At 31.9% G+C, this 65584-nt stretch overlaps 9 protein-coding genes and 1 non-coding gene across 21 annotated transcripts; 4 read left to right on the top strand and 6 right to left on the bottom strand.

Moving 5' to 3' along the window:
- The first annotated feature begins 4464 nt into the window (after window positions 1-4464).
- On the top strand, window positions 4465-5714 carry LOC101203663 (ethylene-responsive transcription factor 2). The gene has a single exon (XM_004147178.3). The coding sequence runs from the start codon at window positions 4565-4567 to the stop codon at window positions 5402-5404; it is 840 nt and encodes a 279-aa protein (XP_004147226.1). The 5' UTR covers window positions 4465-4564; the 3' UTR covers window positions 5405-5714.
- Window positions 5715-11117: 5403 nt separating this feature from the next.
- LOC101203414 (ubiquitin carboxyl-terminal hydrolase 3) lies at window positions 11118-15189 on the bottom strand. 2 transcript variants are annotated; one of them, XM_011652081.2, is made up of 9 exons: window positions 14948-15189; window positions 13804-13935; window positions 13666-13707; window positions 13195-13300; window positions 12697-12755; window positions 12434-12508; window positions 11828-11876; window positions 11621-11697; window positions 11118-11488 (listed from the first exon to the last, which is right to left on the bottom strand). In XM_011652081.2, exons 1-9 carry the CDS (start codon window positions 15182-15184, stop codon window positions 11384-11386), a joined length of 882 nt encoding a protein of 293 aa, XP_011650383.2. In that variant the 5' UTR covers window positions 15185-15189; the 3' UTR covers window positions 11118-11383. The 2 variants fall into 2 exon arrangements, with proteins under 2 accessions (XP_011650383.2, XP_031737555.1); XM_031881695.1 differs by lacking the exon at window positions 14948-15189 and adding an exon at window positions 14517-14728.
- Window positions 15190-16432: 1243 nt separating this feature from the next.
- Window positions 16433-20752, bottom strand: LOC101203900 (probable enoyl-CoA hydratase 2, mitochondrial). Its single transcript, XM_031883626.1, has 8 exons — window positions 20443-20752; window positions 19394-19563; window positions 19203-19277; window positions 18478-18568; window positions 18321-18372; window positions 17967-18070; window positions 17807-17883; window positions 16433-16997 (listed from the first exon to the last, which is right to left on the bottom strand). The coding sequence occupies exons 1-8, from the start codon at window positions 20681-20683 to the stop codon at window positions 16821-16823; spliced, it is 987 nt and encodes a 328-aa protein (XP_031739486.1). The 5' UTR covers window positions 20684-20752; the 3' UTR covers window positions 16433-16820.
- Window positions 20753-22086: 1334 nt separating this feature from the next.
- LOC101212491 lies at window positions 22087-26141 on the bottom strand. 2 transcript variants are annotated; one of them, XM_004147212.3, is made up of 6 exons: window positions 25961-26141; window positions 25666-25702; window positions 25246-25502; window positions 24460-24496; window positions 24091-24311; window positions 22087-22951 (listed from the first exon to the last, which is right to left on the bottom strand). In XM_004147212.3, exons 1-6 carry the CDS (start codon window positions 25988-25990, stop codon window positions 22304-22306), a joined length of 1230 nt encoding a protein of 409 aa, XP_004147260.1. In that variant the 5' UTR covers window positions 25991-26141; the 3' UTR covers window positions 22087-22303. The 2 variants fall into 2 exon arrangements, with proteins under 2 accessions (XP_004147260.1, XP_011650381.1); XM_011652079.2 differs by having other exon boundaries at window positions 22087-22948; window positions 25961-26139.
- A 919-nt stretch (window positions 26142-27060) lies between these two features.
- On the bottom strand, window positions 27061-39159 carry LOC101204149 (polycomb group protein EMBRYONIC FLOWER 2). 6 transcript variants are annotated; one of them, XR_004215199.1, is made up of 16 exons: window positions 38996-39159; window positions 37274-37448; window positions 36961-37016; window positions 36088-36152; window positions 34904-34956; window positions 33833-33886; window positions 33695-33754; window positions 33018-33064; window positions 32806-32933; window positions 31950-32220; window positions 29898-29946; window positions 29360-29443; window positions 29050-29129; window positions 28800-28889; window positions 28480-28675; window positions 27261-27396 (listed from the first exon to the last, which is right to left on the bottom strand). XR_004215199.1 is itself a non-coding variant. In XM_004147180.3 (15 exons), exons 2-15 carry the CDS (start codon window positions 37394-37396, stop codon window positions 27255-27257), a joined length of 1302 nt encoding a protein of 433 aa, XP_004147228.1. In that variant the 5' UTR covers window positions 37397-37448; window positions 38996-39159; the 3' UTR covers window positions 27061-27254. The 6 variants fall into 6 exon arrangements, 5 of the variants coding, with proteins under 5 accessions (XP_004147228.1, XP_011650379.1, XP_031738332.1 ...); XM_004147180.3 differs by lacking the exon at window positions 28480-28675 and having other exon boundaries at window positions 27061-27396; XM_011652077.2 differs by lacking the exon at window positions 28480-28675 and having other exon boundaries at window positions 27061-27396; window positions 38991-39146.
- Window positions 39160-40588: 1429 nt separating this feature from the next.
- TRNAE-CUC lies at window positions 40589-40661 on the top strand. The gene has a single exon. It is a non-coding gene; the product is annotated as a tRNA-Glu (tRNA).
- A 56-nt stretch (window positions 40662-40717) lies between these two features.
- Window positions 40718-43777, top strand: LOC101204388 (pentatricopeptide repeat-containing protein At4g16835, mitochondrial). 3 transcript variants are annotated; one of them, XM_031881609.1, is made up of 2 exons: window positions 40718-42839; window positions 43450-43777. In XM_031881609.1, exons 1-2 carry the CDS (start codon window positions 40840-40842, stop codon window positions 43490-43492), a joined length of 2043 nt encoding a protein of 680 aa, XP_031737469.1. In that variant the 5' UTR covers window positions 40718-40839; the 3' UTR covers window positions 43493-43777. The 3 variants fall into 3 exon arrangements, with proteins under 3 accessions (XP_031737469.1, XP_031737468.1, XP_004147229.1); XM_031881608.1 differs by having other exon boundaries at window positions 43441-43777; XM_004147181.3 differs by lacking the exon at window positions 43450-43777 and having other exon boundaries at window positions 40719-43119.
- A 610-nt stretch (window positions 43778-44387) lies between these two features.
- Window positions 44388-48622, bottom strand: LOC101204635 (GTP-binding protein YPTM2). The gene is made up of 8 exons (XM_004147182.3): window positions 48391-48622; window positions 47428-47500; window positions 47006-47053; window positions 46866-46913; window positions 46127-46198; window positions 45891-46046; window positions 45693-45796; window positions 44388-44880 (listed from the first exon to the last, which is right to left on the bottom strand). The coding sequence occupies exons 1-8, from the start codon at window positions 48402-48404 to the stop codon at window positions 44787-44789; spliced, it is 609 nt and encodes a 202-aa protein (XP_004147230.1). The 5' UTR covers window positions 48405-48622; the 3' UTR covers window positions 44388-44786.
- Window positions 48623-55867: 7245 nt separating this feature from the next.
- LOC101205121 (F-box protein At5g39250) lies at window positions 55868-58593 on the bottom strand. The gene is made up of 2 exons (XM_004147184.3): window positions 58337-58593; window positions 55868-56902 (listed from the first exon to the last, which is right to left on the bottom strand). The coding sequence occupies exon 2, from the start codon at window positions 56860-56862 to the stop codon at window positions 56113-56115; it is 750 nt and encodes a 249-aa protein (XP_004147232.1). The 5' UTR covers window positions 56863-56902; window positions 58337-58593; the 3' UTR covers window positions 55868-56112.
- An 874-nt stretch (window positions 58594-59467) lies between these two features.
- Window positions 59468-65383, top strand: LOC101212731. 3 transcript variants are annotated; one of them, XM_031881761.1, is made up of 2 exons: window positions 59468-59984; window positions 62296-62545. In XM_031881761.1, exons 1-2 carry the CDS (start codon window positions 59723-59725, stop codon window positions 62412-62414), a joined length of 381 nt encoding a protein of 126 aa, XP_031737621.1. In that variant the 5' UTR covers window positions 59468-59722; the 3' UTR covers window positions 62415-62545. The 3 variants fall into 3 exon arrangements, with proteins under 3 accessions (XP_031737621.1, XP_031737622.1, XP_011650378.1); XM_031881762.1 differs by lacking the exon at window positions 62296-62545 and adding an exon at window positions 60790-62250 and having other exon boundaries at window positions 59501-59984; XM_011652076.2 differs by lacking the exon at window positions 62296-62545 and adding an exon at window positions 64990-65383 and having other exon boundaries at window positions 59517-59984.
- The last annotated feature ends 201 nt before the right edge of the window (window positions 65384-65584 follow it).

Below are 65584 nucleotides of genomic sequence, written 5' to 3'. Positions count from 1 at the left end.
CCTACAAAAAAAGGAAAAAAACAATAATGAAAATGATTGCTCATAGGGGACTTTTCTTTTGGAAAAACTGTGTAATCTGTTTACTATAAACAGTCTCAACAAACTTGTAACATTTAGAGTTAATTATCAACTCAAATAATCTAATGATTTTGTTATAATTATATTCAAAATGTGTCTAAAATATCTTCCATTTAATTAAATCATACCATATTGATTATTTCAAAGAAAATTAAATTTATTTTTCATAATATTCAACCATTAATCTACCACAATTTTTAATACTTTCATATAATTTATCAAAAACTAATTTGCTTTCTATTATAGGTTATTTTTCTAATTTAGTCGTCTATAAATATTTTGGTTAATTTTGGAAGAGCTAGACTCATGTTGTAAATTAAATCATTTTTCATTGTTTTAATGCTTTACAATCTCATTTCAAAATCGACTTTAATATTACTTCTTGACAAACACTTAAAGCTTCTAACTTTCATATATAAACGAACATTGTAGATGAAAAGCATACTCTAAAGTTGGTAAACCTTTACTTTAACTAAAAGGCCATTTGTGATTTAATGATTTAACTTTTTTCGTTTTGTTTTTATGAAATAATAGCGTGCCTACTATTTTTGCTTCATATTTTTATTTAGTACAATGAAAGATAAGAAAATTTTGAATGATAAACTTGTCCATCGGTAACGCAATTAAAAGCTAATTAAAATAAGAAATGCAAAATGCACTTTTGATCTTTAAAGTTTCAAAAGAAACACTTTAGTTCGTAATGTTTGAAAAATAATTATATGGTCCCTAAAGTCACACATTGATATTTAGTAATTGACTGACAACAAAATGATGTGGCAGTTAAATATAATTAATTGACAAAAATGATTATAATATTAATTTTTGATGATCATATACACAACATTTCCTTTTTCATTTCTTACCTTCATTGCCCCCCTAAAATTCCTGTTTTGTTTTCCAATCAATACCATCACTTACATATGTTCGTGAAAATAAATCCTCCCAACAAAATATATATCATGGGGCTGACAAGAATAATAACAAATTATGACTTTTACTTTTAAAAAAAATAGAAATTTTATTTTTAAATTGTTAGAATAGCAAAATTGAAAAATAAATAAATGAAACAATGTCTTAAATGCCCCTAGTCAATTCAAAAACAGTCCTAAATACTATTGTTCACCTAAAACTCAAATACCATCTACTTAAATAACAAATTCTTGTTGAAATTGTGCACGTTTAGGTATTTAAAGTTGAAAAGAATCCACCTTCACTATCTTCCACTTTTACTATATTCCACCAAATCTTCAAAGTATTCGATCAGTTGCAGAAAAGTTTGGAGCTTCAAACTTTGTCCTCCTAAAAACCTTCAAAGTCTTCATACATCCACCGCAAATCAAATGATTTTTTCCTCAAAACCTTCAAAGTCAAAAAGAAAAAAAATGTAAAGAGTAATATCTTTTTAGTTTTAAATTATAATTTATATATAGATACAGTTGTGAATATCAAACATCAACCACATACCCGTGAAATGAATGTTGATGAAGGAGACTGACGCAACTGGGATTGCGTTATATGAAGGAACAAGCGGCGCAAAGGCGCTAGGCTTCAGATGAAGTAAAAATACGACTAACGGCGTGCAGCGGATGAAACTTTTCCTTACAGCTTAGTTCTTAGTCAACAAAATGGAGGAGATGGCTATAATGGTGGTGATCTCGACTTGACGGAGAACACTCGAACGAAGATGGAGGTGTCGTCAGCGGCTAGAGTTTGGTGAAAGTGGAGAAGATGATGAATAGTAATAATAATAAATATTATTATATTATTCTTTTTCCTTAAATATCTTCTTTTTCCTTTTTCTTTTTCAATTTAAATAAAACAAATATTTTCTTCTTATCTTAATTAATTCCTCCCAAAAATAAAATATTCATTTTTTTCATATAAATTTTGAAATATAACACATTCGAAAATGTTAAATTTATGTTTGTCATTATTTTGGAGATAAAGAAGCAAATAACACGATTTTAGGAGATGGTAAAATTTTTAATAACATAAGTCTATAATCTTAGTACGAATTTAGGATGATAAAATTTTAAATTCAAATTATTATTAACGATATCTATTTTTATAAATTTTTAAAGCAATTTTAATATTGTGAAGATTTCAAATCAAAATTTAAAATCTGTTTAAAACAGTTATGGAAAAGGTATATTAACCTGACAATCCTAAAATTTTGAAATTATGTTTGACATCGTTTTAAGGAAATCAATTAAGTAGCACGATTATAGTGGAGATGAAAATTTTCTTAGAATAGTCCTATTAAATGCATCATAATTATAGGGTAAGATACCATTTTAATTTTAATTTATTATTATGTTAAATAAATTATAATTTTATATTGTCCGAAAATAAAAAATTATTTAATATTTTCCAAAATGGATGATATTTGCCACTGTAATTTATATATATATATATATATAGTTATGTCAGGCCAACTAAAAAGCATTTTTTGTTTATCATTTAACTTTTACAAATCTTTTAATATGTTAGTGAAGTATTACTATATGATTTTATTAATATAAATATGTTTACAATTTATACCCTTTTCATTTGAATCCAAACTTTATCATATGTTTCAATCAATTAACACCATACAGTCATACACCAACCCTTCTTCTTCTCATGATTGATACTATATTTCTTGTTTAATCTTTAAATCATATTTATGAATGTAGCCAATTTTAATCATAACAATATGTTTTCATTTTTTTTTCCCTTTTTTATCAACAACTTTAATAATGAAATGATGAAATAGCTACAAAACAAATGCATCCAAAACATGTTGTGATAAATATTTTGGACTTTCAATCAAATTATTTTTATGTTTTTTTTGTCTCCATACTTTTATTATTTAAACTATGGAACAATTATTTAGAAAACAAAAACTTTTAGATTTTTTTTTTTAGATTTTAGAAAGGGACATTTTTCAAAATAATAAAATAAATTAAAATATTTACAAGTTAATAGTAAAATTTTGGATTCTATTATTTATAGAAATTGATAGACTTCTATCGTTGTCTATCAATGTGACATTGATATAAATATACCGGTATCTATCAATGTCTATTATTAATAATCTGAATATTTTGATATATGTTCTAAATATTTTGTCAAATTTACTATTTTTGACTATTTTTGACAATTTTCTTTTTAAAAATTATATCTAACTTTTTTCATTTCTTATAAGGATTTGTTTTTTTTTTTTTTAATTATCAGAATTGAATTCTCCATCAAATTAGCCAAATTAAAAAATAAAAACAAGTTTAAACTATTTTTTATAAATAGTTTTATTTTTTTTTCATTTATAACCATTTTTCTTTTTTTAAATTATTTGGTTAGTTTTCAAATTTTGGCATATTTTTTTTTTTAAAGTATTAGTAAAATGCCGACAATAAAGCATACAAATAAATTATCAGAATTAAACTTATTGGAGGTGAAATGAATTGTTAATAAACTTATTTTTTGTTTACATGTTCCCATCTAAATTTGATTAGAAAAAAATCGAAAACAATCTAAAACATAGAATTTCACTTATAGTTATTTTGAGGTAATATTAGAGGTAAAAAAAATGTCAAAAAGCAAAAAAAAAACTATAATGGAAAATAATTAGTGAAAGAAAAAGAAAGAATATGCGACTTTAATTCCGTAGATGAAGACATATGAAAAAAGAATTTTATTTAGTAATATATATATAATATGTGGGCCAAATTTGCCACCAAATTTAGTTGATGACTTATCGAAACAAGACAAATGAATTTTAGATAGAGAGGAGGCAAATTGACAAGTTGTCTTAGATCAAATGTATCTGTAATTTTTTGTCATTTAAGTCCTTTTCTATCTTTTTATTTTTTATTTTTTAAACTTTATTATTCTTATTAATAAAACTCAATCTTAATTTACCTTGGCCCCTCCATTCTAAAATGAATTATTCATCTTTGCAGGTAATAATGACTGTAAAAATGAATGAATTTGATTAAGTATATAAAAAAGAAGATTAGAATAGTTATGTTATAAAAATGGGTTAAAATAGAATTTTGATTAGAGGAAGAGGATGAAGAGTAGTGTTTGTGGAAAAGAGAAGAGAAGTGAGGGTGCGGGTGACGCACATAGCGACAAAGAAGAAATGGAATTGAGGATGGGGGTATGACGCCATCATCTCCTAATCCAATATCCTAATTTAAACACGTGACTAAATTCCCCACATACGCAAGTTGCACATTTATTTGTGAACTTTCTTAGAACAAACCCATTCTTATCATTTTCTTTTTATTGTCCTTCATTTATTCATTTAATATTTTCACTTCTTTTTATTTTTTAAAAACAAAAGCTCCACATATAGTCCAAGTACATGAATCTCATTCAACTATTTATACCTTCAATATCCTCAATTCTAAAATTTCATTCACATTCTAATTTCTCTATCTCTTCTTCTTCTTCTTCTTCTTCTTCATTTTTCTTTTTCTTTTTTTTCTTTATTGAATTTACAATGATGTACGGACAAATTAACGGTTGTGAATCCGATTTTGTTCATCTTGAAACCATTCGTCGTCATTTATTGGGAGATTCAGAGGCTTTCCGATGTGGGAATTTCTCCCTTGCTGGAACTACCTCCCCTGTTTTCTGTCGGAGCTCAAGTTTTGGCAGCTTGTACCCTTGTTTAACTGAAAATTGGGGCGATTTGCCTCTCAAAGAGGATGATTCCGAAGACATGGTCCTCGCCGGCGTCCTCCGCGATGCCGTCAACGTCGGTTGGGTACCATCGCTTGAAACTTTCAATTTTGGGTTCTCTGATGTCAAGCCCGAGCCCGAGATTCTCTCTCCGGTGAACGTCTTGCCGGAAGTTAAGGTTCCGTCCACGGAGGTGGCTGCGGCCTTGCCGGCGGTCGTTCCCGCGAAGGGGAAGCATTACCGGGGTGTACGGCAGCGACCGTGGGGTAAGTTTGCGGCGGAGATTCGAGACCCGGCGAAGAACGGAGCTCGGGTTTGGCTTGGGACGTTTGAAACCGCGGAGGATGCGGCGCTTGCTTATGACCGGGCTGCTTATCGGATGCGTGGCTCCAAAGCTCTTCTTAATTTTCCACTTCGAGTTAATTCGGGTGAACCTGATCCGGTTAGAGTGACGTCGAAGCGGTCGTCACCTCGATCGTCCCCGGAACCTACTTCGTCGTCGTCGTCGGTAGAGAGTGGGTCTCCTAAGCGACGAAAGAAGGCGGAAGGTACCGCGGTGTCACCCGCCTTAGCTTCGCCGGAGTTGAATCAATTAGTGGTGGGGACGATTGGATTGCAAGTGGAAGCTGATGTGGCAAAATGTACAAGTGGCGAGTAATGATTGGGTGACTAGTGGAGATAGTGAAAATTAAGAAAAAGGCAAGGAGCACTTGAGATTAAATAAACCAAAACTTTAAAAGAAATTTGTAATTATTTTTTGAGGACATATTCTAGGAATAGGATTGGTAGAATTTTCTTTGGAGTTTCAAATTTTTGGGGATTTTATTTTAGAAATTATAAAATTTCCCAAAAAGAAAAAAGAAAAAAAAAATTGGTACATAATGGGGTGGTTGGATTTTGCTAAAGCAAATTTGTTTATTGTTTAGAAAAGTATATCTTTTGAATGGAATTTTTATATTCTTTTCACATTTTGCATTTTCTTCTTTAATTTAATAATCTATCATAAAGTAGTAAATGTATTTTTTAAATAAGAATGTAAATAATGGTACGGTCTAATTGAACCAAATTAAAAATTTAGATGAAGCATAAAAAAATCAAATCAAATCAACTATCTTTTTAGTTGAGTTCAATGTACTAAAGTATACAATTAAAAGTAGATTTCTTTTATTATAATTAAGATAAGATTGGTTGAATTTGTTTCTAAAATGGATTAGTAATTTTCACTTTGTTTAAACTTATTTCAACTTATACCTATGTTTGCTTTGACATTAGTTTTTTTTAATTTTAATTTATTTGATTTGACTACCCATATCCAAATATTCTCTATGGAACCTTTTTTTTTTTTTACCACGTTTTTATCTAATGAAATATGTCACGCTAGCATTTAGTCAAATGATTTAAAATATAGAAATTTTATGGTGGACAAAATATAACATTTTAAAGTATATAATTAAAAATTTGTAATCCTAATTTTTTGTATTTATTTATTAGTTCTACTTTGAGATTAAAAGTGTAAACTTGACTTTTAATACTGTTGTTTACTTACATATTTGACAAATAATTTGGTTGTTGAATTATTTCAAAGTTGATAATGTCTAAATTCAACCTTAAACTATAAAAAAAACACATTTTTGCTAAATATATGTATTTTTATATGGTATTTTCATATCAATAATATTTCAATATATGAGAGTTCATCAAACCATAATGGAATAAATTATAATTTTCTTTAAACTATATAGATTGAATTTTTCATGTAATTAGGAATCTAGAATCAAGGATAAAATGGTCAAAAGAGAGCAAAAGAAGATTGAAGCGTAATAGACTCAAAAACAAATTAAACATGATTGACCTTAATTTGTTGAGGTCGAGCCTCTCACGTTAGCCTAAGGGTCAAAGGCCTAGTAGAACCTTAAGTCTTAAGGGACGACACCTTAGTGCACTTAGGAAGGATGTTGAGTCGATCGGTTGGGACCCAAAGAATAACATATGTAATTTGTCCAATATAGAACGAGGAATGTAAAAAAGTGGATAAGATAGGCTAAAGAAAAAGGGCTAATGAAACTTTGAGCCAAAATAGCCTAATTAGCCTTGGTCTCAACCAAGGATGAGGTCGAGGTCGACCTTCTCTATTTAACAGTTGAATCGTACTATGACCTATTTCGACCTTGAAAAGATGATAGTGCATGTGGGTCAAAAGCCCAAACCAACTTCCTCGGTCGAGGAGGAGCCAAGATGAGGTCAAGAAAGACTTTCTCCCTTTAGCATGCCTTAACCCATTCAACTTTTAAAATAACCTACCTTATCTAGGATAAAAAACTCGAATCCTAACCCTAGTTGAACAAAGATCATAAACCTTATACCAAATCCTGTAAAAGACTCACGGATATGAGATAACTTAAACTTCAAACTCTGTCCTAAAATTTTCTTATCAATTTAGGCATCATAACCATTTTTCTTTGGTTTGCTCGCTCTCTCTTTTTCAAATTACAAATACAATTGTTAATTTTACGTGAGGGTTACATACGTTTTTCCTCGAATTGATTGATGTAATTAACAGAAAATACAAAATACAAGAGTAGAAAGTTTGTAATTAAACTAAAAATGAATAAAGCAAAGCAAATGTGAAAACATAATATAAAGGAAACGTGTCAACTAAAAAGACTTAAACAATATAGCATCGGACAGATGTGGTTGTTAATCCCATCATTTCTTGACTTTCAAACCTTCACCCCTCTACTTTTCTTCAATCTAATTTTGAAAAACAAGAAGAAGAAAAAATTCATTTTTAACTTCAAATCCAATCTTCATACTTAATTAATTTAGCATTTTTAGGTCTTACTATTATTAAATATTCTATTTTAATCTCTCAAACTCAAAACAAAAATATCTTATTATTATTATTATCTTTTTTAAAAGTACTATTTTAGTTTTAATCATACATACTCTTTCAATCATTTAAAAAGAACAAGAAGTCAAATTTAATTCGATGTCTATTATTTTAATGTAACTGTTTCTATCATAACACTTCCATTTTTTTTTAATGATTTGCCTTATATGTTTTTTATGTTTTTTTGGAGTATTGTGAATTCTTAGTCAAATTTTATATATAAAACGAAAAATTTCAAAGTTTTTTTTTTTTTTTTTTTTAAATTTCAAAGGTTAGCTTAATTTTTAAATCATCTAGTGAAAATAGATAATATATAAAAAAATTTTGAAGGTGAAAATAGCGTTTATAGACTTAATTTTAAAATACAAATAAACAAACACTTATGAAACAATACCTTGGCAACTTTTATGAAATTGTGTTAATTTTACTTATAACGTGTTACTATAGTTTTTACATTTTCGTAAGATAATATTTAAAATTTTAGTATTTTTTTTTGTTTTTTTATTCAAAGATTTGGCTTGAATTTTAAACAAAATTGACGTTGGAAAGTAATATTAAGCTTTACACATTCTAATACAATTACCAACTATAACTATTTTATTGGAAATCTTCCATATAGTTTTTACTATTTTCAAACTAAACCTCTTTATTATTTCCCTAGTTACTATATTTATTATTCATACTATAGAGTTATACTATAATATTCATTCTATAGAGTATAAGGCTACGTTCCAACCATAGATTATTACAACTTAATAACTATAGTAACTGACTAACGAAACAAAATATCCCTTTAACTTCTTTGTATCAAGTTTCTTTTATAAAAAAAAGTTTTCTTAAAGATTATACAGATGAATAAATTAAAAGCTACAATTAATAATTATTACTCTCTTTAATAATACAATTTATTCATAAAAAATGAAATAAAATAAAATTTAAAATTGGAGATTTGTTTACTAAAATAATTGAATATTTATTCTTTCTTGAAAACAAAAACTAAATTAAAAAAAAACAACAATAATTAATTGAAGTTAGGGTTAGGGGCATCTTTGACAAACAGACCATATGTTCCTACTTATAATCCAAGTTTGGCCAATTATACATTTATTTTCTTTATCATTTCTATTCATTTATTGACTAATTTGTCTGTGAATTATATATACAATTTTGTTTTCAAAATTCTCCTTTGAATCTTTCATCACTCTAAATGATGATTGTGTTAAACTATTGTATTTGTGAAGCCCTCAAAATATCACTAACCATCCTTAAGAAATACTAGAACGTTATGAAATTTTATGAATAAATTTTATTTCAATATTTTAGCTCATAATTTTAAGTAAAGTTAAATTTAGTTTAACTTAGTGTAATTGATACGACCTACTATCTAACAATTGAAAGATTCATCTAAACAGTATTAAAATGAGGTAAGTAAACATTCATCACGACCATCATGTATGGTCTCACTAAATAATAATTAACAATAATGATATTTTATTATACATATTTTGAAATAATGGTTTATAATGGATTTATTTGGAATTATATTGTTATAGTTTAATAATTATAATTCTTTCGCTACCATATTGAAATAAAGGAATATTATAAAAAATGATAAAATTAATAAAGTATTTACACTTTTATAGGAAATTTGTGGGTAGCAAATTTTTATAACTTAGTAGGTTTTTGCCATGAATGTAAATATTTAGTTATTTTAGTTATTCTTTGAAAAATCCTAAAATAAATCACCTAACAAAATATTAATAAAAAATCTAATATCATATATATATACATACCAGAGAGAAATCAAAATTATTTACAAAATAAAAAAAATTATGAAAGCAAAAATATCGTTAAAGTATAAATTTTTAAAGATTTAAAATAAAAAATTGAATGTAAAATAATATTATGGCTATCTATATCGTTAGCATTCAATCGTTTCAAGACTCAAATTTGGTTAATACAAAAATTTAAGAATTTATATACTTCAATTATAAAAATTAAATCTAACATATTTGAAACTTTTTAAAAATATAAAAAGAGAATTAAATAGGTAAAAATAAATCAAGATATTATGTTTAAATACTATTTTATTAAATATGATTTCTTATTAATTTTAGTTGGAAATGTAATATACTCAAGTAGTACACAAAAAATCTATCAAATAAAAACAATTATTTTTCCAATAAAAAGTGCATAGAAAAATCTAGTAGAAGAAAAAAGATATATAGAAGTGGAAACCGTGAATCCAATAAGTCAAAGTAATGATGTGTATATTATAAAGTTTGGTCATTCTAAAACAAGACTTTATGTTATAATCCTAAGTTAGAATTTTCTGTTTTAACTCATGTTTAATTAAAAATAAATATATTTCATTTTTTGCACGTGAAACTTCTTTGTCTAAAATAAAATTAATATTGAAACTTTTGCAAATTTTGGCATATTTTTTAATATATATATTTCAAGTCAAAGTGTCAATTTGAGTAAAAATTGTTCACACGAGATTTCTATAGAAATGTAATTTATGGAATTAAACTTTATATATTAATTTATATGGTGTTGTGGATACAATCTCTAATATTTACTCATTTATGCATTTTCTCAAATATAAATTAAGACATAGAACTTTTTTATCTTCGGTTTTCAGGAAGTTATAGTTGTAAATCTATTTTAGACTCAATCTTTTGGAATTCAAGGAAAGTTTGATACTCTAAGTTTTCGATTTTTCAGAAGATAATGATCTCGAAGTTGATAAAAACTTGCACATTTGAAAAACTTTTAAAAGTTTAAAACTTCAATTCTTTGAGTTTTAATTCTTCTTTCAACTAAAGATCTCCTAAATGAATGAAGTCTCTATTTATAGATATTTTTTCATGGATTTTAAGTGGGCTAGGGCCCATTGCCTCGACGGGCTTGGACCTAGCCCATTGCCTCGACGGGCTTGGACCTATTAGCTCTTAAGCTGACAAGAATAATGGCAAAATACAAGGTCCTCTTTGGATAAATGACTAAAATATTTTTAAATTGACAAAATTCCAAAACGGAAGATTTTGAACAAAGAAATAGTCATATCATTGTCTTAAATGCCCCTACATAACTAAAAAAAATGTGAATTGTAATGAAACATGAGTGTAATTGAAAAAACTCCCACAGCCAATTAAACCCTCCATCCAAAAGCATTGAAAACTTTTATGGCATAAAATAATTAAAATGAAAGTAAATTATTAGATAAAGATAAATGCTTCTAGAAGGGTTTAATATTCCATTTTGTAGGTAAATTCCTTCCAAGATTTGGATTCAAAAGGGAAAAGCATTCCTTGAGACCCCACATGCTTCGACTTCTCAACTTCCACTTTCACACTTTTTTTAAAAAAAAAACTATGTTTAGGGAATTTGAGTCTTTATTTATTTTCATCAATTTTTATAACATTTTTTTAAAAGTGGTTTTTTATTCGATTATGATTATAATTTAATCAATCAAATATCACCTTGAACGATTGTCAACTTTCCATCCTGAACAACAAAAGCAATGAACAACTTTTTCTATTGTATCATCAGAGCAAATTTTTAAACCACAAAAGAAAGTCTGATCTAAGGTACTACTAAACACTTTGTTCAACTACAACAAAAACAGATTTGTGTCGTAACAAGCTAACGGATTCCTCATACATGCATCTACACATGCCGAAAACTAGGTAATAGGACTAGGTCATTGATGTAAAACTAAATCAGATTGAACCTTGGTCGCCTTCAGATGCTTCCTTCCGGCCCAGTCCTCTTTGAGATGGCAATGACATTGAAGTTCAGCGACTCGGGGTTATCCGAGATCATGTCTTTTATGACTCGAGCTGCATCCTGTGGGTTTCATCAAGTATTTCATTAAATGGAAGAGAAGTGGGGTAATATGTTGATCTGTAGATTCATTTATGAAGTAGTTTTGGACTAATGGCTAAAACAGACACGGATGATCTTTCAGAGCAATCATACCTGTAATAAACTGTTGGGTGATGATGGACCATGTGATATAGGTTCCGTCTTTCTCCCGTCGAGCTCATAAAGTTTCCCTATTTAAACCATCAATTAGGATATTGTAAAGATTAGATGACCTCTGAGGAAATCTGATCACTGAATTCAAAGTAAACATGATAAAGAAGCAATTTGTTTCCCTATAAGAGAAGTTCAACAAGTGTGTACCATCCACACATGAGAAGCAGATAAAGTGAGTATCGACTTTCTCCGGAGCCTGCCAATAACAAGTGCAAGGAAAGATGAGCCAGAAATGGAAATTGCATTAACACACTTGAAAATATGGGGAAAATAAAGAGCATTCGCTCCAGTGAATTAATTTAAAGTTCATGGGATCACTTATTATCAGATAGATATCTGCCAGACGAGACATCATTCACCTTAACCAATAAGGAGTCTAAATATGCTGTATTTTTCAAATCTTAATTCTCTAAATTAGAAGGCATGAAGTTGAAAGCATGGAAAATCCATGACTTGATCCGGAAATAACTATGCATCAACATATATTATGTACCTCAATTTTAAAACTTTGTCCAAAGCTTCAAACCTTATGTCCACTATACACAACCAATCCATGTGTTATTAGATCTTGAACTTCTAAAAATTATGTCCATTTTCCCTGTTTCCAATTAAATTAATAGCTATTTGAAAAAGGAAAAGAAGCAAAAGCATTAGGCTATATCTTTCTATTCTTAATATACTTAAAGGGAACAAGAAAAACTCTTCTACTATCATTCTCCATCATAATGCAGTTAAACTTAAAAAGAGTCTTACTGTCGTATCTCCAGCAGTTGCTGCTACTGAATGTGCAACTTCCATTTCATCGTCTTTCTCAAGAAATGCCGCACGCTACCAAAGTGAACAACATACAACTATTAGAAGCAAAACCATCTCAACAAGGGAAAGGATAGAGAAATATAATATTATCTTTCTTGTGTTTGTAGTTATGTTTGTCCTTTTCTATAATACTTTTGGTTGCCGGTGGGGTGGAGAGGGAGGAGGGGAGTGGGAGAGAAGCATGTTATTGTAAATAGAACCTCGATCGGATCCATGCTTTTGGTAGACTTGAAGAACCTATCCAAGAATGATCCCTCCGCTGTAAAAGATAAAAGAGAAAAGGAACGCAAGTTAAAAATGAGTGTGCCAGAACTTAAAGAAATATCATAACAGCACTTAAGTAATCAGTCAGGATATACCAAAACAAGTAGGAGAGTAGATACATTGATGAAACTTCACCAACATAAGTACTGTACATTGGATTGTGACCAGCCACAGGACAGAAGTTGGATAAGGACAAGAATACCAAATTAAACATATGAATGACCCAACAGATAACTCTAAGTTTCACTTTCAATTCGTGTTCTGCTTATTTTCAGTGATACATAACTTTCTTCAGTCCTCAATTCTCTACTCTACTCTATAAGTGCAAGTAAAATAACAGATATAGGAAAAGCCTCAGGCTAACTGTGCATATTCACAACAACGAAGAAATATGTTTCCCCTCGTTAAATTGGCTAGCATCACTCAGTACTTACAAAGCTTAATTTCCGAAGTAACGTTCCCAATAGCATGAAGCAGTCCAATAGTTCCACAGGCATTGCCAACTGTTTGTTTCATAAAGTATACTTGATTGCTGTAATCCTAGAGTCACAACAGAAAGGAGAGAGCCTTATTAGATAAGGCTTACAGATATATAAAACATTTTAAATATAGTATTAGAAAGTGTAAAAAGACAGAACAACATGCACCAAAAGTGGACTGTTCATACTCGATTATGTAACCAAATGGGCATTTTGTTTTTGTCAATATTAATGACAATCTTTCTATTTTCTCGCACCTCTCACCATTTCTAAAAACATTATTTTTTATTTAAAACAATTTATGACAGATAACCTTTGATTCAATAGACAAACATCAGGTAACATCATAATTTAGGAAAAACGTATCTACATGGTTCAGCCAAGTGGTATGACATAATATAAAGAGGACTTAATACACTTGCTCACCTTCTTTGCTTCCTTTTCCTGTTGTCGTCTCTCTTCTTCGCTCTGAAAATATTAAAACATTTAGAAAATGGAGAACTTTTCAAAGGAATTCTTCAAATCCATAAAGATCATTAAAATGAACTTTATCTGTAAGAAAACCTTTTCGGTTATGGGATAAAGAAACAAAACCGCCAGAACAGGCTTAGGCACCATGTCCAAGAGCTCATCATCCAAGCCATAAACATCACCGCACTCTGCTTCATCTTCAGGAAGACCGAGACCCCAAAGGAACTTCGCAATAACAAAAAAGAAGTTTGTCAACCATAGATGAAATGTGGAAATTCTTGCAACCAAAAAAAAAAAAAAAACGACAGCCAGATAAACGAAGAAAGGCAACTTGAAAATGCAATCATCTTCAAAAAACATGCAGCAATAGGTTTCATATAAATATATATATTGGTAAGAAAAGATTATTTGAACGAAAGGAAAAGAAAACGATAACTTCAAAAGTAGCCCTCATGCCAATTACATGGGCACACCATTTCCCAATCAAGAAAAACCAAGAAAAGAAATCCCAATTAGTCAAAAATAACACATTCATATCCCAAGGACCACACCAAATTGACAAACGATAAAAACAACTGATGAACAAACTTGCTCTGTGTCTTCTTCCATATTTCGTTCTCACTTCAACAACATACTGCTCGCGGACAAAGCAGCGATTCCCACTGTTCCATTTCCAGAAAGAGAATAATATTGCCAATAAAAACAAGAAAGAAGAAAACAACCAGAAAGCTTCTACATAATTCCACAACCAAGAAACAAAACATTGTTTGAAGGGAATGGAAAGAAAAGGATCGATTCAAAAGTACCCCTGATTCTAATAGCACGGGCATTCCATCTTTATCAAAATAAACTACGAAAAAGCCCACCATTAATTAAAATTCATAACGAAATTGACCCCAAAAGAAAAATCTATATATTCTTTCATATTTCTCTCATTTCATCAACATGCAGCCCGCTCACACAAAACAGCAAATGGCAATGTTTAAATTCCAAAAAGAGAACAGCAATGCCAGTAAAAAAAAAAAAAAAGAGTGAAAAGACCAGAAAGCTTCTTCATAATTCCACAACCGATAAACAGAAATGAACAAACAGACACTGAAAGAAACTATAACCCATTAAAGAAAACTTCCCAAGCAAGATAGAAAACAAGACTTTTCATCAATTCCCACACACCGGATTCTCTTTCCACTAACAAGAGCTCAAAGCAAGAAGCCAAAATAGAACAAAATGATAATACCTGGTTCATAACATCAGGGTTAGCTTCAAGTGGAAGCCATCGCTTATGAGCTGAAGAAGAGGTTTCGTGAATAGCAGCAGCCATTGTCGTCTTCTGAGCTTCTTCAATTACACTTCGATTACAGAAATGGAATATGCTAACACAGCACTTAATCCAATGATAGATTTTTAGGGCTTTAAGATCGGAATCAATTCCTTGCTTCGAAACGACGCAACCGTTATGCCGATTCGACTCCATCTCTATATATATAGGTTTTGTATCGGGTTTTCCGCTTAACAGGCCTGAAATCTAGCCCACTAAAAAACATAGAAAGAAAGCCCAAGCCCAAGAGCCCAAGTGGGAAAAACACTTTAGAGCCTAAATTCTTTAACCAATATTATTTAAGTTAAATTTAAATAGACAAAATATACGTCATGAAATTTTTAAAACTTTAAAAGTAATGAAAGAGATAATCGGTAAGAGTATATATATAAGATAAAATTACCTTGAGTGAAATATAAATGATTTAAAGAATATAATTTTTTTGCTGATTTTAAATTGTAAATGAAGTAAGATATAGTTATTCCCAAATTAAAATATTAGAGGGAGTAAAATGAAACGAGCCATTAAGAACGTGTTTTGAAAGATAAGACGTTTAGTTTTTGTTAAAAAGGGTGTATGATTATAGATTCCACTTTAATAGTCATTTATTGATGAAAAATAAAGAAAAAAGAACTTAGAGGATCCATAGAAAAAATATAGAAAATGTACCCAAAATATAAGAGGATGTGAGGACAAAATAAAAATGGTTGAAAAGATCTAAGGACAAAAAGATAAAGAGAATAAAATTTTCATTTCATATTTATTTTATATTAATTAATTGAGATCCATGCAAAGACTAAAGTAAGCTTTTAGTGAAAGAAAAATAAAATTAAGAGTGTAAATCTTGAAGCTTCAAATCTATAGACTAGATTGGAACAAAATGGTAAAATTGTAAAATCTAGAGACTAAATTGAAAGAATAGGAAAAAAAAAGGCAAAAAAAATTCATAAGAAATTAAAGAAAATTATTAAAAAAAACTACCCTACATTTTTAATTTGTTTTCAAACTTTTCCAATTTCTTTTTAAAATTACCCTACTTATCCAAATGACCCCACAAAAGAAGTACAAAATAAAGGGATGTGATTTGAGGATAGACATCAAGATTCTCCCCTCGTAACCCATTTTTATGCTGCATAAATATTTGATAATATAGACCATTTTATTTGGGGTAGTTTTAAAATTATTTCAATAATGTAGAAAGATTTTAGGCTTCAATTGATAATAAATTAGTAATATGAAAAAGCAATAACATGAACTAACAATTTGTGTAATTTAATGTTTATGAGACTGAGTGACTTCTCAGAAAAAGAAAAGAAAAGTAGATACAAAATTTGGTCCAAAACATCCCTATAATTTGGTAGCTCTTTCAATATCTTACTTCTTATAGTGAAATGGTACAAAATGTGAAAATAACAATGAAAATGTAATACCATAGTTACTTGAATAATAAAAGGTTACATTCACATCATTCACATCATTCACAACTCAATCAAGTTGTTTGGTTAATGACAACCCTAACCATTTTTACACTCCTAATCACCCAACTGGCAAACTAAAAGTAACAAAGAGCAATCCTAAATTTCAGGACAGAGATCAATGAGTGCAAACACTAAGGCATTCAAGGCTGCTTTATTATAGCATCACTGATCAAATAAGCTGAATTTGGTACAGTTTTCATTTTAGGTAACTATGCTTAATGCAAACCTTGCATTTATTCTTATACTTCAGAAAGTTAAAATGAAGATTAGAGGTAACCACATTGTATTGTGAAAATAAGCAAGTGGTTATCAATCTATTCTCCTCTATACCTTGGCTTTCGCTTCTCGGCAAATGCTGCCAATCCTTCCAACCGGTCTTTCGTGTCCAAGAGTTCTGTGTAACACTCATCTTCTATTTCCATAGCTGACTCCAGGTCTCCCTCGAGCCCCTCGTTGATCGCCTTCTTTGCCATCCTTATTGCTAGTGGACCCTGTTACAATACTCAACAATTACTTGGGCATTAGATTGTTGGCGGTATGCACAACATGACAGAGTTAAGGAAGAATATATTTCTACTCTTTTTCCTTTTTATCATTATTATTAAAAGCAATAAAAATAAAATTACCACTACCAACTCGCTGTAGCTGGATAAAGTTTCTTACATCATGACTACAATGATAGAATAACCAATCAGGAAAATTAAACATCCAAGTAAAAGAAATGCCAGAAAAAACCCTTTTGGCTAACTCGTGAGCCAAGGTATATACTAATATCAACACGTAAACAGAAACTGACAGTTCAGAAAACAAGAAGTTAGAAGCCTATATTTCTATCTACATAATTACTAAAAATGGTTCATTTTGATGTATAGTTACATTATAACGCTTGAAATTTAAGAAATGATTCAAATTGATCAACCATTCACTATTTCACTAGCGATGGTAACAAATTTGGAGGAGATTAAATTATTTCCCCATTTGAACACAGTTCTCTTATTGAAAAGTGTTAGTGTAGATGTCACTTCACAGATTAAACTAAAAATGATAGTGTTTAGTTAGTGGGTTTAAGAATCGTTCTATAACACTTCTCAGTTGAAGGATGGAACTTAAGGTGCAAAATATGATTCACTTAAAAAAAAAACTCCACGATGTCTGAAACAATGAATAGGATACAACGTTGATCTCTTTATCCATCAGATGGTCGTCCTAGAATTAGTGGTATCATATCAATCAAATCATAATTTTCATCAAATTGTGGCATGATACCCAGAAAGATAATTATATTAGATGTTTTAATTACCTTCTCATTTATCTCTTGGGCAATTTCCAGTGCCTTTGTATAAGCTTCCCCAGCAGAGACGCAGTAATTGACAAGACCTAAAGCAAGAAATTTTATTGTCTTCTCCTTAGATCAATAAGACATTGAATTGAAGATTTTTTTTTTTTAATGGCGTCCATACCTATAGATAGAGCATCTCTACCACTGACCTTACGACCAGTGAATATAAGTTCCTTTGCTATTGATTTGCCGACCAGCCTAGGAAGCCTTGCAGTCCCACCTGCCCTGTGAAAAAACACAATTAGAAGCTATAATCTGCTTGTGCATACTGGAAAACCATCATGGTAATATCAATAGAAAAGGGGAAGAGGATTCGAAAAATATTCTTGAGAAGAGTGTCATTCAGCTTCCTTCCACCATCAATAGTTTAATGTTAATACTAAGTAATAGAACTATCCAACATCAGTTTGCATGCAGGCTTCCTTCTACTAGTCTCAAGTGAGCTATCATATATAAAAAAGAATTTACTACATACCCAGGAATTATAGCGAGTCCGGTTTCTGGCAAACTGAGTTTGGCATCTTCCCCTGGATCATGGCCAACCATGTGAGCTACCATGAATAAAGCCAGCGAATACAGCAAGAAGGTCTGGTAAAAAACTTAACTATAAAATAATTGAATAAATTATTTACCACATATCCGAAGATCACATGCAAGAGCCATTTCAAGTCCACCACCCAATGCTGCTCCTTCAATAACTGAAATAGTAGGAATAGGAAGTGCCTGAATAAAATAGAATTTAGATTACATCAGCAGACAGAGACTAGTGGACCTGAAAAATCGAAGTGAAAATATTTCAAAGATGGTGAAAAACAAAACTAGAGTTGTTCAAGAAAGAGAAGTATTGGATTCTTAACGATGACGAATTATTAAGTTAATCAGGTAAAAAATAAATGAAACATAGAGCTGCATAAACATGTGAGAGGTGGCCACCATGGCTTGAATTCCTTTAAGCCTTTTATTACTAACATATACCCCTTATTGTCCACAAGGCCAAACCATAGTGGTTAAACCTGAGAGCAAATTGAGGTTTCACCACTCATTTACTAGTATATAAAACCCTAAAGTTCCATTTGAAGTTCATTGAAAAATCAAGTATAATGCCTATTTTTATTTATGGAATCAGTACGAATCAAATGAATCTCAAACCACTGAAGAATGAAAACATACACCCTAGGTGACGACTAAGCTTACTAGCATTAGCAACAAAAGAACACGGTTAGAATATCAATGATAACTCATGTGCATATCAACTGCTGCATTACATCCTTGACAAGATATCCTTGTTTAAATATTCTTTATATAAATCAAAGAATGTAAAAGAAAGTAGGTAGGTAGGTAGATTATAATGAACTACCTCTAAAAATGTGAATGCAGACCGCAGTGAGGTGACAAAGGAGTGAACTTCTGATGCTGCCATCTTCTTACGTTCCTGCACTTAAAGGATGAATTGAGGGAAGTTAAACACCATGCCATACTGTGAGAGCCAAATTATCTGAGATTCTACCAAAATGCTCCAATGTAAACCAGCAGAGTTAACAAGAATACCTTCAAATCGGCACCTGCACAGAACACCTTTGGGACAGAGCTGCGGATCATCATAACATTGACGGATGGATCACTATCAACGGATTCAAATGCATGACGCAATCCCCTCAGCATATCCTTGCTAATAGCGTTTTTCGCCTCAGGCCTGTCTAAATGTATCTCGACAATTCCTGTTTGATAAACCAAAGTTGATCACCATTCAAACAAAACTGAAGCAGCCCAAGAACACCCCAGAAACTTGAAAAGAAATGATCATAGATAACATTACAAATAAAGAAAAAGGGAACCCATCGGAAGTCTGAGCCATCCAAGGACAAGCATAAAGAATATCGGACAGGACCCAAGAACCAAAAGGACAAAAGAACAAAAAGAATAGAAAACAAGCCGTAGTTGGTTATGTACTCTTCATTCATGAACTAACAAATTCTCAGAACACTTTGTCAGAAAGTGCATGTCACACTATGGAAGTTCTCAATGTATGAAAAATACTAGGAGTAAGTAAATAGTTCTTGTGAAAATTCTTGGGTGTTTAGTTACATTACATTTTGACTTTTTTTTATTCATTTATAAGAGGTCCCAATGTATGAAAAATACTAGGAGTAAGTATGTTTGGTTGCGCTACATCTAAAAATAAAATCACTTTTATAAATGTCAATTACCATAAAGTGATTCCTTGTTTTTCCAAAAGAAAAATTACAAAGTCATCTTCCATCAATCACATTTCGAATTATCAACTTTAAATAGTTTCTTAAAAAAATAATTTTGAACCATTTTTTACTATTTCAAAAGTGACATGAAGTTATCAAACACTCTAATTTTACTGTTTAAAAAAAAGTTTTGGTCTCCACTTTCCCTTCTCTGCAGACAATCAAATCATCAAGAAAGTAGCCAGTGAAACAACAATAGCGAATTATCAGTTCTGAAGGCAAAATGAAGCCTTAAACATTAATCACAAACCATAAATTAACAAAATGGGGACCTAACCATTGAGCTTATAATATTAAAACAAAATTAAAGAAAATATTTTACATATTCAGCTCAGAAATTACCAGAATCAGAGTCTGAAAGTCGGTGAAGCCGGACAGGCTTAGTGGAAAGTGAGTCCAAAATGAGAGTTCTGCAATGAGTGTATCGCCATGGATGTGAGAACAAATTGAAGGCATCGGAAGGGGTGGAGCTGGGAACAGTCTGACGGAGGTTTTTGGCCGGAATGGGAAGGTTCTGAGATGAATGAAGGAGTTCAATTGGGAGGTTGATGAGATTTCTGCTTCGGATTTTGAAAGCTCCCATTGGTTGGTAGTACGAGGAAGATGGCAAAGCAGAGGGAAAGAAGAAGGAATAGAAAAACGTGAGTGAATTGGATTAGATCAAAAGATTTGGAAATTTTGAAAAGTAGCACTTTTAGTTTTACCTTTGAAAAGTACCACAATTTAAAAAAAGTACCACTAATTTTTAAAATGCCCCTTCAAAAAAACGTGTAATTTTGTTTTTTTAGATAATTAATTGCCAGACATTTATTTCAACGAATTAATTAAAAGACATTTTATTAGAAAAATTATAAGAATTAAATACAAGATATTTATTGCTAAGTGTTAATTACAAATAATATTGTTAACGTGCAGAATTATTTATTGAGCTACGGACTACTGTCTAAATAATTATATTATTCTTAACAGTCGGAAAGAAAATTGCCTACAATATACTCAACAAATTTAAAACAAAAAACTGCACAATCAACGACTTTCCAATTTATAGCACTTCTTCAGGCTTATTTACTGGTCACGAGTCGTAGTTGTGATCTTGTAGTGTCAAGGTCGACCACTATCATGAGTGAAGAAATGACATGTGTGATCATTCAGAGAACTTTTTTTTAACTAAAATCCAGTTCTAAAATATGGAATTGTTCAACCACAAATTTTTTCATATGCCTCAAATTTCAAAACCATGTAACATAAATGAGTACATGGTTTAGGGTTTCGTGAGAATATCAAACGTTCGAGCTCTCAAGATGTTTTGGTCATTTGAGAATACCTTTTATTCTAAAATTTAAAAACAAAAACACACCATTTTAGTGCTGATCTTGAAATTTCTAAAATTAGGCCAAAATTGTTTCTTGAAATTTGTAAAAAGTCTGGATGTTGAGATCAGTCGTAATTGACTGAAAAACAAAATTACATTTTTTTTTAAAGTGTACTACTTTTGAAATGTAAAACTAAAAGTGTGCTACTTCTCAAAATTTCTTCAAAATATTTTGTTTTTGTTTTGTTAAATGAAATTTAAAATTATTTTGGATTCTTAGAGATATCATTTTCTAAAATGTTTGGCGTACTTAGATTACCAATTCAACAATTGATATATACCACAGAGGTTGGGAGATTTTTTTATTTGTTCTTTTAAAAATCTAAACCTAGAATAAATTAATAGTACATCAATTAAACTATGGTCGTATTGGCTCAAGATTAGAGATTCGATTCTTCTAAATATTCCACAAATAGTAAGAAAAAATATATATATTTATAAATATAACAAACTATCACAGTCTATCACTAATATACTGCAATAAACTGGTAATGGATCTACTGCACTATAGATATTAGTCATCATAGACCTATCACTATTAAAAATTATAATTTTGTTATGTTTATGAATATTTTAGTTTATTTTACGATATTTGAAAACATCAAACAAAAATATGATTGAATTGAAATTTTTTTAATATTATATCATCTGTGGAAAGAAGGGAAATGGCAAAACTTTTTTGCAAGAACCTCCATCACTTTCTTGTCAATGGTTGATTGTCTACTTATACCTTACAACAAAAAGAATATACAGTGGAGAAGCTAACGGCCTAACACAATGGGAAGATTTGTAAAAGGAGAAGATTCGCATACCATAATCGTTTTGGAAGTTCTATTTTCTGCAAACCCATCTTTCAAGTCGAAGCTGCTTCAATGGCGGTCCGAGATTTGGCTTACTCTTCTGAGGACAACTCCACTTCCCAATTACCTCTATGATATTAGAGTGCTCAGTATTGGTTTTGTCTGACAGTCCCTTTCTTCTTAAACAAGCAAAAGCTCTTCCTGCCTCTTTATTATTGTAGTTCTCTTGCATTTCCACTGATTTCTTGCATGTTGCTTCAGAAAACCCACGCTTGTTTGCAGTAATAAAACCAACATTTGAAACTCCTCTCTCTTTGTTTTCTTTGTTGTGGCTTAGATCATTTGGTTCCCTTACATTGGGAAAAACACAAGGCATATGGTTTGAGCCCTTAAGTTGTGGTTGGACCTCACTTTTAGTTTCAGAATTTTCCAGGATCGGATCGATCTTATGGATCAAATTTGTATGAGTTGGAGGCTTGCTATTACCATCATTTGAACTTCTATTTTTATGCAGTGGCACAAGACCATTCTCTTGCAAAACTCTTTCTTGGAACTTACATTGAAGATCTTCAGTAGTTAGGTTTGAGATTGGAACTTCTTTGGTTGGACTGATGTCGTTGGTTCCCATAGTTTTCTCTTTCGGGTCTTGCTCGGAAGTTCTTTCAGAAAACAAATTCTGCTGAGAACAGGGTAAAAGACTTTTAATTCCTACGAACAGTTGAGTTTCTCTCAAACTAATAGAAAATGGAAATGACTTGTAAGAAAATACTTGGAGAAGGGTCATGCAACTCTATACTTGTGACATTGATTAAATTTTGACGTGGGGATGATCTTTAGCTTAATTGAGATAAATTATCAATTCAATTACCAAGTTGGTGTTAAAACTTAATATAAGCCTTTTACCTAGCTAGTTGATAACCCTTTTATTTTGTTTTTGTTTTCTAAAATTAAGTCTATAAACAATACTTGCAACTTTATTCCTTTATTTTTTACCTTATTCCAATAATTTAAAATAAAAGGTTAATTTTGAAAATTAAAATAGGTATCTTTCAAAAAATTGTTTTTGATTTTGAAATTTTTTAAGAAATATGTAAGTCATTGTAAGACATGGAGATAAAATAGATTTAAATTTTAAAAACAAAAACAAAAAATGAAATAGTTATTACCGAAGTCATTTATGTTTTCTGGTCTCTAAAAATTAAGGTTATAAACACTACTTTCACCTGTAAGTTTTTTTATATTAATTTTAAACCAATGTTTCAAAAACAAAATGAAGTTCTAAAAAACATTTTAAAAAATTGAAAACATGTTTCATTTCTAGAAACGTTAGTCTTAACTGTCCATGTTGATCATACGTGCTAGTTGAATTATAGACTTTTAGCCGTTTAGGGTTTAGGGTTTAATGACAATTTTACTTTTTTTTTTTCTTGTAATATCTTGAAGAGTATCTATGAATATCTAAAAAGGCTCTAAAAATGTTTTAACATGAAATAATAGTTCCTCGGTTCCAATGAATTTGATTTTAGGCATGGTTAGATGTCTAAACGTATCCTACTTTGGCCAGGGATCTCTTGCCAATAAATATAAGTATTCTCCCCACATATTAGGCAAGTGATTTGTACCTAGGAGAGAGATTTTCGTACTCTTATACTAAACTTCTTACATGAAGCATCAAACTTAGGATTCTGAAGAACTTTTCTAAACCTCTACGAGTCCTCACCGTCTAAGCTGGGCTTAAGGGGAAGGGTTTTGAAGTCCAAAGTAGAAGATCTTTGTTTACACATCATATAAAGTGCTGTTTGTAAGTATTTTATGTACCTTGCTTGGGGGCTGATTATCCTGTCTGTTGCCCGTGGAATCGCCATTGGATATTTCGAACAGGTTCAGCTGTACTCCTTCACCTCCATTATCCAAAGTCTCTTCTATTTCATGGCCCAACCCTGTTTTCTTACTCTCACAATATCCAAATTCCTGGCTTGGATTCAATGTAGGGGATTCATAGACATAACTAGAAAACCAGTTCCCAATATCAGGAGGCTCTGATGAAAAAAGGAAAGAAAAATTCTGTAATTGTCCTTGTGTTGTAACAAGTTCAAATCATATAACTCAATGGCAAATAAACTAGATGAAAAGGATAGAATACTGATTTTTATTGGCCAATTGAATCCCAGAGTGAATGATACAAACCTGACAGAAGCGACTGGGAGCACCAAGAATCTTGATTCTAACATAAAAATACAAAAAAAAAAAAAAAAAAAAAAAAAAAGACTGTTAGAAGTTAACAATTTTGAGCTTTCACTACACCTGCATGCCTATAGTTCATATAACATAAAAAATTAAATCTAGAAAATTTTGTTGTTAATTCAACAACAAGAATAACAACTTTGTTTTTAGTTTTCTAGTTTGAGAATTGCACTTATTTACTAATAGTTTTACAATAAATAACTCTAATTGCCAATCATGCTTTCTTTAAAGAATTAAAAGAAAAAAAAAAAAAAAAAAACAGGAAGAACTTGTTTGTCTCTTAATTTTTAATGGAGATTTCATGAGTAAAAAGGAAGAAAACAGAGCACAAATTATTTGCAACTTGCGAGTAACCTTATCTTTTAGAACGAACAATAAACAAAACAGAAAATCAAAATCCAACAAAGTCTTAAGTCTCTGCATTAATTGATCCCTTAAACTATATATATGCCCAATTAAGATGTTTAAACTTTGGCTAATTAACAATCAAGTTCTCTGTTAGAATTTCATCATTCTTGAAGAAATAATCCAACATGAAAAGTGCCTTCAGTTCAAGCATTTGTTGAGGGATTAAATCGTTCCAGAAGTTCGAACATATGACCTACACCTCCTACTCTAATAACATGTTAAATCATCCATTAACACTAGCCACCAAATTCTTAAAAAAATACTTATTTCATAAGTAATTGAAGGGAAAAAGAATGTTGAAAGGAATAGTAGTTTCTATACCATGCCTAGAAGCTGGCTTTCACGATGATCTTCCCTCGAATTGCATTTCAAAGGAATCCAAGTTCCGGGAAGCTCCTTAGCAGCTTCTTCTTCTTCAATCTTAGTGACATTATCCCTTAACTCTCCCACAGTCTGCTCATCTTCCCCGACCTCAAATTCTCTCTCTCTCGAAACTGAATCTCCAAAATTGTCATTTGAATCGAGTTCCGGAGATTCGTATTCATAGCTCGAGAACCAGTTCCCGATATCAGGCGGCTCTGATGGAAATAAACAAACGAATAAAAGGAAGTCCAACTATGACCTAACTAAAAAACGCAGCTACTTAAGATCACTATCTCCCTATGCCATACTTTTCTTTTCTACATTTTCTCAACATCCAAACAGATATCAAGTCCATATATAAGGGACAAGCATACAAACCTGAAGACGGCGAATGCAAGAACGAAGAATGCGGAACCTACAAAAAAAAAAAAAAAAAGCAAATGAAGGAATTAGAAACAGAAATTTGGGGTAAAGATTGCTCCATAAAGCTGCTGCAGATTCGCTAAGTCGAATTAAAAAACGCATCGGAATTAGTATATCAATACCAAAAAAAAAAAAAAAAACCAGCAAAAGACGATCGTACAGTCGTAATTCCTGATATTTTCGCCGGAACCAAACAGAAAATGGAAATCGATAACAAGAGAACGAACATGTATGCAGAAGAAAACTAAACCTGAGAATCGGTGAAGCTCGAATTCTCCATGGCTCCGATTCCGCTCTACTAATCAAAATATTAAAAACACAACCGGCATTTGATTCATGAAGAAATTGTTTTCCTCTTCGTTCTTAGAAAAAAATAGTTGATTTTAATTTGAAATTCGCGGGATCAATTGGCGCCAAGTTTTTGTTCGTCTCCATCGAAGCTTTTCAAGAGCGCGTGTTTTCGTGCTCTTATTCTATAAAATAATCTATTAAATTATTTTGGAAAAGTTTAATTTTATCCATTATTAATTTTCGACCAAAACTTAAATATTTATATAGGGAATTGATTCTATGTAAAGAAAAAGGAGCATAATAAATTATGTATAAAGATTAAAAAGATAATTAATAAGTCGTTAATAAATCTAAAAATTTGCTACATTTTCTAAATATTTTTTAAAATTTCAATTACTCATTTTGCGATACAGATAAAATCTCATTATATATTTTATCTCATTATATATATCTCACTAATTAGTGACAATTGAAATTCAATTTAATATTTAGTTTGTAACTAAATTTATGACTTATAAATATATAATAAAATGGAGTATTTATTTTAGAATAAACTTTGTAAAGCCTAATACCATACACATCCAAAAACAGTCGACGTAATAAACAACTTTATTTCTTCCTCGAAATTTGTTTTATTTTCAAATTTCAATTTCCAAAGGCACCAATGTATTTCAGTTCTATCTTGTCACCTGTTTAATTTACTTAGAACAAAAACTCTATTACCAAGTTCCATTAAAATGTTTAATCCGAATTGAATGATGAAAGGGAATTCTCAGGTTTTGTTTATTTTAGTTTGGTTTATTTTAATTTTGCTTCTAAACCTTTTATTAGCTAGCTAGTTAGTTTTAGACACTTTTGTAGTATGCAATAGATTAGAAGTCCACATGATAGACTGAAAAATTGACTTGATCGACCAACTAGAGTTTGGTCGATCAATGAAAAAATGTCAAATCAAAAGATTTTAAAAAAATTAAACCAATCGACCGATGTTAACTCATAGATGGTCGAGGTATGTTCGAATATTTACTAAACCAACTCATCCCCCAACCAAAAAAATCATTAGTAAAAAAGAATATATAAGAGAATAAAAGTTCTGATATACTAGAAGTGGCAAAAATTTAGTAGAAATATGAGGTTCATTTTTTTCCTTCAATAGAAGTTATGAAAGAAAGGTAGCCCATGTGAATAATGAATGTAAAGGAACCAACTCCAACCTATAAATGATTAGTCAATGTAATAGGCTGAAGAAGCTGCTAATCGTCATCTCCTCCACAGTTTTTCGTAGCATTCGAACTCTCGTCTTTGAATCCTTCAAGTGTTAAATTACAGTTGTTCATGGTAGATGCATCGAGAAGACCATGATTCCAGAGCTTGATCATGAATAATCTCCAACACCTGCAAAAAGAGATGATTCAGGATCAATTTTTTAAGCCAAAGAATGTCAGAATTCGAACCCAAATCGAAATGGATCTGCATTGGCACCCTTCCAAACACAAATAGGATGGACCAGATACTCGAATAAAGAAAGGATTCTTAGTTGTATTGGCAAATGATTCAAGCTAGAGAGGAAGAAACAAGCTTCGTTAATATGGTCTGGAAGACGTTCAATCTTGTCATCCAACATGGTCTCATCAAACTTCCAAAAGGCTGCAAAAGCAATTAAAATGACTTTAGGACCAGCCATTCACATGTTTTGTCACCTGTAAGCACAAATTTCAAGCTTTCAAAGGCCCACAAGATTACTGATTAAACTTGAGTTGAGATTCCAGAAGGAAAAATACTGAAGTGATCAAGAATTTCCACGAGTTTATTGAACTAATCAAACCTGTCGTTAACATTTGAAAGAACTATTTTTTTGTGCTTTTCACTGCTGCATCGAGAAAACCCAGAATCAAGAACCTAGTTCGTAAGAATATCTCAAAGAAGCACAGAAAAGCTTCGATTATCCCAATTGTCTTGTACAAAATCCATAAATTACTCTTCTTGATGAAAAGATTGTAAGAAGATCTCATCGTACCAATTAGAAGTAAAAGAATTGGGAGCCCTCAAAATTCATCCTTGGAGTTGGAATCATTCTCCTTATTCCGCACCCCTTCCAAGGCTTGCCAAACACATGTCGGGATCAGTCATGTTAGAAGTTTTGCCATCCAAATTTTAATTGGCTTTTCTCTATACACTGCCTTCAATTACACTGATGCTCATTCTCATTCCAATGTACAATTCAACTAGGGGCTTGTTCATCTCAAGTGTTCTTTTTCCTACAATTACCAGTGACGCAAAAAGCTTACTGCATGTCCACAGATCCTTCCATGTAGTCAATAATTTGGTAATTCCTTGAATAAATTTTTTTTTAGGTACTTAACCACCTTGTAGATTTGCATTTAAAAGTTAGCTATTGAGGTGAGAGGGCCAAGCTATTTAAGTACCACATTGGTCAATCTCATTCTATCCGATGTAGGACAAAGGTAGCTCATGTACCTAACAGATATGTTGTTTCAACTCAACCATAGCCTCTGGAAGCTTGCTCGAGGAGATTTCACCTATTGTCATCATGTCTTGTTTCAAGCTCTGATGCCAATCATCACGCAGCTAAGCAAAAAAGGTCTACTTCGTTAAAGCTTCAAAATGAAGCTTACATCAGTACATCAGTTATCCAAATCTTTATTGATGCGCCCTTGTGCAGAAATATCAAGCAGCCAACGATCAAAACAAAACACAACAAATAATGAACAAGCATCACAAAGCAGCCAACGTCAAATTTAACCATGGAAATATGCCAACATTTTGAAGAGCATTACCAAAAGAGAGGCGGAGATGAGATAAGCTCTTTCCCGTGAAGTTTTGAGAATGCTTCACATGCCCAAGGCACGTGACCATCAGCTAGCACTCTGGTACACAGCAGTGAATATACTTTTATTATATATAGGAATTATGGGACTGCCAGGAAATATTATTCATGGTGCAGCTCAGTTTGATACCATGTTAAAGTAGAATTAAACAGTATAGAGGAAAGGATTGATAAGGAATATAACGCTGGCAAGGAACAACCTTTGCTTTCTAACAAAGGAGTTCCATAGATGCATAAGCCGCTTTTCATCTTTGGTGACATCCACGAAATCATCGAGCATCTGTAAATTAACATATCAAGTTGGTACTTTTAAGTTTATACAAATTCCATAAAAAAGAAATAAATGTAACAGGTCTAAACAGTGTTACACAAGATTGTAATCACCTGCCAGGCAAAGATAATCCATATTGCTAGTTTGAAAAATCATTTCAAATTCTTGAAAAAAATCCTTCAAAAATATTCCCAGTAGAAACAAATCAATATTTACTAGTTCAATATTAAAAACCATACCCTTCGATCTTCAAAATCAGCAATGTCATCATCTACTTCGTCCTCGCTATCTTTGTCGGATAGTACTTTATCTAGAGCCATAGGCTTCATGGTCAAAACAGAAGACAGCAATGAGCAATCAACAGATTTAATTACAGTAAATAAGGACCAACAATAATATGGTAGCAAGCTAGAAGCAGATGCAGCTCACTTTGAATGCTTAATTAACAGAATAGGAACTATTAAAGTTCATGTACATCTTACATATGTTTTGACTACTAAATGTTGAATGATTGGACAATGGTGGGACTAAAAATAAACAAATAAAATACCAATGATCCAAACCTGGTACCCAGCTGGCCTTTTTCATCTCCTAATCATAACTCACTTCCATTTCATTTCTTACAGTTATCTCTAAATTGCACTAGACTAGACCAAATGAAACTGATCATTAATTTAAATGTCAAAAGCACATGTTTAAATTCCTCCTACTCAATAAAGTACGAAAGAACAGGATCCATAACACCAAAAACCAATGTTGTAAAATCAAGTTTCATACCTGAACCCTGTGAGAGTGATAAAACTGCCGTTTCTGCAAAAGCATGCGGCTGAAATAACAAAATAAATTGACCACCCTTACTTACTGGCAGTCTCAGAATTGATTAAAATCTACGGACAGCTCTAGAATTCAAAGATGAACTTGAAACTCAGGTATAATTCAGACTGTAAAGCTAGAAATACCAACATGGATATGATAATGAACATGTCAATGGACCATTTCCTAAAAATTATGGTATAGACACAACAAAGACGCAGGCATAAAAAAATATTTTGAAAAGTTATCTTTACAAACATCACATATATCACCGTTTTCTAATATAGTAAATTATATAAGGTAAAGATTTAAAGGTATTTATACTGTCTAATTAATTTTATGGAAAACTAAATTATATTTCTCTAATCGTTTTCCAACAATGAAATGAAGGCAAGCATCACAAAAAATACACATCTTTCAGAAAAAAAGCACATTTTTATGCAACCTCGTTGAGTTTTATTAAGAAAAATCTATTTGTTTTCTATTCTTTAGCTTATTATCTACCGGTTATATATTTAAGGGAAAAAAATCAATTTATAACCGTTACTTTGCGGGTTTTATGTGATAAGACCCCAAACTAACAATTTTATCAATTAAAATCCTAAACTTGCTTAAATGAGTCAATTTAGATCCTCCTTTAGAATTTTGTTCAACGGTTGATGTATCCATGTTCTTTCACACGGTATAATCACACAGTATAAAACTTGTTTAAAAGCAAGGATTAAAGTAAATTAACCTTTTAGTCCCGAAGTTTAGGATTTGTGTCAAATTATTGCTAGGTTTCAAAATTGAACAACCAATCCTCATGCTTAGAACATACTTGAAACATGCTCGATGTTGATTTTAAATTTAAAAAATCACAAAAGCTGACATGGAAATAATTAAAATAAAGGTTAAAATACAAATAATAATATTTACTTTCGGAAATGGGTCACTTTGGGCTCCTAAGGTTTGGTTTAGCTTGCATTTGGGTCCCTGAGTTAGCATACCCACCAATTTTACCCTCAAGGATTGTAGTTGGTAGCATGTTGACCTCTTTGTCAATTTTTCCACTAATTATTTGTAAAAATGGCTCTAGAATTTTTCCATTAATTAAAAACTATTTTGGTCTTATCTGTCAATTTTTTCATCAGAGGCATCTACTTTGTACTGAAAAATTATGTTTAAAAAAATCATTTTCCGTTCTCCTTTTACTCTTTCTTCTCTCTCATTCTTCCATCTTTTTTCTCCTTCATCCTATCCATGGGTGCCGCTATCGTTAGTCATCATTGAAACTTTTTTTCTCTCTTTTCTTTTCCTTTCCGCTTCTTCTTTATTCTCATTACTCCACCCTCTACTTCATCTTAAAAACACCATCCACCATCCGTGGGGTCATACCTTGTTGTTCCTTTTTTTTTCTTTTTGCAGCCGACGGCATTGGGATGAAAGCAGGTGAGGGAAAGAGGGAAAGAGTAATATTGGTTCAACATTTTTTGTTATATTTAATTTTATTTTTACTATAATTAAATTTTAATAATTGACTTTTTATTTTAAAATTGAGGCTAATGTTGCCACGAACAAAGGGAATGAAATTGAGCATTTCTAAATGTTAAGAACTTGATTGTTCGATTTTGAAACAGAGGGGCTAGATTGATACAGATCCTAAAACCTAAGGGACCAAAAGTCTACTTTACCCTTCTTTAATATATTACATCACTCATAAAATGAAATGAGGGACCTATAATCTCATAGAAGGATAGAGATGACTTAACAATTGAGCTATATTCTTCTTTTTTTTCTTGAGTTCAACATGTGAGATTGGATATTTGAAACTTTAGGAAGTTGGTTTCAGATATGCTTAAGTTGGCAAGTCCTAATTGTTTTAAGACAAAAGTAAAATAGTTAAACGGAAAAACAAAAAACAAAAACAACTAAAGGTAGTAAATGAACAAATACAAAACTAAACGCAGCCAAGACTACATGCTAATGAAGCTTTGATATCTGAAGGAAAAAAACCAGAAAAGATGGCAAACATACTTTCTTGGATCTCGTTCTACCGTTAACTTCCTTGCTTTGGCTGGTTGTAAATGATCATTTCCAGAAAGTACTTTATAACATTCAGGACCTGTAGATGATTGATTGATAGCCACTGAGAAACCTGGAATATTTGAGCTGGATGCAACACGTTCAATGCACTCCATAGAGGAAGGACCTTCAGGGCCAATATTTTCTCCGTCTTGTTGTGCATTCTGCAAATAAGTCTCAATGGGGAATGAATGGCTCCCCTCTTTTTCACAGGATACACCATCTAAATACAAACTTAATTTCAGTTGAATTGCAAAGCAGATTGTTGAGATCATATAGTTCAATATCCACGAAGTGCAAAGTCAAAGAAAAGAAAATCCATCTACGAAGAAATAAGATAATGGTATATTGTTTACTACAGCTTGATGCGATATGAGCTTCTCAAAATCACGATATATAACATGCAATCGATGATTGTCAAATATCTCAACACAATTAATTAAAATTCATTTTAATTGGATGGACACCGAAAAGTAAAATCCCCAACCCCCTTTTTGAACTTACGTTTTAATCAACTTCCCTTGGTATCCCTTTGTTAACTAAAAGAATAATAACAATCGAGGGGAAAATTTTAGTACCACATTTTGTAAGGGCTTCTAGTCCAAGCCAAAAGTTTCAAATGAAACACCATGCAAGCCCGGTAAGTATAAATTATCAGCCAAGTTTACACACAAGAATGTCAGAATGGCATATTTACAAAACGCTAGTTTGCCACTTTTGTTAGTCTGACATATGAAAGAATTCAATCACTCCTTTTCCTTCTATCTTAAAGGAAATAACTAGAGGACTGTAAAAGAAATGAGATTACCAGCATTATGCCCGACAAATCCCTTGTGCATGCCTTCTGTGGCAGGTCCAGGTGAGTCCATCTCCAAGAACTGCACATACTTCCCATTCTGAATAGAGTTCTTTAATTTGCGCTTTCGTGGTCTTGTGCTGAATATTAGATAGTCAAATATATCAATAGAATAAGGCAAAGCAGCAACAAGATAACCATACGATGAGGTTCAAAAAACTTACCAGAAGAAGAAAGTTTGTAGTTGTGGGTCCACTCCATCTGCTACATTCTGCAAAAAAAGGAAAAAAAAAAAAGAATACAAAATAAAAACATAAACCTTCAACAGGGGTTTTGGCATGATAATCCATGAAATTGTTAAACAAACTAAACTAAAACACCATTGACAAGTCACAAGCTAGGATGAACTGAGTGAAGAAACAAAATAAGCAACAGAGAGAGAAAAAGGAAGAATGTGAAGGTCATAAGAGACACAGAGGAAGAGACAACTGACAAGCAGTTGCAACTCTGCCAGATCACTCCTGCCCCACTTAAGAAAAGCCTTATCTGACAAGCAGACCTATTGAAAGTGTGAAGGATTTTGAGTGTCATTGGTTTCAGTAAAGCATTGTTCCAAGGCAGCCAAATTCATCCAATGTGGAAGAGACTGTTGGATCTTTAGAAGACAACCAAAAGCTGAGAAGGATTTTGAGTGTTTTTTATTTCAGTACAGTAATAATTTAAGAAAGAAAAATTCATTAAATGTGGAATTTGGATTGGAGGATCTTTTGATGATAGCTTTGGGTCTAACCAAGTATTAACGCTCCAAAATGTTCCTTTAAATTGACATGATAAGTATAACGATAAGAGAAGAAAAATTATAAAAAATAATTCTTCGCAGAAAGTAATTTCAAACTCTCACCTCAGGTCTAAAGACATCAACTTTCACAGAGACGTTTACTGCCTGATATTCTTCAGTCACCTACAAGTTAAATGTTTCTTCACAAACCACATAATGGCTAGATAAGCAGCAAACATCTAGACATTGGAGATTACCAACCCAGTATTCGAAGTTGAACATATCATGGGAAGAGCATAAGTGGTAGCGCAAACCCTAAAAAATAAGGACAAAAGCATTAATCGCCTTTTATTTTCTTAATGACCAGTGTCATTCTTTTCCGAAAAAAAATAAGCACAAAAGTTCAATCAAGGATTCCACCAAAAAGCAACTAAATTTTAAAAGCATACGAAATATCTCTATGGCATGATCCAGCTAAAATTATGCTATCCGAATACACATAAACAACACAAACAAGTACAACAAAGGAAATAATAAAAATAACAATAATATGATTCAACGAATTGCAACAACTTGATGGAAAATGTCAATATGAGCAGAACATGTACAAATATAGGATATCTGAATTTGTACTACACATGGTGGCAACAGCTACATAATTTCTATTAGATTTCAGATAATCAGCTAATTCAGCTTGGTCAGTTTGCAGTTATCGTAACAACTAAATCACTAGAAACTTATTCAGTAAATAAGGGAGTTGGATGTGCGAGGATCTATAACTGTGGATGTACAATAAGGGAGTTGGGGCTATCTTTATCTTTACTTTTACCACCCTACAATAGAGCACACACCCCTGCTTTCCAACTCCCTTTCCCCTGAACAACCGATGGGTCTGTTGAGTTGGGTCTGTATTTGTGTTCATCCAGCAACAGAGAATTTAGATTATATTTGAGGGGTTGTTGGATTGCCATAGCTATTTGGGAGAACTGTTAAGACATCGATCTGTTGGGTTGGGTTAATTGTGGTTATCTAATTGAGGAGGCTATATTAATCCTCCTAGTCAGGATAAAAGAAGGTCTCTATCAAGTTTGAATTTTCATTGTTTTATAGGAGGTTATGGCTTGAGAGAGGAATGGTCGCAGTCTAAAGGACATTGTATAGGTCTAAGTTTGAAGCATGGGACATTGAGAGATTTAATGTCTTGCTCGGACCGCTTTGTGGGTTTTCCTTTTTTCTTGTACGCTTTGTATTTCTTTCATATTTCTCAATAAAGGTCGGTCAAGAAATAAAAACCTTAACTTCTTTAAGGATTATCAGAGTCTGAATGCCTACCTTAAAGCTTGCGCATAGCATCAAACAAAATGGACATGAGAAGTCTTCGGTCACTACATAATTTGAGAATGAAATTGGGATCAAAACTGTACGTTCAAAAAGCAAGATAGAAGTCTAATACAAAAAACACATTATGTTAAACGGACTTATCATATCCAGTGCAGCTAATGATTTACATGGCATACTTATCCATTTCTATTAGATGATTGTATCTAAAGAAAACTACAAGTCTTTACAGAAAAAACTATTATATATCATCTATCTCTACAAGAAACAATGGAACCTATAACCTGATATTATTAGCTATAATTATAAGAATTCTTTTAGTTACAACAGTCGGTATTAGGGTAGATGAAATGATCTACAATTAATTCCTACATATTTTACAGCTCAAATGAAGACAGCAAATAATTAATACAACAGACCTAGTTAGCTCCAATTAAATTTTAAAAAGAAATGCCTCGTATTCCAGTACAAAAAATTGAATAATAATTTAATAGTTTTCAGGAAACAAATAAGAAATAACAAAAACATTTTTTTTATTTAAAAAAAATAATTAGAAAAACAAACAAACAAAAACGAAATACAAAACAAACCAAACAAAAATTCAAATTGAAAAGTACAAGTGACCGGGAAATACATGAACGTTCTCGAATTGGTCTGTATTCCAGAAAAATGATTGAAGAAAAGATTTAGACCACAAAAACCAGATTTTATTGTCTTCTTGTACTTTTTTTTTCAGTTCATCTTTTGTTGACGCACATGCACCACTCATACATTTAAAAAAAATAGAAAACAACAACACACACACACAATTTTCTTTTCAAACAAAGTTTAAAATTGAAATTAAAAATAATAGAAAATGGTTTTTTTCTAACAAGTCTCATTGACGAAAACAAATAGTTCTAAAATATTAATTGATATAATAGCTTGTTCAAACAAGAAAAAAGGTAAAAAAGTAAAAAATAAAAATACACACAGACACATACTATCAACAGATCTATGGTGACATTTCCAGCACATAAAACCATAAATGTTCCATACCAAAATGAGCAGAAAGTAATCTTTCAAAAGGCATGACATGTCCATATAGTACATAGAAATTGCAAGCAAATAGCACTATCAAAGGCTTTAAGAAGATGAAAACATTCGATGTTTCACTACAACAAAAGGCAGGGAGAGACCTTCAGTTTTTCGAACTATGTTGTTGTAGTCCCTATAGTTGAAAATTACAACTCCAGTGCTCACCCTGTACATAAGGCCAATATTATCTATCATACAATCATGGGATGTTAATGAAACCACGTTGATTAGTAATACCAGAAAGGATGAGGCACAAGAGAACGATTTCATTCTATTCTCATTCAATTTAGGTTTTAGGGTTTAGGATTATTTCATTTTGTTCTCAGCAGATCATATATGAACAATAAATTCAACAATACCACAAAACAAAATTGCTGTTTTTATAATATAAAAATGCTTTTAGAAATTTTTCTGCTAAATAAGTTTAATACATCAGGAAAAAAATCTGAAATAGGAAGTTGCTTTTAAAGGATACCACAATTTTGTTAAAAGAACGAAAAGAGACCAATGGTCCAAGTCACAAAGTTAACAAAGAAAACACGTGAAAGAAAAGAACAGCTCGTATCCAAACAGTAACAACAAACAGAAGAAACATAAGGAAAAGATAAGAGACCAATAAAGGATCAAAAAGGATCCATAAGACTCTTGCAACTACAAATAATATCTTGAATAGAAAACTCCTTGAATCCTTTTGTAAAAGAACGCCAAGAGGAATGTCTTACAGTAACTAAGTCATTTCATATACTTCCTCCAGAGTAATTAAGTACAAAATATGACGAAGTCTATCATTAATATACTATACATTAGCTGTATATTAACGAGACTCAAGCTAAGATAGATATCTCTGTTATCAAATTCCGAGGTTTCCTAAAGTGAACAAAAGCTAGAGAATATTCATGAATTAAACAACTTAAAAAAACCTTGCCATTAGCCACAGTTAAACCTTTCCTCCAGTCAGAAAATGAACATCTTACCTCTCTTTTCGCCTAGCTTGTAACTTGTAATGCAAACAACGTCGAAGAAAAGAAGGCTGCAACAGAGGAATTAACTTCATCAGCTTACAATGTTGAGTTAGTAAAATCATGTATTGAAAAAAATAAAGTTTGAAGTACAACATGCCAACAAATGGGATGCAGTATGTGAATATTTAACTTCCAAAACTTTCCGTTCAATGACAATAACTAATGAAAATTGTGTACACAAGAAAGCATAAAGGAAGCTGATCCATAAGAAATCAATAGAATAGAGGATAAAAAGTGATTGACCCAAGGAGATGCACCATATTACATTGTTAAGGGAACGAAGATGAAGAATGTTGTATAGTTCAACTGGTTTGCAATATATTAGGAGACTATCTTCAGCTGTCGTTGCCTCTTCTAAAGAATGCACGTGGAAATTATCATGGCACATCTTGAACTTTGAAAGAGGTTAGCTACGAATGATGAGCTAAGCTACCAGATCTCTGTTACAGCACTAAACAAGTGTTAAAATATCATATCAATTAAAGTTTTCAAAATATAATTAGATATCAAGAGATCGAATAAATTTTTATATCACAATGTTGTGTGGGTGCAGATGTGAGAAGATAAGAAATAATTTCACACAAGAATGAATTGCATTTATGGGTAGCATTCAAAGAAGAAGAAACACTAACACAGTTCATCCCAAATAATATCCAAAAATCCTTCCTCTTTGTCCCTAAGAGGCCATCTAAAAGAACTTTGACAGTGGTCGAAATTTATCCTTGCCTTCTTCACCACTTTAAGTCCAAAAGTTTTCCATCCGAAACAAAAAAAAAAACCCAAAGGGCCCAAGCTAAAGAGCCAAATTCTAAAAGAATTGTGAATGGTATCCAGAAACCAAGCTGTCCACTTCCAGGATGCTATGTGCCAATAAGTGATTGTGTCAAATGCTCTTAGTTCAATTGCATTTATATACCATTAATCGTAGTACTTTCATACAACTATAAATCTTCCATCAAAGTATTGAATAGAGTTGAATGCTTCTTGTTGTCTTCCACGTTTGACTTTCTTTTCCTTCTTTTTTAATAGGACACAGCTTTTTATTACATGAAATGTACAAAAGGATAAGCCCATCCAATAGATAGTACAAGAAAAACAAACAAACTTCTCCAGCTGGATATAAGAGTGTTTAGGCTATAATTGCTGAAAGATAAGATACTTTTACATCAATAGAGAGCCAAAAGAAAAAAAAAAGGTGAACACTGCCTCATCACCTCAGCACTACCACCTCAACACCACCTCCGGTCAACTATTGTGGTATATGGTTCTCAAATTGCTCCCATATCTTGATAGTTAAACGGATAATAGGTGTTGAAAATCCACATCCCAGCTCAGCTCTCTATTGTAACATTATTAAAAGAGAGAATGTGGACAGAAATCAGATTCTTCAACTCCCTTACTCCAGACTCTTTTTGCATAGACACTGGATTTTCTCTTCGATCGGGGAGTAAATTTCCATGGCATTTATTTGCTATTTTATCACCTAAATTTTTCTAAAAGACACTGGTTAACTTGAATTGGATCAGTCTACCACTCAGCGTTACATAAGAACTCAGATCAGTATTAAAAACGTTGACCAAGATGACCCCCAGCTTCTAAACAATAACAATCATACTATGCCAAGCTCATAAAGAGGGATACAAAGTCCCACAACAACGAAGATAGCGATCTTAAAGATGACTCTGAAGTTCATAATCCTGGTTTTACTAGAAGCATTTACAGAGAACACATACCAAATAAGTAATTATTCAAAATTTTCATCCCTTCTACCTCGACTGAAACTACTTTATGCCCAACTCCAAGATCACCAGTCAAGAGAACAAGATGCCCACTAAGATTCAGCATATATTCAGAATTCAGGAGCAGAACACAAAATAGGATATAATTCTGACCCGATGAGGTCGGAGGGAGGATAAATTATGAACACAATACAGAATCAAACGGCGGAAACGATAAATTAAAAGGAATGCAAGTGTATTAACCTTACCAGAAACCATGGAAGTTAGGAGCTAACTCATTTGAAATTGGGAGAGAATTCAAGAATGGTTGAACAGTAGAGAAATTGGTGGGAAATGGTTCTCCCCTCCAAAAAAAGAACTGATATTCTTCCGGTAGCTGAACGACACCGCGTCGTCAAATATATGAACTCTCAAAAGGTCAATTAGATAAAATTGGAAAGTTAAGCCTAATACTAAACTAATTATGGCATGCTGGTGATCTAAAATTATTTTGAAAAAACAAAGGATTTAGTGGAAAACGAAAATAAATTTTCTTTTTCATTGTATTTGAAACAATTCAATTTAAAATTTAAATTTGCTGTTTTTATTATAAATTTGGATCAAATTGACAAAATATTTACCAGGTATAGCATAAAAATTTAGATTATATCACTAATAGATAATGATAGTCACTGGTATGCTTATTGACATTGATATACTATTATATAAGTTTAACTTTCGTTGACACAATCCAAAAATTTAATACACCTTGTAAATATTTTAATTTATTTTACTGTTTTTTAAAATGTTCAATTGAAAACATGTTTACAATTTAAAAAAATAATAAAATTTATTGTTTTAAAAAAATGTTGTGTTAGGCTATTTCACATGTTATTTTAAAATATTTTTGACAACATGTATATCAAACACGATTTAAATGCTTTTTTTAAAAACATCAAAAATGAAAATATCACAAATAAAGATGTTGATGGAGCAGGGTCGAGATGTCATTCCGTGTTCCCATCCCCTCTCCCTATCCAATTCTCATCCCATCAATTTTTGCTGGAACTTATGGGATTTTCCATGAGGTTCCCACGAGTTTTTTTTTAAGTTTAATTTCATTTTTCAATCCTGATTTTCTAAAATGTATATACAATATTATTAATTTTCTTATTTAAAACAAATAAAATGTTAAATTTTAATTGTTTATAAAAATAAAAAACCAATTATTTAGAAGATACCACCATCAAATTCAAAAATCCATATAAAATTATCAAACATCAATCTATAAATATTCTAACAAAATCTTCAATTACGTAAATTTAATACAAGAAAACGTATTTTTTTAAGAAACGTATTTTTTTAAGAAAGGTTTATGAATGAAAAGTAAAACCCATAACATATACGAAAAAATTGTACCATAAAAATAGAATTAGGAAAAGAAAATAGAGAAAAGAAAAAAAATAAGAATATCAAAATATGCTTTTTTTTTTTTTTTTTCTTCTTTTTTTTACATATGATTAAATAAGTTAATAAATAAACCTTGAATTTATCGGAATATCATAAGCAGTTAAAACTGCTTCTTCATTAGTCTAACCTAATTCGATGTCAAATTGGTTAAACCACAACACTAAGCTTTAACACACGGCTTTTCTTCTTCAAGAGAACATAGATTGCCAGCCCCACATCTGACTCTTCATCCGCTACAATGGAACGACGACTCACAAGCTCGACGAGCTTTTGCTTTGAGCCTAAAAGAGGTTCATTTGTCTTCCACCTCAGGATACTCCTGGGAAGAGTACATTAGCCAGTGAAAGAAAGACTTCATTAATATAATATTGCTTTCACCCTTGAATCAAAGATCCGTTGTAGTCTAGTTGGTCAGGATATTCGGCTCTCACCCGAAAGACCCGGGTTCAAGTCCCGGCAACGGAATTTTATTTTTTCATATTTTAAATTTTGTGAATTGTTTTATTTTATTATTATTACCAAATTCTACAAACTTCAATATTTCTTTTTCTTCTCTCTAAATTGAATGAGTTTGGATTGACATGATTTTCCGATTTTTTCTTGTATCACCACTGCATTACGAATCGATCTCTCTCCATGGCAAATGATCATCAATTTTAGCAACTCAAGGGCATACGCCAAGTTTCCCTCATCTTTATTCCGCCATTTTCTTCCAATCGAAGCCCATTTCCGGAACCTTCATCTTGGTTCCAATGAAGAATCTTCTTCCATCGCTTCTTCCATCCACCCGCCACGAAGAATCCATCTGGTTTCCCCCAATAACGTGACCCCCAATCTTCATGTTGACACTGCTTCTGATGTTGTTTCGTTGAATAAAACAATCGCCAGCTTCGTAAGAGCTTGTGATTTAGAGTCTGCCCGTAATGTGTTTGAAAAAATGTCTGTTAGAACCACTGTTACTTGGAATACAATGCTGTCGGGATATACGAAAGTAGCTGGGAAAGTGAAGGAGGCCCATGAACTGTTTGATAAAATTCCTGAACCAGATTCTGTGTCTTATAACATTATGTTGGTTTGTTATTTGAGAAGCTATGGTGTTAAGGCTGCTTTAGCTTTCTTTAACAAGATGCCTGTCAAGGACATTGCTTCTTGGAATACGTTGATATCTGGGTTTGCTCAGAATGGGCAAATGCAAAAAGCGTTTGATTTGTTTTCAGTAATGCCGGAGAAGAATGGGGTCTCGTGGAGTGCCATGATTTCTGGATATGTGGAACATGGAGATTTGGAAGCAGCTGAGGAGTTGTATAAGAATGTGGGTATGAAGAGTGTGGTTGTAGAGACTGCAATGCTTACCGGGTATATGAAGTTTGGGAAGGTGGAGTTAGCTGAAAGGATATTTCAAAGGATGGCTGTGAAAAATTTGGTCACATGGAACTCTATGATAGCAGGTTATGTTGAGAATTGTCGTGCAGAAGATGGTCTCAAAGTTTTCAAGACAATGATTGAATCTCGGGTGAGGCCGAATCCTTTGAGTTTGAGCAGTGTTCTTCTTGGTTGTAGCAACTTGTCTGCTTTGCCTTTGGGAAGGCAAATGCATCAACTAGTGAGTAAATCTCCATTATCAAAAGATACAACTGCATGTACTTCATTGATTAGCATGTACTGCAAGTGTGGAGATCTCGACAGTGCATGGAAGTTGTTTCTCGAGATGCCACGAAAGGATGTGATTACCTGGAATGCCATGATTTCAGGTTACGCTCAACACGGTGCAGGTCGAAAAGCTCTTCATTTGTTTGACAAGATGAGAAATGGCACAATGAAACCAGACTGGATTACGTTTGTTGCGGTCATATTGGCATGTAACCATGCTGGATTCGTCGATCTTGGGGTTCAATACTTCAAGTCCATGAAGAAGGAGTTTGGAATCGAAGCAAAACCAGTCCACTACACATGTGTAATCGACCTTCTTGGTCGAGCTGGTCGGTTAGACGAAGCTGTAAGTTTAATCAAGGAGATGCCATTCACGCCTCATGCTGCAATCTATGGAACTCTATTAGGCGCTTGTAGAATCCACAAAAACCTTGATCTGGCAGAATTTGCAGCCAGGAACTTGTTAAACCTCGACCCCACCAGTGCCACCGGATATGTTCAGCTTGCGAATATCTATGCAGCCACAAACAAATGGGATCAAGTGGCTAAAGTGAGGAAGATGATGAAAGAACACAATGTGGTTAAAATACCAGGTTATAGTTGGATTGAGATAAAGAGTGTAACTCATGAATTCAGATCAAGTGATAGACTTCATCCAGAACTAACGTCCATACACAAGAAACTCAATGAGTTAGATGGGAAAATGAAGCTGGCAGGGTATGTTCCGGACCTTGAATTTGCACTGCATGACGTAGAAGAAGAGCACAAAGAGAAGCTACTACTGTGGCACAGTGAGAAACTGGCAATAGCTTTTGGATTGATGAAAACGGCGCCCGGGACGCCTATTCGGGTTTTCAAAAACTTGAGAGTCTGTGGGGATTGTCATAGAGCAATCAAGTTCATATCAGCCATTGAGAAAAGGGAGATTATTGTGAGAGACACTACAAGGTTTCATCATTTTAGAAATGGATTCTGCTCTTGTGGTGATTACTGGTAAGTTGTTGAGGTTTTTTAACTATAGCACACTGAGGATGATGATGATGAAACATACTTGGGTGCATGGGTAGTACTCATCATCCAATCATTATTTATCGGTGGCAAATTCTTCTTTTTGAAAAGATTTAATGTTTTTTTTTATATGTGAGTGATGAAAAATGGATGCATGTTGGAATGCACTCACATATCACGTAGATGTTACAAGGCCGACCAAATGATAACATTTTTTTTGTTTCAAAAAATTAACAAGATTTCTCTGCTGTTTTTTGGGTAGTGATTTCTGTGTTTTTTTTAGCCCGGCTTGATTATATTTTATGCTTTTTATTTCATTATTGATCCAACTAAAATTATTTGGAACGTAAATCCGTGATTGAGAACTACACATTTGATATACTTTGATATAGTATCTGAAATAATTGTGTCGATACCTATTTTAAAGGTCCAACACAACAAATGACTCGATTTTATAAAAAAAAATGTGAAATACTCCTTTATTGATGTCATGATTGTTTGATATTACGATGTATTCTTTTTTTTCGTCCTCGCATGTCTTTCTCTCTCCATTTTTCATCTATGTCTTCTCCACCTGCATGACAAGTCCACGCAGCAACTCCATCAAAGAGAATGAAGTGAGAGAGAGAGAGAGCTAGCACCATGAGATGGCAAGACTAATGAGACAAACAACAAGATTTGGGCGAGAGCGACACTTATCGACAACGATTTTGAGCTAGACGAGTAAGAACAAGACTACTTTTCTGCGTGCACACAATCATAGTGCTGTAATTTCACTAGGATCTTACCTTGGCTAAGAGTCGTTTAACACTTTAAAAAAAAAATCAGGTCATTTGACATTTTTCCTTCAACTTTTTATTATTCATCTAACAAACTCATAATATTTTCGTAAATCGTTATATAGGAAGATTCATATGGATCCACATTAATGTTATAAACAAGGATGAAATTAACAGGTTGGTATATTGACATTAAACATAGAAAATGTTATTAATTTTAATCCAATATGAATAATAATATTAATAATATTTATTTTGATAGGAAAACCTAACCTAATTACTATTAATCTGATCAATAAGTTAAAAATTTTGTGACTAAAAAATATCTTTAATGTCAATATTTTATTGATATACTTAAAAATTGAAATCATGTGTAGATATGAGACGGGTTAGTTTTCAAAGACATTACCTAATTAAATGATACAATAGAAAGAACAACATAAATTAAAGGAAAAGAAACTAAATTACAAAATTCAAATTAAGAAATTAAAACAAAACTTGAACTTCACAATTAATTTAAGAAATACTATTTTTTTTCCGTCGGAATTTGCAATTTTTCATTTTCTAAAAGTTTCATAACATTTCTCTATTGACAACGAAATAGAATAAAGCCAAAAAGAACATGTGTACAAATCTAACTTAAAGAATAATATTGCAACTTACATGAGTATTTCAGAAAAGTTAAGCCTTTAGCCTAAAAGAAGTTGGAAAAAACAACTTTCAAATCCAACACTAAACTTGACCATATCAAAAGTTACTGAAATAAATTTATAGACTATAGTTCAGCCCATCTGGAATTATAGAACATAGGATTAAAATTAGGTAATGTTTAGATGTTGATGACTTTCACCATGGCATTGGGCATCAGGGAATGGGAAGATAAAAGAGCAAATACTGGATAGTGCTATTCACCAATAATATTTTCTAATTTGTACAGATCGTTTACTTTTTTTTTTCTTTTTGGTTTCATCTTTTGTTATGAGAATCAAATACATTGAAAAGAATGGGGAATTTTAAACAAAGTGCTGATCGACCACAACAAAGTAAATGGTGTAGAGAAGAACACAAAAACAAAACGACGAAGCTTTTATAAGAAAAGAGTTTTACATGTGAAGGACCCAATCATAGAGATATCTATCTCCCATTTTTCTCTTCAAGATGAGCAGCACCCAGACTTTTGGTTCACAGGCTGTCCTCGAATTTGAACAGTTGGCGGCCGTGCATTGTTCATCGGTTGAGTTGCCATCCTGCGAATAAATCCCACTTCACATGTCAGAACGTACAAAAGCTTCCCAAGGTGTTTAGGGTGTTTAGAGTGTTCAATTGGTTATTGTTTGATGATATAATACTAAATTTACCTTTACCCTTCAGCTAAAGCTTTTGGGTCAATCGGTAATTTAAGAGAGTATCAAAGAAGGTAGTTAAGGAGATCTCGTGTTCAAACTTCTACAATACTTTTTGAACAGGTCTTCTAAATATTTCAAATCTAAAAGTAAGGGAGAGAGTCAAATGATAATATATTAAATTTAACTTCACCTATTGGTTTAATCTTTTGGGTCATTCGACATTCGGTGACTCTAAGTATTTTTATAGTCCGTCGATTACAATAGTTTGTGTGAGATACATTTTATTTTAGGTTGGGTTACAGATGTAGCCAAGTCTGGGTTACAATAGTTAAAAACTTCAACTATTATAATAGGAAGCCCAAACATTAGGAGGGCTATGATACCCCTCTCTACCCAAGACAAATTGGGGCCCAAAACGCCCCATTAAAGATTCGAGGTATAGTTCAACCAATGATTTTGACCAGCCACATTATTCTAGCCCACAATAACTTCTCCCTATTTACTCACCTTAACAGATTCTTGGACAAGCTTCCTAACGAAACTTATGGGATAATTAAGTTTGAGATTGAAAGGCATCCAATAATACAGATAGATTACACAAACAATCTACTGTTGATTTGTCGTTTTCAAGATTTGAAAAAAGGTGCAGGGTTTTAAAAAATTCATTCCATGAACCACACACAAGTGTCTATTAAAGTCCAAAGTAAATTTACCTATTCTTGATTTCAGCAGCCATGGCCATGAAAGCCTGTTCAACGTTCGTGGCACTCTTAGCACTTGTTTCCATAAAGGGAATTCCAATTTCATCCGCAAACGCCTGAGAAAGAAAACATAAGTCACTTCTCTAAGCCTTTTTCATGACCAAAAGGTAAAAGCTTCATGTAAAGAACAAATATGAAACAAAATGATACCTTTGCAGTCTCATAGGACACGACTTTGTTTGCTGTCAGATCAGACTTGTTACCCACAAGAAGTTTGTTCACGTTTTCACTAGCATAACGATCAATTTCATTTAACCACTGCTTAACATTATTGAAACTGTCTTGGTCTGTGACATCATAAACAACCTGCCAAGAGTTAACAAGATTCAGATTGACCCAAGACCAAGTTTTATTTACCCTGGGTTTGGGAAGTATGTGGCTCTTACAATAATGCCATGAGCACCACGGTAGTAGCTGCTGGTTATTGTTCTAAAACGTTCTTGGCCAGCAGTATCCCACTGCACATTGTAAACAAAAGTCTGTCAAGTCCTCTTCCCAACAATATAATAACAGGCATAATTTGAAGGATGGATTTCACAAGATGAAATTCAGAATAGATATGTAAGAGCAATTATAAGCCCTACTTCAGTGTATGTTTGGTCTCTGCTGGATGGTAAAGATAGATGCGGTAAATTTATCGATCGAATAAATCGACGAGGTTCTTCTAGGAACAAAAGAATTTGTGAAGTTTGAACTAGATGATTATATCTAAAACAATATCGTCCTCTATCTAGGAGATTATATTTAACAGACTTGTTCTTTTTTAGGGTAGAAGCTCAGGTGTTATTAGTAAGTGAGACAGAAGCCCAGTGTTCGAGACCACCACATCTCTAAGGTAAAGTACAGAGTTGGTTACTTCCATACAGATTCATAAAGTCAAAGAGCACAGGCATCAATGTGCTGTCAACAAAAAGCATGAAGAAAATTACACATAAATTGCTTCAAACGAAAGTTTATTTTATTGCACATGATATAAAAGCTGCATATCAGCCACCTTTACTGGAAGTCACGTGATTAAGACCTCTAATCCTATATTTACTGTACTGGAATGTTTATGGTCAACGTCAAAATTTAGACAAAAAATGGCTCCTACGTGAGAAGACAACTAGGAGATATTTAACTCACTATTTGGAGTTTTATAGTCTTTCCATCCAGCTCCACGGTGCGGATTTTCTAAAAGAATGGAAACACAGTATGTATTAGAACAATGGATTTCTTTAAAGAAATAAGAGTAAATACCAGAAGAGTGGAAAATCAGAACTTACAAAGTCAACCCCGATGGTGCTAATGTAGCTATCCAAATATGAATCATCCTATTAAGCAAGAAAATAGACCAAAAAAAAAAGTAAATCCTACAATAAATCCAATAATCCAGGTACAGCACATTAGATGCCAATAAAAATAAGCAACTAAAAACATTCAAGTGCTGATAACAACAGATTCCACACGCACAAAACTGCATATAGAACACTAGAGCACACATAAGATAGTTATTCTCAGTACAACTACAAGTCTGCAACAACAGGTCACACCAAAACCATCTGACATGGATAGTTTGAAACCAGGAATGGTGAATCAAAATTAGCTATGGAGATTAATAGATTCTTGGAATTTGACGGCATAATTCAGAACCAAAAAAGGGAGGGAAAAAAAACTGTGAATCAGTCGTAGATCGTTGAGCACTTACTGCAAACCTCAGAAGGAGACATGATTTTCCAACACCAGAATCTCCAATAAGCAGGAGCTTAAACAAATAATCACTGCACGAAAGAAGTAACTGTTGCTTAAAGATAGGATAAATACGAAATTAAATGACAGATAGCATCATCGAAAAATCATATGCCATTCTCATAAACCATCTGAGACGTATCTCAAGCAAATATAATAATTGAAAATTTGAAACAAAAATGAAGCAGGTGGTGCCCACTATATTAATTGAAGTCTGACATGAACCAACACATTTTGTTGCATACAAAAAGCAATTATATTCTACAATCTATTCTTGTCTATGAAAACTCAGTCTAGCAGATCAACTTGTTATAGACTTATTGTTTTTTCTATATTCAACTTCAAACAAATTATTCGTTGCTTTCCTTTTTCGACCTCAAGGACCAAATAATTCCAAAGAAACAAACAAAACAGCCGCTGGTTATAGAAAGTAAAAGAGATACAGAACATAACTAAGTTTTGACCTGTATCAATTCAGCAAAATTTACAGAACAAGAAACCTAAATAACCTATTCCAGAAACTATGAAATTACTCCCGAATGTGTCTATAAAGAAATTTTGTTCAACGATAAACTATTGCTTTAACATAAGGATCGAGAACTAATTGTTTGTTAAAAGAAACAGAAGCAATTTAACACCGATGACCGAAATTGATCAAATCACGTGGATCTGATTCCAAATCAAAAAGATCTATACCAAAAAATCACCACGAGAGTCCGACAAATCATATATGATTCAGGCATACCGGACGATTAAAAGAAAAATTAAGAAGAAGGTGAAATTTAAAATAAGCAACCACTGACCAGATCCAGGCTAATTCCAAAGAAATAAAAGCAAACAAGTTCCGAAAAGTGAATTGAGATCGAAGAATTTAAAATCGAAAAACATGATCAGAAGACAGAAGCAACGAATTCGCGCTTACTATTCAGGCGTCATGGCGGATAAGCGGTGGAGATGGATGGAGTCACAAGAGAATTCCTAACGGTGCTGGAGAGACTGTAATTTTGCCCGGCGAGTTTCGTTTGGAACACGGAGGAATTCGCCGGAGAAGATGGAAATGTTGAATGAAAGTTGAAGGAATAAACAAGGAGAAGAATTATTTGTATTTTGAGTTTTCTAAAGAGCCTAGAAATCTGCACGGCAATCAATTTTGAAAAATAGGGAGTTCCGTAATGACGTAGGATAGCCTTTTGTATCCTGCCACGTGTTATTCGCCAATCTACCATTCTAGACGTGTTTAATATTAGTTACCATTTAATGATAGAGAGGCTAAATTCAACGTATAAATACACAAATTAGTGTCCTTGCATTAATCATTTTATTACCCTCTCCTTCCCTATTTACTATTTCTTTCTAAACAAAAATAATTCATATTTTAAATACGTACTATTATAATTTTAAATTAAAAATAAACATCATTCGTATAATCATCAAGATGGATTCAAAAATTTTATATAGAAACACGGTAAATATATAATAAATCTACTAAAAAAATTGAAATATTGAAACTTATAAGATTATAAGAGCGAGACACAACCACTACACTACGATCATATTTTATTTAGAATAAAATATGATTTAATATAAATGCTAATATAATATAATATAAAAGAGACACGTGTTCATTGACTTCTACATAAATATCTCGGTGATTATTACATAGATTGACTATAATAACTCAGTCTTCCTTATTTGTGATTTAGTGTCTAATAACATCACAAGGTTTGATAATGAATTTCTTTCAAACATTTTTTTAACTTTGACTTTTTTCATTAAAATATTTGAAAAAAATCATATAATTAAATTTTACTGTTAAAATTATTATTTACTTGGTTTAAATAGAAATTAATTTTTGTATGATTAAAATTAAAATTTATGCATTTATATACGTATAGACAATACCGATTTCGAGTCATTTGGATAGTAATAAATTTATTCTTTAGGGATTAGAAGATTTTCTCTTTATTTATAATATTTGCTTTTAACCGTACATCTTTATTCAACTTGAGTTTTAGGATAATACTTTGTTTTTCGAATTCAATTATTTTCTTTTAAAATTTTCTTTCATTATTTTCAACTTCTAGGGATAGAGTACATTATTTTTAATCATAATATAGTAAACTCAAGTCAATTTAACAAATTTTGAATTTTTTTGTGAGATGTTTTATATTAGATTTATTATTTTGACTTTATGTGGTTGATGTTAGTTAATTTATTTTATACTTTAAGGATGGAAATGATTTATTTATTATTATTAAAGTACAAACTATTTTAATGTCGTTATCCCTAGTATAAACTAGAAAACAATGGACTAAAAAGAAAAGTATAAATAAAACAAAAGAAAGTGGTAAGAGAAAAGAAGAATATAGAAAATGGTAAAAGGAAAAAAAAGAAGGCAAAGAAAGAAAGAAATAAATTACATATAAGACAAAAAAACACTTCCATTAAAAGAGTAAAATATTAAAAAATGTAATGAATTTATATGTTTGATTTACCAATTTTTTTTATAGAAGTCAACATTAATTAATTAATTCAATATAAGACAACACGCATAAATTAATTATATTATTACTTAGGTAAAATATTGTTTATTTCCTACAAATTAAATTTTAATTTTTGCACTTCTTCCAAGGTGTTTGGGCACATGTTCGAAACTAAATGTCTAAGAATTAAAATATAACCAATTACTTAATCAGGGGAGTTTACGAAAGCTTTAGTTAACCAATTAAAAACTGTCTAATATGTTTCTGAATAAACATAACCAACGGAATCATGCAAAAGCAAAAGTCAAGTAGAATTACGTTTAAAACTAGTTACAGTTGTATTTGTATGACAAATGCAATGTATTTTAAACCACTTTTGTCGAGAGATGTCTAAATAAAAATTTTCAACTTAAACAAACGCAACAATGCAACATAAATTGAAAGTACCTAAAGCGCGTGTTAACCAAAATTATTTGTTCACCATCTTTATTTGCAAAAATTGGTGTGGCTGAATTCTCATCACTCCAAGTGCAGTTGGTCAAGCCAATCTTGCAGTATAAACATGCTTCCTTTCTTTATCTACGTTGTTTATTAATACTTTCTATTTCTACTGTGTTTTAGCATCTTGAATTTGCAAGAATGAAAGAAAAGAGTATGCAAGTCTATTGATAATTTAGAGGTAATATTTGTTCCATATGTTTTATATGCAATATTGGAAGAAGCCTCCTAAACTCTAAGATATCATTTGAAGAATTGTGAAAACAAACTTATCTAGGGGATGTAATTCTCAAGGTTGGTTTTTCTGATCAAAAGTTGCTTTAATGGATGCAAATGTTTATATGAGTTCCTTGGGTAAGAGTTCAAGAATCAAGATCATCCAACTATTTCAAAATTTTAGATTCCATTATGAAGTTTCTGGAGATTTCTCTAAGTTGTAGTTTGGGTTTAAGGATGGCTTTGCATGGAGAGAGTTGAAGTTGGAGTTTTGATTTTTCAACCGTTTCACTCCCTCTCTTTGCTTCTAACTTATGGACTCTCTGCCTTGTTGATTTTAAAGGGTTCTTATTTGTTTGTAAGTGCTATTGTTTGTTGTATCAGATGTAATTGCTTTATTTTGTTTCATTCTATTTTGAACACTAGTCTCTTTTCATTTTATCAATAAAATGTCTTGCTTCTTTTTAATAAAAAAACAAACTTTATATATTCTTTACATATATATTTACGACAACATATATAACAATTATGAAAATTTTCATACGTGGTGATAATGCAATTCTCTTTTGTTTTGATATGCTCTTGCAATCCCTTATATTAGGGACCAGCACTAGAAAACATTGGTGATGTTTACCACTGTAAGGCTTGAATGTACTCTTTCTTAGTAGAGATTTTCAGCTTTCGACCATTACATTAAAATGATGCAATAAATTCTAGTGCCATGGTTGTTAGTTCATAGACAATTCATATGAGGCCACGTGTAACCATATCTTATTTAAATTTCTTTGAACGGCATGTTAGATCCTCCGTTTGCATTTGTTCAAGGAACACTGGAATCTCAAGGGATTCATTTAAGAAGCTTCCACTCAAGTTTGCTCATAAATAAAGAGAGATTCTTTAGTATGGATTGGTTTTGGACGAGAGTTCTTTGTAACTCTTGCAAACCACCAAAAATGGAACAAATTATATACGGTTCAATTCATGAAAATTGCACGACTCCCTGCCAAGCCTGACGTTTGGAACAACATGAGTGTCTCCCTACTTGTGTTATTACTGATTACTACTAGAATGATTACTTTCACTCTTATATATTCTACAGACATTTTGACTACGATTCTCGAAAGGAAATGGCTCGTCTAAGATAAAAGAGAGATTGTGTGTGAATGTATGACATATTAACTGAGAATGAACCATTTTTGTTTGGTTTTCAGATAGAGCAATCCTTATGAATATTATAAAGGAAGAATTGTTTGTATATTTACCATCTGCACAATTTCTCCGTCTTGAATGTCCCAATTTCTTTGATCCTCCCTCAAGCGCCTTCTATTGTGAATGTTCCAACTTCTTTGATTGTCCCCTCAAGGGCCTTCTATTGTGAATGTCCCAATTTCTTTGATTGTCCCCTCAAAGGCCTTCTGTCGTGAATGTCTCCATTTATGTGATCAAAATTACACATATCTCATGAAAAAGCCATTTTTTTAGTTTAATTTTGGATATGTTGGACAGAGGACTTAGGTTAATCTTTAGGTTAATCTTTTTCTTAAGAATTCTTTTCTTTAATTTTCCATGAAATTAGATTTTATCCAATCTTCATTTTGAATTAACATTTTTTTTTTTTGTAAATGCTTAATTTTTATACCAACAATTAGTTCAATGTCTCAATTTTCATAATTCCATTTAATTCTTGATTTCAACTTTATTTCAATTTTTGTATGATTTATGAAAATTAATGCAAGATTAATTAGAGATTACCTTTCTCTCCACAAAAACTCACTTTAATTCTTGATTGTTTCTTAACTAATCTTGAATTTGATTATGAATTTTCTCGTTCTTGGCCATTTGTTCAAAATTAATTGATCAAATAATTGTACTAAATTGAACAAACTATAAAATATAGGAACCAAAATAATATTTTAATCTATTATTTAATATATTGTTTTATTAACCATCTAATCAAATAAAACAAAGATAAATTAACATTTTAAATTTAAAGCTTACATTATTTCGGATTTGTTTTTAATTTTTTAAGAAAAGAAAAAAGAAATTGATTTAAGTTAAAAATTTAAATAAAGAAAATAGTTGTTATTAAAAAATAAAATTTCAAACGAATTTTAACCTTATTCTGGTCTGGCCTGAAATGAATTTATAAGATAAAAACTATGATGTTATTTAGGGTGACAAAGAATGATGTTCATTGTATTAAAATAAAAGAAATAAATGATATTTTATTAATAGTAATAAGTTACATTGAACGTCTTTACAATGAACAACTATGTCCAATCAAACTTTGTAAATACATGTCTAATTGAAACTGTTGGGAATATAAAATGGAAAGTACTCATCCACATTGAATGCATCTAAATGTATACTATTTATCCATTCATTATCAGAAGGTTCGGTACCAAACTGGCGCTTTCATTTGTGATCGTTAGGCATGATATCCGAATTGTAGATGTTTGGTCTATCATTACAAGAGAATTTTGGTGCCATTATTATGTTGTTGCAATTCATGTTGTATTTCGAATTTCCTTTTAGCCCTTTCATTCTTCCTTATTCGACATAAAACATCTTGGTGCGCCAAATAACCTTGATGCAAGCTATATTCATGCATTATCCATTCACTATGGTGTTTTTCCAACCGGTCATTTTCATACATATACGTTATAGAATTATATAATTTATCACAAAATATCAAATAAAGCAACATCATCACAATTTTCTCATAACATAAAACAAACCCAACAATGACAACATCTATTGAAAACATGTTTAAAAAAAACCGAAACCAAACAACCTACCTAAAGCGCTTGCGGCAATCAATTATTTGTTCATCATCTTCATTTGTAAAAATTGGAGTAGCTTAATTCTCACCACTCCAAATGCCGCTGGTAAGGCCAATCTCGTGGTTGATGTGTGCTGAAGATTGAGTTCTTAGTTGACCTCTTGAGTTTAGTAAAGAGGTAGAGATCTTTTGTCTTTGAAAGTAGATCAAAGTCGAAAAGAGCTCTTTGAAAATTTGGTTGACCTAAACTTAACACCATCATATTTTTTTTTTATCATCTTACTCAATTAGAACAAAGATAAATGAACGTTTTATTATTATTTTTAAATGAATTGATTCAAGTGAAGTCATATTTAAAAAATAGTAATATTAAAAGAATAAAATTTCAAATGAAATTGACCCTATTCTGGTCTGGCCCGGTATAAAATGAACTTATAATCATGAAATCATGTGCCATTAATGTTGGCTCTATTAGTTGTTTATTTGCTTGTGTTTGGTATTTCGTTATGAGAGATTTTTTTGTAGCGTTGGTAAGGCAATCTTGCCACTCCAACGGCTAATCTTGCGGTTTACGGACAATCTTGTCAATAGACAATCTTGCCACTCCAACGGCCAATCTTGTGGTATGGCCGGTTGATGTGTATTGATTGTTAGACTATAAAAAAATAGAGATGTTCGATATCTTTGAAACTTATTTATAAATATTTAATTTGTAACGGAAGATGTTAAATTGATCAATGAACTCCCAAATCATTTTTTATTTGATCAATGTTCCTTATTATTTATTATTATTATTATTTGGCATTATGGTCCTTTTCCACGTCATTTCCTTAATCTTCACACATCCATTTGTTTTGTTATTTCCTTTTCCCATATTTTTTTAACAATTTCATACCCATCTAATTAGCTTCTTCATTATTCTCAAAAACTTTCATCACCAATAATCTTTTCTCCCACCATCAATTTTGTACCCAATCTATCCATTTCACAATCTCATTACCAATCATGTTCCCGGCCATACACAATTATTGTCTCTTACTTATTATATAAAACTTAAGAAACAAAATTTTTACAAAAATGGTTGAATGGACTCACAACTTCAAATGAAAGAAATGAAAAAGGTATAGAGAAAAGAAGATGACAAGGTTTTAAAAGCAGCAGAGCCTACTTCCAATCAATTTCAAAATAGATTTTTTTTTCCAAAAAGAACTTTGTTCATATTTATTATTGATGAAATGAAATGGAATGAAAAATTAAGTAAGTTTACTAGAAATTAAAGTTTTACAGAGTTGGACGTTGGCAACTTCATTTCCAATCAAGCAAGTCCAAAAGCCATAATAACACGTCCTTTGTATAGCAGAAATTCATTACTATTCCAAAAGCGCACCATCATTTCCATCTTCCATGAAAAGCAATGAGATTCATGGTCGGTTTCCGACACAAATAGGTGGAGAGGTGAAAAGACACCTCTAAAATAAGAGAGGAATGTATGTAGCATTGAAGTGAATTGAACTGAAAATGAGTCATTTCTTATTATTGTCGGAAGAGAATGAAAAACTGTTTATATATTTCTTCACTCGAACATCTTTTGGAAACGTATCAAAATTGCAAAGATCCATTTTGTTTAGCCATATATAATCTTGGATATGTATGATGTCTTAGGTTAATCTTTTGTTTCATGATTTCTTTTCTTTAATTTTTTATGTAATTAGATTTGATCCAATCTGATTTTGAGGTAACTTTGAGTTGAAATCACTAATTTTTTTATGAATCCTTGTCAATTTAATTCTTGATTTCAATTTCATTTCATGCAAGATACTTTATGTGTATGAAATAATTCTTGATTTCAATTTCATTTCATGCAAGATACTTTATGTATATGAAAATAAATTTACATCGTTCTTGGTCATTTCTTTGAAATTAATTGATTTTTTTTGTGGTTCACACGTAATTGAACAAACTATAAAGTGTAGAGACCAAAATCATATTTTAACCTATTATTTAATATAAAAGGTAAATGAACGTTTTAAACTTAAAGGTTACATTATTTTCGCTTTGTTTTTATACTTTTTAAGATAAAAAAGAAATTGATTTAAGTTTCTAACTAAAACAATTTAAATAAAGAAAATAGTAATATTAAAAGAACAAAATTTCAAATCAAGTTTTGACCGTATTCTAGTCTAGCTTGAAATGAATTTATAATAGTAATATGATAACAACCGATATTATTTAGGGTGACAAAGAATGATATTCATTGTCTTAAAAAAAAATGATACTTTATTAATAATAATACTTACACTTACCTTGAACTCAGGTAAGCCAAATTTAGATTCTTATTTTTCTCCCATATTTTTCAAAAATCTCATTATATAAAACTTAGAATTACAAAAATTGCACCCACACCTAAGAAACAAAAATGGTTCAGTGAACTCATAGGATGAACAACTTCAAATGAAAGAAATGAAATAAGGTACAGAAAAAAAGAAAGATAATGTTTTAATTAAAGGTGGCAGAGCAAAGTTTCCTTTCAACGGATTAACAAATAGAATTTTCTTCTATAAGGAACTTCGTTCATATTTATTAATGATGAAATGAAATGGAATGGAAAATTATGTACAAGTAAGGATGAGTTTAACGGAAATTAAAGTTGCCGTTGGCAACTCCTTCATTTCCAATCAAGGAGGTCCAGAAGCCATAGTACCTCATCCTTTGTGTTTGCTGCATCACAGAAATCCATTACTATTCCAAAAACATCAATTGCACCATCATCCCCATCGTCCATGAAAAGCAATGAGATCCATGCTCGGATTCCGGAGACAAATGGGTGGAAAGGTGAAAAATCGAGATAGTCAAAAGCCAATGCCCTGTACGAAGTTCGATCAATATAATCGAATACTGACTTATTCACTATCCTTGCAACTTTGTTGGAATCCTTGCGTCCCACAAGCACGGATGCGCTTACGGTGTTGGATATTGGAATTGAGAACCTTGGCTCAACAGTGAGTGTCATCTTGAACTCAGGGACTTCGAGGTGATAACTAAGCAGGTTACCAGTACTAGGTGGTGGGTTCTTCATACCATTTTGGAAAATTCCACCTGAAACAACTTCTGAGAAGATTAATCTGTCTTCACTCCAAATGTCGATAAAAAACTCTAAATCATCAAAGGAAAGTCGAGGGGGAAGAAGCCGTCGATTATTGGGGCGTTTATAAAAGTTTCTATATAGTTTATAGTAGGTATCGGTTGGAGGATGGGATGTTTTGCAAGTTGAAGGCCACTTCTTGGCACACAAGCATTTCCAGAAGTAATCATCTTGAGCGATGTCTCTCCACTGCTTGCACACTGCCATGCAGGAAGCAAGGTCCACACCTTCCAGCAAAGGGAAAATTACCTTCAAAATTTCTTCCCATGTCATTTTCTAAATAGAATTATAACAACAGCGTGAAAATTTGATCCTGCACCAATAAACCGCATTGGCTAGTCAGAACAACACATAAGTACATTGAAGAAAGTCATAACTGTGATGGAAATTTTCATAAGAGGAGTCAGCACATTCTGGTGGAAAGTAAAACATACTACATAAAATCATATTAATTACATTTGGAAGTTATGTGGTATGCATATTTTATATTCTCCATAGAAGAGGTTTCAAGAGAAACTACAACAAGCTTTCATTCTAAAAAAATATAATAAAAAACTAAATAGAAAAAGAAAATAACAGAAAAGAGAGGCTACTATGTGCTAATATGAGAGAATCCAAGTAGATTATTCATGTATACGAACTATACACACGGGCCACGGCAGAAGGTTAATGTTGTTCGACCTACCGTAAAAGTCTTAAAACCACAATCTCCATATCTCTGTGGCTTGCATGCTATTCATTGTGTACATTGTATGACGAAAATCAAAGGAATGGTTACAAGAACAAAGCTAGTTTTCATTATAACACTGCAACAATTATTTTAATGTCATCATAAGTAAGATCCTTGAAAACTACACAGCTAAACATTGAGTAATTAATCAGTTAATTCTGATTGACACCTATTGAGTTAAATATCTATCAAGGACCCTCAATCAATATATAGTCAAATCAAACATTTCATTTTCAGTTCATCATCTCAGTCAGTTTCTTAAGCACTCTCAATCTGGACGTTTGAACAGTTGTACATCAGTTACTTCATGAACTGAAGGGTTCCCCTGGCCAACCAATTTTGTTATGAGTTTCTACTACTTTTCAGCTTAGAGCTTCTATAGATGCTGATTGGTTCTTTCCCAGATACCAATTGCTCGATTATTGGCTTTAGTGTCATTTTAGGGGAATCTACAGAATAGCCCACTAAGGTGTGGTGTGGCACAATCTTTTGTTGAGGCCAAGTACCGAAAATTGGCATGACAGTGAGTTGGTTTTTGGTTCACTCAGTTACTTTCTAATGTCCATGCACCTTCGCCCATGCCTGTGGTTGTTTATTATGATAATTAGGTAGCCATCTCAATTGCCTCTGTTTTATCTTCTCATGAGCATAAAAAGCCTATTGAAATCAATAAAGTTTTATTAGTAATAACGTTTTGTATGATTTCCTTAAAATTCTTCACATATAATCACAACTTCAGCTGGATGATGTGTGCACAACGGCTCTCACTACTCTTGAGTTCTTATCATCATAAACTGAAATTAATAATAAATAAAATTTGAAACAGGAAATGAAAAATCACATTTCTAGTAGCAGAAGAAACAATCATATGTTTCCCAGCTTCATACACATTCGCATTTTGAACTATTGAGTTCTTCGATGACAATGGTATGTGTTAACAGTCAACTGGAAAGCCAGAACGTATAGAATCAAGCAATTAGAAACAAAAATTGCAAAAGAGGGAGAGAGAGATCAAACCCTAGATGATTAAACGACCGATAAGATGAAGAACAGTGGCTTTGACTCCGAATCTGATGATGTGGAGGGAACAGATGCTAGAAGATCGAAAATATCGCACCTCAAAATCTGACGGAATCAATAAAATCTCCGATTAGACGGAGATCAGAACAAAGAGAGAGAGACCACACTCCCAAAAGTCCGACGAGAGAGAGAGACGGGTGGAGGAGGATGTACGATTTGTCTCTCTTTCTTTCTTTGCATTTATTTATTAGTTAATGACTACTTCCATGCAATTTATTTATTAATTTTAACATTATTTTCAATACTAATTTGGTCATAGTTTATCTTTTTTTAGTGTATTTTTAAAATGGTTATTTTTATCTTAATACTTTTAAATTTAGTTTACTTTTATGTTTTCAATTTTATAATGTTCATTTTGATCTCATTCTTAAATTATCAAAATTGCATTTTTAAAAATAGACAAATATTAAACTATTATAAAATTTTAAAAATAAAAAAATGTTAAAATTATTATAAAATTAGATTATTTTGTTTGCTATATTTATAAATAAATTAGGGAAAGTTTGGTAAAATTTGTTATATTTTATAAATAGTTTTAGTATTGTACTGTTTTTTAAAAGGTAAATTTTGATAATTATATTAAATACATATAAAAAATATTTAAATTATAATATGATGTTATAAACACAATTTATTTTTTAATATAATATGTATTATGTAATTTATTATAATGTAGATCGTAAAAATAATATAATATTTGATAAAATATTTATACCGAGTAGAAAAATCAAATATAATAAATTTTGTCTTCGAGTGATTTTGTTGTAAATAGTTTGTTAATTTTTTCTATTTTTAAAAAGAAAACCAGTTATTATAAATTATATAATAATCAATCTTTTGTAACGAGAATTTATTTATTTATTTCGTCAATAGTGATTACTTAGTAAGGTTATTAAATAATAAAGACTACATATGATATTTTATCAAATATAGGTTAAACTCTAACTTTCTACCAACCATACAATAAATATAAAATTAGAGGCTAATCAAAATTTTTAAACATAAAATATATTTATAAATAAATTAACAATATAGTATATTGTCCATTTAAATCGAATAAGTAAGACTTAAATATATAGCAAGTATTTTTCATATAAAATACAACATTTTTTTTCCTTGAATCCTTTCATATCAAATGTGTGTATTGAGATTATCCGCCAAACACCCTAAGCTCTTTCTAAATTTTACGAGACAAAACGGGTTAAACGGCGTGACAATTTACCTACAAATTCCCAATCGCTTCTCAGTTTCCGCCATATCTCAAACTTGACCTCTAAGTCATCCAATCCCCTTCATTTCCCCGGCCACCCGAAACCCAAGCAGATGAAGAGATCATCCAGTGCCTCCATAGTCTCAGATAATAGATTCGTATGTTCCTCGTCGTCTTTGTCGCTATCCTCAATCTTCAGATCTTCCAGTGTCAGTTCCGGATTGGAATCAGAGCCTTACCTGCCAACGTTCAGTCCCTTCTCTCACGCTGCCGAGAAGAAACGTCGCCATCTTAAGCTCGCTAAGATTTTCATCCACTCCATCCCTTTCGTCATTCTCTTTTGCGCCATCGTTCTGTGGTTATTCTCCGATCCAGGTACTGAAATTACTCGAGTGAAAGATGCTCGTAGATCGAGATCGACTATTTGAATATTAAAGATGACAAATAGTTAATATATTTTAATTAGTAATTGCCGCCGGACTTGTAAATATCTTTGTGGATACCAATGGATTATCGATTACACGTACAAGCAGAGTGCTTAAAATCATTGGGAATCCAGTCTGTCGACCTTGTTGTCGTTATGTATGCGCTTCTTATTTTGATACTGTAAACGATTGATTGAATAGAGGGAACAAGGATTGGTGGGGATGTTGTTGGGAATCAGTGATGGCTTATTGAAACTGTTGAAAGACTTGAAAGTGTATACTGTACTGTACTATACAGATTCCAACTCCAAGCTTCAGAACTACAAAGCGACTTGGAGTTGGAATCAATTGAAAACGATGTTGCTTTGTAGCTAAGAAATTTTCAAATGGAAGTGTATACTATACTCTTTGGATTAGGAGCTTTCTTGTGAATGTATTGCTTGATTTTCTCTTTTTATTATGTGATATGTCATTTGACTCGGTATCAGTTTGATATTTTGCTCTCCGTGTCGTGTAATTCAAAACTTGAGAACTTGGTATCTCTTGAACATAAATGTTCAGATACCATATGTTGTTAAAGAAAAAGAAATGAGAATGGAGTATTTCATGGTCTACTACTCTCTACTTCTCTTTTGTTCAAGTATAAATTCGTTTAAAGTTTTAAGGCTGAACGGTGAAGGTTAGTTAGTATTGTGATTTTTGGTGCTGCAAACTGCTTATTTCCATTCTGTTATTGTTATTATTTCTTTTATTAGGAATGAAAGCGTATATACCTCAACAGAACCCAATAAAAATCGAAGGGCAATGGGTAGGGATTGCCTCTCCCCACAAAACCAACCAAGAAAAGCCGTAACTACAAAAGAAATTTGTATGATTTGTAGACCATCAAGAGGCATTGTGTTGGAGTAAAACTCAGAAAGAACCACAAGAAAAAGACTTATTTTCAAACACCGGCTAATCCTTTTCCGCCAAAAATCCCACAGGAGGTGTTTTGTAGCACATTTTCCAACGACTTTTTCCTTGCCACCGAAAAACCTACCATGGAGCACCTCCATAGGCCAATCATCAATCTTCTCAGGTAAACAAAAAACCACCTCTAATGTTGTAAGAATTGCCAACCAGTCTTTTAACTGCAAAAGGACAATGCAGAAGCAAATGATCAATGGATTCCTCCTCTTGAACATATAAACAACATATAGAAGGCGAGATCATCCAATTTTTGAACTTCTTTTGTAGCTTCTCATGGATATCCATTATTCAAGCTGCTATAGGCTAGCCACCATTAGTAGACTTTACCTTTTTTTTGCACTGAAACTGTTTAGTTTCTGCCATATATTTGAGCCGGTTTCTGATCTTGCTTTATGCAGTTCTTGATTACATTCAAAGATCTTCTTGTTAAGTTTAGTCAAATACCCAATAATGTCTTGCTCCCTTATGGATTGCAGATAATAGATATATGCATGTTCTGTTCGTATAGAATTTTTATATTCTACTACTTGTAACCTCATTGATTGTATATTTAAGGGGCTATGTACTGATCTCACTTGTCATCATCAAATAAGTGAAAATATCAGTAGATATTGCTGTCTTTCTTCTTTTCTTTGTACTGCAAGTGCAGTATGCACAACAAAATTGTAACTTCTCTTTTTGGTGAATGTAAAATCTAAATCTCCGGTACTCAACCTATGCACAGCTGTTCAAGATTTAGTCACTTAACAATGCCTAAAAGGTCTTAGAACTCAAGTGTGGCACTATACCTCAGGTAGCATCATTCTATTTTAGAATATTTTTCCTTCTTAGCTAGGATGGCAGGCAGTCAAGTCACCCTTTCATGAGATGTTCTTAGGATTTAGACAAGTCACTATGCTATGTGTTAGTGATGTTATTTATTCCATCTCCTAGCTTCTGCGTGGCAAGGTAAGAAGGTACTTGAAGAGTGAATCCATATGCTTCTATGACTTGAATGGTTGTTTTATTTTTGGAAAATAATTGGGAGTGTCCACAAGTGTCCAGGCCATGGTTGGTTACAATCTACTTAAGACTTAATATCTTAAGAATATCCATGACGATCAAATGTAGTGGTGGCAAATAATTGTTCTTACATAGTGGAAGTACATGCAAACTAGCCTAGACAATTAGACATATATAAGGAAAAAAAATAGGAGTGTCAATGTAAGTTTATGTGGATACGTTCATGAACAGTTGAAAAATCTGATTTTGATATTCAATCCATATTCGTTAACAGAGTTTGTTACTTTCAGGGTTTGTTATGGTCTATGAATCTGTCCTCAGTGTTGGACAACAGATATGGATGTTATTCTTACTTCCGAAACCTTACTCAACGGGTCACTTACTCAAATTATCTTGTTGGATATTGTAATTAACAGGGGGCAACTAAGCTCTGTTAGTTTCCAATAAATACATTTCATCAAATGGAAGTATGAATTATGGTGTATGTTATGTTTATTAAGTTTGTAGGAATGAGAATGCACTTTGAAATCTTTGATTATTTCTGTAAAAATTGACACCCCGGTGTATCGGTTTGTCATTCCCACATGTCTAACTGTTAAAAAGCTTTGTTTACTTATCTCAAAAGTTGTGTTTTGTCTAAAAAACACCTCTGTACTTAAAAATTACACCATTATCCTTGACCTTTCATAAACGTTAGAATTTTGGACGGAAATTCAGAGCTGCGGATTAATGTGGTGGTGAGTCTCTGCTGACATAAAATGAAAATTTGGATCACCACATTGTTTTAGATCCTAATTTTGTCTGAAATGGTAAATGGTAAATGCTTGAAGGGTAGTTTTGACACAGATATGAAAGGTCAATGGTAATATGACAATTTTTAAAAGGATAGGATACTTTTGAAACACAAATTTAATAGATATTTTTTATAAGTATAACTTATTTGTATCCTAGGTGATAGATAGACAGTGGACTAAAGGAGAGCCTATATTCAAAACTTCTATTCTCTGAATCAATGATATTGGTTCTGGTAGACTCAATAAGAGCCGAATCACTTCAATTTTCTTATACTCTCAATGCTTGTCCTTATCCTTAATCTTTTCTTAGCCTGGCTAGTTCAAAATTGGAATTGTCTGTTCTTAGAACAACCTAGGTATTAAATTTGCCTCTGAATTTTTTTTTTTGTTGACATTTTTCTGTTGCACCCAGTAATTATGATGCTGGCGAAGTACCATATTTTAATAATCAGTCAGGTTTTCTATGGATTTAGGACCCACAGACAAGTTTCTGAAACCATGTTCTGTAATTTGCGTAGCATAAATTCCCCAGATCAATAAACAGAATGTTGTTTTCAACTTCTTGTTTCTCAATTGAATTGCTTTACGTGACCGTTTGATTCTTTAGAAACTGTCCTTCCCATTTGGAAGGGCGAAGCCAAAAGAATCAAACACATATAAGAAACCAAGGTTTTCAGTATGTTCATTGCATACATTTCTTATAATGATATTCATACTAACCGTTTATTTGTCCCATCACTTTGATATGACTTGTGCAGGTTTGGTCCAGAGTCTGTGAGTACCCTTAATTTACTTTCCTTTTTATGATGGCTAGATGTTATTTCTTTTTGTTGTGATGTCTGAAATCTGCCCTTGTTTAATTTTGTTGTGCATCTGATGGGTAGGGCATAGTATGTTGGAAGGCCCCCACCCATTTCATTTCATTGGTTTCGTTCTATGAAAATATAGCTGTGCCTTTAAAGTCGAAACCAATAGATTTTCTAGGGGTAAATTGCAATTAATAATCTTGAACTTTGTCCATTGTTTTAAAAATATCCTTGTTCTTTTGAAACGTGTAATATTATTCGTGAACTTCCATAATTGTTTAAAAACTATTATTGGAGTAGAAATCAATTAAATTCATAATTGAATATGTCAATTAAGACTTGAACCCCACACTGTTTTAGGTCATTTCCGCACCTGTTTTGATTCCCAAATTTCATTCAAAATTGTAAAAGAATTTTTACTCCAAAGTAATGTTAGGTAGTAGATGATTAGTTTGAGATTAAGGGTATAACGGTTATTAGTTAAAGAGTGGGTAACTAATAGTCATTACTAAATGTCGTAATAAATAGGAGGGTGGGTAAGCAAGGGGAGGTTATTTTGTGGAATAATCTAGGGCATGGGTGAGTACACTCACAAGGGAGGTTCCAGGTTCCTTTATACTTGGGCTTATGTCTATTGTGTTGATAAAATTTTCCTAAATAGTCCCTATAAATTTCATATAGGTGTTGAGTTTATCGAACCATAGGAACTATTTAATAAGGATTTATTAAATCACATAGACTAAGTTATAGCTTTTAAAACCCAACGGTTTCGTAGCATAATGGTTAAGAGTTTGGATTTAAATTTGAAAAGTTATAGCTTTGAAAGATTCACGCATTAAATTTTAATTTCATGCAAACCACGTAAATTTTAACCTTTTCTTTTTTACAAACTAAACTTTATCTCTTGTAACATACATTTATTCCACTAATGATCTAGAAATGAGAGGAGAGTTTTATTAGCCTTTAGTTTTTAGTTTTTACTTTTTGTACGGAAATTTGTCTTCTATTTGCTTTCATTTTTTCTATTGAGAATTTTGTCATTCTAGATGTTGGATAATGTATTTTGTTTTGTACTCATACGAACTAAAATAATTAATTAACTTCATAGTTGACATTATTTATATATATATATATAAAATTATGTTTTATATGTTTTTTGATGGAGAACATTTAGTATTTTACCTTAAATTTACATATATTCCTATTCTAATATTTTAGTAATCAGTGTATTGTGCCCTATCGTATTTGTTCTCGTGCTTATCGATCACCTAGAGCAAAGGGAAAAACATTTCATTTTCGATCTAAGCACTTGAAAAGTGATTTAGTCGTAAGCAGTTTTATGATGGTTATATTAACGAATTCTAGGTTATGATGGTGTTGGCAGGTTTACTATTCAACTGAGGATGAAAAACTTCCCGTGATGGTTCTGTGGCATAAAACATTGGGCAACTGAGAGTAGTGGAAGATGAAAAGAATCCAATGAAAACAGGTGGATTAAATTGCCCCCACATAATGGCATTCACAGGAAGGGTTGTCGTGCAGCAGTCGTTCTTCTAGATAAGCCATTTCTGTTCTCTTTACTCTTCTTTTTTTCCACCTTCACTATGACTCAACTATTATTTCTATATATCATGTTTTAATTCCTATATTTTTATGTGAATTTTCTTTACTAGATTGAATATAGTTTGGGCACATGTTGGGGAGTCAAAAGAATGTTTAGGGGTTAACTTTTTAAATGAATAGAACATACACTTATTAAATGCTTTTATTTACTTTAATTTTGGAATTTTAAAAAGTCTTAGTAAACGTTTTAGAAACACCTTTGCACCAAACACACTAATTAATCAAATGTGCTATTGGATTCTTTTGGATATGATAATTTTCCATAGTATTAAAGTAAAAACTGTAAAAACTTACTTAAACTAATAGAATTTAATGTGCCCTTGGGTTGGCACAGGAAGGAAAGGAGTTTAAAAATT

This window comes from Cucumis sativus, chromosome 3 (genome assembly GCF_000004075.3).
Source record: "Cucumis sativus cultivar 9930 chromosome 3, Cucumber_9930_V3, whole genome shotgun sequence".
Taxonomy (NCBI): domain Eukaryota; kingdom Viridiplantae; phylum Streptophyta; class Magnoliopsida; order Cucurbitales; family Cucurbitaceae; genus Cucumis; species Cucumis sativus.
This window is presented reverse-complemented; position numbering and strand designations above follow the sequence as displayed.

Coding starts and splice junctions, on each gene's coding strand:
- LOC101212491 (XM_004147212.3), bottom strand. CDS start 25,990: ATGGAGAATTCGAGCTTCACCGATTCTCAG. Junction 25,703..25,960: donor CGAGCTTCACCGATTCTCAG/GTTTAGTTTTCT, acceptor TTTTTTTTGTAG/GTTCCGCATTCTTCGTTCTT. Junction 24,312..24,459: donor CTCCCAGTCGCTTCTGTCAG/GTTTGTATCATT, acceptor TTTTTTCATCAG/AGCCTCCTGATATTGGGAAC.
- LOC101203663 (XM_004147178.3), top strand. CDS start 4,565: ATGATGTACGGACAAATTAACGGTTGTGAATCCGATTTTGTTCATCTT.
- LOC101204635 (XM_004147182.3), bottom strand. Junction 47,054..47,427: donor GTCTCCTTCTGAGGTTTGCA/GTAAGTGCTCAA, acceptor CTTGCTTAATAG/GATGATTCATATTTGGATAG. Junction 46,047..46,126: donor GTGGTGCTCATGGCATTATT/GTAAGAGCCACA, acceptor AACTCTTGGCAG/GTTGTTTATGATGTCACAGA.
- LOC101203414 (XM_011652081.2), bottom strand. CDS start 15,184: ATGGAGTCGAATCGGCATAACGGTTGCGTCGTTTCGAAGCAAGGAATT. Junction 12,509..12,696: donor AAAGCATGGATCCGATCGAG/GTTCTATTTACA, acceptor TCACTTTGGTAG/CGTGCGGCATTTCTTGAGAA. Junction 11,877..12,433: donor CAACTGCTGGAGATACGACA/GTAAGACTCTTT, acceptor TGTTATTGGCAG/GCTCCGGAGAAAGTCGATAC.
- LOC101212731 (XM_031881761.1), top strand. CDS start 59,723: ATGAAGAGATCATCCAGTGCCTCCATAGTCTCAGATAATAGATTCGTA. Junction 59,985..62,295: donor GTGGTTATTCTCCGATCCAG/GTACTGAAATTA, acceptor TGTTACTTTCAG/GGTTTGTTATGGTCTATGAA.
- LOC101204388 (XM_031881608.1), top strand. CDS start 40,840: ATGATCATCAATTTTAGCAACTCAAGGGCATACGCCAAGTTTCCCTCA. Junction 42,840..43,440: donor TGCTCTTGTGGTGATTACTG/GTAAGTTGTTGA, acceptor CTGCATGACAAG/TCCACGCAGCAACTCCATCA.
- LOC101204149 (XM_004147180.3), bottom strand. CDS start 37,396: ATGTGCCATGATAATTTCCACGTGCATTCTTTAGAAGAGGCAACGACA. Junction 33,755..33,832: donor TGTTCAACTTCGAATACTGG/GTTGGTAATCTC, acceptor TTTAACTTGTAG/GTGACTGAAGAATATCAGGC. Junction 27,397..28,799: donor TCATCTCCGCCTCTCTTTTG/GTAATGCTCTTC, acceptor CTCTTTTTGCAG/GTGTTGGAGATTATTCATGA.
- LOC101203900 (XM_031883626.1), bottom strand. CDS start 20,683: ATGGGAGCTTTCAAAATCCGAAGCAGAAATCTCATCAACCTCCCAATT. Junction 18,373..18,477: donor ATGTGATCTTCGGATATGTG/GTAAATAATTTA, acceptor GCCATGATCCAG/GGGAAGATGCCAAACTCAGT. Junction 17,884..17,966: donor TAGAGATGCTCTATCTATAG/GTATGGACGCCA, acceptor TTCTTGCTTTAG/GTCTTGTCAATTACTGCGTC.
- LOC101205121 (XM_004147184.3), bottom strand. CDS start 56,862: ATGACATGGGAAGAAATTTTGAAGGTAATTTTCCCTTTGCTGGAAGGT.